General features: G+C 37.9%; 1 protein-coding gene across 2 annotated transcripts; it reads right to left on the bottom strand.

Annotated features, from left to right (window-relative positions):
• Nucleotides 1-12,956: 12,956 nt before the first annotated feature.
• Nucleotides 12,957-55,232, bottom strand: lzts1 (leucine zipper, putative tumor suppressor 1). 2 transcript variants are annotated; one of them, XM_051653029.1, is made up of 6 exons: nucleotides 55,084-55,232; nucleotides 21,096-21,593; nucleotides 19,120-19,968; nucleotides 17,473-17,664; nucleotides 17,057-17,251; nucleotides 12,957-16,908 (listed from the first exon to the last, which is right to left on the bottom strand). In XM_051653029.1, the coding sequence occupies exons 2-6, from the start codon at nucleotides 21,453-21,455 to the stop codon at nucleotides 16,348-16,350; spliced, it is 2,157 nt and encodes a 718-aa protein (XP_051508989.1). In that variant the 5' UTR covers nucleotides 21,456-21,593; nucleotides 55,084-55,232; the 3' UTR covers nucleotides 12,957-16,347. The 2 variants fall into 2 exon arrangements, with proteins under 2 accessions (XP_051508989.1, XP_051508990.1); XM_051653030.1 differs by lacking the exon at nucleotides 55,084-55,232 and adding an exon at nucleotides 23,205-23,308.
• Nucleotides 55,233-64,833: the final 9,601 nt, after the last annotated feature.

Raw genomic sequence — 64,833 nt, 5'->3', positions numbered from 1 at the left:
GGAAAAGCGAGCTCCACAAATCTCACACCTCACTTTACTAAGCTGTCTGTGACTCCCTTTTTAGAAATGTAAACTCTTATTGAAGATCCTCATTAAATGTACATGCATACTTCCTTGACATTTTCCCAGCCACAATTATATCTGTGTGCTCTTTCAAATTGACTCTTCAATCAGTTCACTAACTGGATGTCTACTGATAGGGGATTGTGATTGGATAGTTTCATCCAATCATGCACTTGAAATAACACGGTGTGATTTTATTGGTTTTACAAGCCAAATCCTTGGCTACCTCTGATTAGAATACTCATGTGACTGAGAAAGCCACATAGACAATAGAAACATTTTAGGAGAGGGGAAATACATGACAAAACACAATTTTTTCAGAATAAGTCGGGACACTAGAAAAAGTGCTTAAAAAGGGACTGCCCCAGGAAAAACAGTACCCGTCTGGCCACCCTACTTATAAAAGCTGTTTTATTCTACATGGAGAGGGTCCGCACATGGGGGCTGCCATGTTAGAATCACATGACCAGCCGAATACTACTCACTTAATCTCAGTAACTGCCCTGTTATTTGACACTTTCACTCATTGATTAAAGTAATCATGGCTGACTGTGATTACAAAATTTCTACCTTGGCATCTGAAACTGAAAACTACTGATTTTAAATGATGCTGCATCCAAGCTGCTAGGTGTCAGTGTAAGTCCAAGATGACACAAAGACATAAGTGCACCTTTAACCAGCAGTCAGATTCTGTGTCTAATGTGTTAGTAGAGGTTTGCCACAAGAGGGCAACTCCACAATAAAAAAATAGTTCCCTATTGATTCAGTTCACTTGACATTGCATTGTACGTTATGGGAAATTTCTGTTAAAAGGAAATTCCTTTTCCACAACCTAGTTAAAGCCCTTGTATCATAATGCCAATCTTACGATTGGCAATGATGTTTGCGCCTTTAGGCGATCATTTGCCCTATATAAGCGGGTGCTCAAACATAATCTAGATTCTTCAGAATTTTCCTCCTTTAAGACCAACATCATCTCATCTGGACTATGCATCTAGATCAGTTCTTACTTCACCGTCGACGAACACCCATCAGTGGAAGGGATTCCCTTTAGACACATCAGGATGTTCTTCTGTGAGTTTAGTACAAGAGAGAGAGAGAGCAGAGTGATGGCACCGAAGCCGTTTTTAGCGATCGTGGAAGAGAAGGCAACTGTTATCACTCAGAGATGCGGTGAACGGCTCGTAATCCGTCCGCCACGGTCGTTGGTTCTTTAACGGATAAACTCATTGCGCCGGTCTCACCCGTGATGGCGGATATGCACAAACAACCCAACGTGGTTGGACAACAACACAGCAAATCTCATTCATGGTAACAGTACGTTACAGTAATACCTTGAGTATTATTAGCAGCAATGAGCGGACTCGGAGGTCCGTAAACTGTGCAAGCAATAACCTTGATTCACAAGAATAACACACTATAATAATCTATCTCTGCCCAGACGTAAACCTCTTACTTGAGTCACGTGAAGTAAAATGTGTGTTCGTCCGTCGTTTGACTCCGACTCGGTTCCTCGAAGCTCGGGTGATGACGGGAGGCCGTTTCCTCGTTCTGTCGGCGGGCGGTACGGCAGCTGATTCTCGGTGGGTTGGTGGAGAAAACCAGCGAAGTTGACTCGGTTGAAGAAGGAAGAGAAATCTTCTTCACTTCTTTAGGCAAAAGGGTGAAGACACGGATTGCTCGGCAGTCTCCTTCGGGTCCGTTAGTGTGCTCGGTGGAACACGGAGAAATCTCAACTCATCCAGCGAGATAGAGATTGTATGGCCAAAGTTTCATGTACAAACGTTACTTCCTGGGGAAACGAGGCTACACCTGGGAGCAGCAGAGCTGCAACTAGTCGCAGTGCATGCTGTCGCTGGAGAAACCAGAAAGCCCAGAAAGATCTCAGAGATTTTTATACTCCCGATGATGTCATGGTTGAGGGACACGTTCTGTCGTGCACCTCATCCAATAGGAGTTGAGAGTTCGATCTTTCAGAATTTCACACATAGGTGTAAAGTGAGCAAGGCTTCATGGGATCTGAAGTCTGTTTTGGACTCCCTTTGTTTGATTTTGGCACGGTTGTTGTTATCAGGCTTTATGACTGTATGTAGGCTTGCCTTTGTCTCACATCTGAGTACATCAGGCCCAACATAAACTTTTTTAATGTGCAAAGTATTGAAAATCAAAATGAGTAAAAATAATTAACTTTTACAATTATTTTCACACAATAAAAACATTATAAAAATTTATTTTAATTACCTATTTTCTACAGCACAATACACTTCCAACAACCAGTAGTGTATTAATAAATGACAATATGGGTACATTTTTCAGTTATTTATTATTTTAAGTAGGCTATAACAGTCACTGCTACCAAAAACAATCAGTCTTCAGCTGAGTGAAAAGACAAAAACAGCTGCTGCAGCCAGCACCAACATCTTTATGTCTATGAGTGTCACAACGTGCAATAAAAAGTCATCCACACACCTCGCAGTCTTCACGTCTACTTGCACATTAGAGGCCAAACACTGGAAATACACAAGACAAGTGGGTAAGTAGGCAAGACCAAAACCACAAGTGAGGGTATTGGGACAGGGCCTCTGTCTCAGTTCAAACTGGGGTAAGCATATCCAGTGAAGACTTTTTAGAAAATGCTGGGTTTTATGGCAGCAGCATCCGCCATCATACCATTAGGTCTTTTACACATGAGACCTCTCCAGTGCTGGCTCAAACACCATGTACCGAGTCACGCCTGCCATCGGGGGTGCATGCACGTTACCATAACTCGCCGCTGCCTGGCTGCTCTAGCACCATGGACTGCTCCAAACCTTTATCAGCAGGGTGTGATGGTGGGTCAGGTTTTCAGACGAAAAGTGGTAACCACGGATGCATCCAACATGGGTTGGGGCACGCTGTGTGATGGACAACAGGCTTTCAGCACTTGAACAAGCACGAAATGGCCGTGGCACAACAACTGCTTGGAAATGCTAACCGTCTTCTTAGCGGTGAAAGCTTTCCATTCCAACATAGTGAATCATCACATTCTGATTCAGTCAAACATTATGTCAGTGGTAGCATACATAAATCGCCAGGGCGGCACTCGATCGCTACCAAATGATGAGCCTGGTGCAATGCCTCCTCGTGTGGAGTGCATGACATTTCCTCTCCCTGCGCACAACATATGTTCCGCACTGTCTGAACTGTGGAGTGGACATACTGTCGCACCAGGGACCAATGGCGGAGTAATGGAGACTTTATCCTCAGACGGTTCTGAGGATTTGGGAAATGTTCGGCAAAGCGGAAGTTGACCTATTTGACTTTGCAGAGACAGCCCACTGCCCTCTTTGGTACTCCATGTACCAAGCCCTGCTGGGAGTGGATGCCTTGGCCCACAAGTGGCCGACAAAATGCAAATATGCATTTCCCCTGGTACGTCTCCTCTACTCTTTCATCAGCAAAGTCCGAGAGGACAAGGAAATGGTTCTGTTGGTTGCACCAAAATGGCCCAACCAGCCATGGTTTAAGGAAATGATGGAGATATTAGGCGACCCTCCATGGGAAATACATCTGAGGAAGGCACAAGTCACGATTTGGCATCCCCAGACAGAACTGTTAAACCTATACCTTTGGCCCCTGAACGGACCACAGCGAATGAGCCTGAATTTGCTCAGTCTGTAATAAATACCATTTTGCAGGCTAGAGTGCCTCTATGCACTGAAATGACATGTGTTTGTGGATTGGGGCTCTTCACGCAGCAAAGACTCAGTGAATTGCTCCATAACGGAGATACTTACATTCCTTCAAGTGCGGTTGGACGCAGGTCTTACTCTGTCAACGCTTAAGGTCTATGTAGTGACCATATCGGCATTTCACGCCCCAGAGGCTGGTTGCTCTATAGGCAGACATGATCTGATCATAAAGTTCCTTAGGGGAGCGAGGCACTTGAACCCCCCTCACCCTGGTAGGGTTCCAACATGGGACTTAAATCTGGTGCTGAGGGTGCTCACAAGCCCTCCGTTCGAACTATTGGAATCCGTTGAGTTACGTGTGCTCTCTTTAAAGACTTCATTGCTGTTGGCTCTGGCTTCAGTCAAATAGGTTGGTGACATACAGGTGCTGTCGTTTGACAGTTCATGTCTGGAATTCGGTCCGGGGCTTTCAAAAGCCACCATCAAACCCAAAAAATGCTTTGTGCCTAAGGTGCTTTCCATGCCCTTCAGGGATCAGATAGTGCACCTACAAGCTTTCTCTTCTCCACCATCTAATTCGGATGAGGAGCAGTTAGCTCATTTATTATGCCCCGTGTGGGCATTGCACATGTATGTGGAGCGCACTCGCCAGTTTAGACTGTCAGATCAGCCCTTCGTTTGTTATGGAGGACGCATAAAAGGCATGTCTGTCTCCTAACAAAGGCTCTCTCACTGGATCGTTGATGTGATCACCCTTGCTTATGAGTCACAGGGCGTTAGATGCCCTATTGGCGTAAAGGCGCATACAACTAGAGGCATGGCTTCCTCATGGGCATGAACAAATGGTATATCCCTACATGATATATGCTTTGCAGCAGGATGGTTTTCGCAGAACATGTTTGCCAGGTTTTATAACCTAGACGTGGCGTCCATCGCTTCGCGAGTCCTCTCTGTCTAGAGAGCTTACTATTCCATCACCCAGTGGGTGAGTCCGAGCTCCTTATTACAAGCGGGCTGCCTGTTGTAATTTTAATACAGCCGCCTATGTAGGCTGTTATCCAATTTACTTCAACTAGAAGTCACAAGCACTTCCAATAGAATAAAACCACCCTCCCTACCTCTGGTTATGAAGGGGTTAATTATTCTGTGTGTATTATATGACTCATATACTGTAGATCCTTCCAAATTTCCATCTGGTTTGCACCATGTGGGGTTATTAGTTTTCATGCACACTTGAAGACAAGTAAGTCGCCACCCTGTGACCTCATATACATATTCTTCTAAGTGTTTCTACCCTGGTACATCTTAGGGTATGACACTACGTAGTGTGAACCCCATAGTGTTCATTGCAATGTCACGTGAACTGAATCGATAGGGAACGTCTCCAGTTACTCATGTAACCTCGGTTCCCTGAGATGAAGGGAACGAGACATTGCAAAACTTAGCCGCACTACTACTTCAGAGTTTTGAGGAACGAGTCACATGTTCTTGTCCTTCAGTCAGAAAATTCTGAAGAAATTATGTTTGAGCGCCCGCTTATATAGGGCAAATTCACGCCTAAAGGAGCGGGGCTCAAACAGCATTGCCAATCACAGGGATGGACTGGGACTAAAAAGTGGCCCTGGACTTTTTGGTCCAGAGCAGCCCACCAAACACCACAACATAACACACCGGCTCATTGACTTCATTTTACTGCTCAATTTCAAATTTGTGTGTAAAAAAAAAAAAAGATTTCTGTTGACTGCTATTCATGACAACGGGCCCCACCAGTGCAAAAATTGTCATAACTTTAAATCATATAAAACCACTGTAAATGTGACGAGTGGATTTTTTTTGAGAGAAAACACTAAAAGAAGCACTTTATGGCTCAGACAAATAACATGTCTGAAAACTTTTTTCCGATATACAGATATTAGGTTAAAATGGACATGAAAGTACAAGATATGTAAAGTGTGTATTTTAGGTGCTGTGACAAGTCAGCATTTTTAAAGATCTTAATCACCTTTCAACTTTCTTTCTAGAAGTGCAAATAAACCATTGTCTTAGTTAATATGAGGTTATGGAAACAACAAGAATAATAATAATATATTATACACAGGTATGTATATATAGCAATACAAAATCAAAATGTTGATTAAAATAGATGAAGAAAGTGTCACACAGCAGGACACTGATGACAATGCTTAAAATTTCATGTCAATTACTCACAGAACTGTGTAAATGTTTATTAAGGGGCCGTTAAAAACGGAAAACTTTTTATGCGTTTTGGCTGTTCGTTTACACGACAATGGCGTTTTGGGGCCTGAAAACGCAAACTTTTGAAAAGTTTGCAAGTTTTTGAAAACGATGCCGCTATCGTCTCCGTGTAAACATACAAAAACGTGAATTTGTGAAAACGATGATGTCATGTGCACACGTATTACGTGTTATATAAAGAATGATGGATTTATAGGCATCAATTTGAGATGTATAATTATCAATATGAATACTGGTGTCTGTGCAAATAACAATAATCAACAATTTATTCATTTGGAGTGTTTTGTATGGAGTGTGAACATTGTACAGTAGGCAGAACCTGCAATTTGAAAATCTTGAAATGAATGTATGGATTCAGATGGGAAAATGTTTAAATGTTATTTATTTATTTACTTAATTTTATCTGATGTACCTTTACCCTGCAATTCATTCACCCACCGCTTATGTATATAGCCTTTAGACAGAGATGTGATGCCATGTACAGTATTCAATGATATGCTTAGAATATTAAAACATGAGGCAATGCATGTTAGATCCAGTGTACACAAGACCTCTCTCTCCGTCAGAAGATATCCATATATCAGAGTTCTGTCTGATATCCAAAACCAGTCAACATCAACAGCTTGTTATGTTAACTTACTCTCCTACCAGCCCAAGATTCAGCAGGGGGAATACAGAAGAAGGCAGGAGATGAAGTGATGGTAAAAATGAGCAGAGTTTATTGAATAATCTTGAGAGTTCAGTCTATAGGCATGCGCTCGAGTACTTCAAAACAATGCGCAAGACATTCAAAACTACAATGGCGGACTACAGGACTGTGTTTGTGCTGCTCAAGATTTTGAGTTTATTGACGCTTCTCCAGCAAAATATAGATTTATTGCATCACTACTACGAGCAGCATAATACAGCGTTTCTAGTCGATTTCGCAGATCTGTGTGATCGGTAATCGTTTTGACAATGTTGTTGTCTGTACACAAAACTTTTCAAAAACGCAAAGGGAAAACGTTTCCGTTTTTAGTACATTGTTGTCGTGTAAACGTACACTAAAAAAACCCAATGAAAACAAGTTGGCCATAATATGTACATATATAAATATAAACAAATATAAATATATGTAAAACAAAATAAACATACCTCTTAAAGTGTAGAGCTTTGCAGATACTTTGCAGATTATTTGCTCATATTTTCACTCTAGTTGTTGCATCTTTATATCTGCAGAGTTTTAATTCCTTCCCCAGATTATTCTTGAGGAAAAGTGAAAAGCCCAATGCTTTGTCAAGCACTGTTTCTGCTATCCTTTACATATAATAAGCCTCAAAGACTCAGATAGCCACAAAGTAATATTTTTCATGACTTATTTTCGGCATTTTTATCAGGCATGTCACGGATCCACTGAAATCTCTCTCTCACTCCACACTCCGCTCTCTCTCCCTCACTGCAGATACAGTGCTCACTCGCCCTGGATTTCTGATCACACGCATCTGCACATTATCAGTGTCTAATCAAGGACGGCATTTATACTCCGCTCTCACACAATTTCTTTGTCTGTCCTCGTCTGTCTCCTGAGACAACGGACTCGCTATTTTTGTCTAAACTTACCTGTTTAAATACTTACCTGTTATTGTTCTCCTCATCAGTGTTTTGTGTTGGTTCATCCTCCGTTTGTTCCCCAGCGTTTGGACTCTCCTGTGTCAGTTAAGTTTCCTGCAAGTATCAAAAAACTGTTGTTAGTTAACCATTCAGCTATTCATCACACTATTTCCCTGTCTGGATATTACTCACTTGCTGTTTGCATCACAAATGTAACTGGATTGACTCACCTGTTGTTTACATCTCTGCTTCATTCACCTGTTTAATAAACCCCACGACTGAGTCCACATCTCTGCCTCCATGAGTTTCACTGTGACAGCATGAGCATTATTCAGCAAGCCGCACTTCAGCTCCCTGCGGTATGAATAAATTATGCAGCTGACTATATACTGCTCATAGCTTTTCTGTTTGCAGATTTTTATATACATTGCTTTTATTGTATTTTTTTGTAACTTGCAGTTATTTGTCATTTTGTTATTATTCAGAGCTCATCTTCTACTTATTATGTTGTCTTTGGTTGTCACCATTATTGTGATTTCTATGTCAAATAATGACATACTCGCCAGGTATGCAGTTCATGGTACATACGGATATGCACTACGATGTGTAAGTAATTTCAAAATAAGTCATTTCATTTTATAAAGTAAAAGCCATTGTATTGGCTTTACCTTACAGAGCTTTTTGAATATTCACTCTGTAATGGGGTCTGCACGGGTATGTTGGAGCCTAGGGTGGCCGCCTATATCACCTGTAGGACGTGCCGGTACTTGTGCAGCAACGGGCCGGTCCAAATTACTCAGCGGCCCACCGGGAAAATGCTCGGTGCTTCCGACGGCCAGTGCGCCCCTGGCCAATCATAAGATTGCCATCATGATACAAGGGCTTCAACTAGGTAATGGAAAATTAATTTCCCCATAGCGTTCATTGCAATGTCTCGTTCCCTTCATCTCAAGGAACCAAGGTTACATGAGTAACCGGAGACGTTCTCTAACATCCAAAGGTTTGTCTGTTATTCAGAGTAATTTTCTGTAAAAACACAGAGCAATTTAACTGTAACGGATCTCTACTTGTCTGGGTAAGAAGGAAGCGGGAGCCAGTTGCACATCCAAATTTTGACATTTATTAAATAAAGCACAAACATAAAACACTGACGCACATACACAGCGTAATCATTTTTCTCTCTCCCGGTGTCTCTCTCTCGACTGCAACTCTGGTCATCGCTTTATCCCTCACCCGCCATCGGCGTAATCACTAACAGCTGGGTGAGATCATTCACCCCAGGTGTACATCTCGGCCTCGCTCCGCTCTATCATTACTCCATGCCGCCACTCTTCCCCCATCGCCATATTCAGGCCGGGGAGCTGACCGGCCTGACCCTTACTCCCCCCACTCCCCCCCTCTGGGAGGAACTGCTGCCCTTCCGGCTGACCCAGTGCCAATGATTTTCCCTGAGAGAGAGAGAGAGAGAGAGAGAGAGAGAGAGAGAAACAACACTCCTCGGCTCCCAGGCACGCCGCCCACCCTCAGCTGCTGCACTGCCCCCTGGCGGATGGCATCGGGCTCCTCCGCCTCCCGGCAGATGGCAGCGACTCTTCCATCCCCTGGTGGATGGCAATGGCTCCTCCACCCTCCGGTGGACGGCAGTGGCTCCTCCGTCTCCTGGTGAATGGCAGCGGGCTCCTCCGCCCCCGGGCTGACTGCAGTGGCGAGTACTCCCGGGACAGCGTGCTTTTCCACCTTCCTGGGTTTTGGCACCAGTATACAAAGTTCGGGAAAGTAGGAAACGGGAACCGGATTAACAATTAACAAGACTTTAATCAACACAAACGCTGAACTGAAACATAACAACAGACGTCGACACACACACACACACACACTCTGTTCCTTGTGTCACTCTCTATCTCTGGCGTCCCTGGCTCCTCATTTATCTCTCTTCGGCTGATTGGGCAACTCAGTGCCGGGCGTGCATCCCTGCGGCCCGGCCACACCCTCCTCCCTATCACAGTAACTTTTTGTATAACCAACTTAATCTATTTAAAGTTTAAACTCATTATGCCCTTATATGATATGACTAACCTGTACAGCATGACAAACTCAAAAATTTCCCTATCATCTTAAAATTTGTTTTAGCAAGAAGTTTGCTTACATGCTAACATTTTACCGATAAAATAAAACAACTTTTGTGATGAAAAGTTATACCATTTTGGGTTCAGACTTTTTAAGGTGCTATATGTAACATTTTTACTGTACTAAATCATATAATGACCATAATATGTCATTAGAGAATTATGAAACATGCTAAGTTGAAATACTGGCTTCTCCAATAACAGTACTACAGCCAGTATATTCTACTTTGAAGTTTCCATTCCAGGCCAGAATTTCAGTTTATGTTTTGGCCTGTGTGATCTCCCCACAGCCCACTCACCAAAAGTATTTCGACACCACCGGGTTGCCAGATTTGAACAAGTTTGCATGCAAACAACACTGCATACTGCAGCCATGGAAGCCAGCAAATGAACTGGATCAAAGATAACAGATTCCACCCGACCTAAAATGCCTCGACATCCGTCTAAAAAACACCATGACCAGAGGCGTAGTAAAACAAGGATTAATACTGGAGATGCCTTTAGAAGATGGAGACAGCTTAAAGCCCAGAAATCCTTTAAAACGGATGCTGAGTTGGCTAATTTGCGTCAATATTCTGGCAACCCGCATGAGCTTCGAGTCTGGGACAGGGCAGACAACTCTCCAATATTTTGAATTTGGACTGCAGTACCCATTTCAAACACTTGTTGTCAATCTTACATATAGCACCTTTAATGCAGCAACAAATGTATTTATTCAGGATTTACTATCACAGGAAACAATGTACACTATCACACAGGGTTGGGGAGTAACAAAATACATGTAACGGGATTACGTATTTAAAATACAAAATATAAGTAACTGTATTCCACTACAGTTACAATTTAAATAATTGGTAATTAGAATACAGTTACATTCAAAAAGTATTTTGATTACTGAAGAGATTACTTTGCATTTTATTGTCATTTATTTCATTTAATATTTAATCCTTTCTGATGGAAAACATATTTACATATAAATAATGCGATCCAAAGTGCATTTGAACAGCGGTGAAACACTTTCTTATGATGTGTTTTATTCATACGAGCAGACAGAGAAGTAAGTTTGAAGTAAGTTTGGAGCAGAAGAAATAGAAATAAACCTTGTGTAAATTGTCAGCTTTACGCTAAGCTAAAATGCTATTTCTAGCCATTTTACATGCACGTGTTACCAGGCATGATCATATTTTTTTATCAAGAAAGTTCACGTTGGATCATAATTTCTTTTTTCTAGTAAGACCTTTGATATTAGGGCAAAAATCTTATTCTTTATAATAATTTGTGTATTATTTTCCTGTAAAAATATCTAAAAATCCTTAAAACAAGATCAATTTGATTGATCTTGTTTTAGAAACAACACTGTATAAGATATTTAGGTTTTTCAGAAAATTTATTTTTAACATGTATTTTGTCTTACTGTACTGGCAGAGTTTTTATAGTCAAAACAAGTGAAAAAAATCTACCAGTGCTGAAGAAGTAATCCAAAGTATTTAGAATACGTTACTGACCTTGAGTAATCTAACGGAATACATTACAAATTACATTTTACAGCATGTATTCTGTAATCTGTAGTGGGATACATTTAAAAGTAACCCTCCCAACCCTGGTATCACATGCTTGAATGTAACATCTTTGACAAACTGTCTTTTCCCTTTATGATTCTTGTGCAGAGTGGGACAGTCTTTTTTTTAAACAGTTATTTGCAGTGCTGTTAATTCAACCCTTTGACTTCCAGTCACACACTTTTCCATTGTTTTCATAAATCGAGGGACGATCTGGTATTATTTTTTGTGTTTGTCGACAGCATGCCACAGATACTTTTAATAACACAAATAAAATTTAGGCTTTATGTGCAAGCGCTTTGGTTTTGGTTAGGGATTAACCTTTCAAGTCATGTAGCAGCCATTAGAGAATGTCCATTTAGGACAACAACATTGTCTGAAGTGTTCTTTGTTGACTTCACCTTAGCTTCATTATAGGGTTGCGAGTTTGTTGTTTTGAATTAGAGAAGAAATATCTAATATTTTTCAAAGACAGTTGAGGAAAGGTAAGAAATTATCACATTTCTTTTTAGAGCCTACTGATGGTATGCCTTTTAGGTTAAAATATCCAAATGGATTGAAGAAAACCAGAAAATTCATCCTGCCAGAATCAATTCAGGTAATCATGCTGATGCTAGTATTACGTCATGTTATTTATATTTTTAAAAGTGTTATGCATTGTCATCTAACGTTTTAAATTCCTGTCTCCCCCCCCATCCTAGACGTTGAATCTGAAATCTGCAACTTTTCCTTGACACCACTGGAGGTCACTAGAGGATTGAATGATGTTGATTTTCCCCAACATATTTGCTAAAGTAAAATTACTACAATATAATTAAGCGTTATTGTTGAATGTTGCCATTTCTCTTACAGAGCTGATCTGCAAATCATTATGATGAATTATGGTAGCCAAGTGGAATTCACAGGCTGAATTGTAGCTTGGCCTGAAACTGCATCAGAGTCTGAATACTTTGTGGTACGAAGAACTAAATGCTTCGCAGTGGTGATACACTGCTGCAAGAAATTTTTCTGTCCCAGTTGGGTTAACAATAAATGTTTCTAGCTTGATAAAAGGATCATGAACGAGTTCATCTAACTTTTTGTCTCCACTTAGCTCAAGTAGTCATCAAACAAGTAGTCATCAAAGTTGACTACTGCCAGTGTAAGGGGGGCTATAGGTATAGTTTGTAAATTGTCATGTCTTGGGGGTGTTATTCACCGCCAATCTGAAAATGATGTCAAATGATGCTTCCCACTGATGTCGGGCTTGATCATATTTAAGGCCCAGATATACTTCGTACGAAATCGAAGAATGAATGGTTGTGACGTTATTTAGAACAAAATCTGGCCAAAAAGGTGTTTTTGCTTTCATTTCGGTGGTTAGTAACAGCTAACCGGGGCGAACTTTTAGTAAAACATCTAACTGGCTGCTAAACACCTTACTGCCATTGGTCCACGTCATCGGTAGGTGTGACCTGAAGCTTCACCTACTACTTTGTTTATGTTTTTCAGTCAGTATTCAACCTGAATACACCGGAGTGCAAGACCATGTCATGTCATGAATTCAGAATGTAAACAAGATAAATTAAAATTTTTCTATACCTGTATATTACTTTAGATCATCAAGTGCTTACAACAGTATCTTTTAACGACCTCGTTTGAATTCTACTCATAGAATGAGGCATAAAGTCTTTGATAATACATTTTAATGTCACATTAGTTTAGGTTTTACATGTAGCGTCCTATGTAGCGTCCTATATTTAAATGCTCCTCTAAATGCCTCCCAAAGCAGTGTGACGGGTGTCTGAATGTTCCGAAACAGTATACCGTTGCTCGGCTGTTTAGAATTTCCTTTTACCCCTGAACAAAGAACGAAGATGAACTTCTCCGGAAGTACATCGGGGCCTTTAAAGTGCTGTTCCAGTGGTTATCTTTAATTGGGAGATGGGGGATTCTGAGTTCCGAGTTGTCTGGAATACACCATTATTAACTATTTCACTGGTCACAGCACTAGAGATAAATGCTGGGCCTATCCTCTTCCAAATACATCAATTAATATTTAAACACAAATGAAAATAAAATATTCAGAAAAATCTTAATTTATTTATTCAAAATAAATAAAATATACAGCACATGCATGCATTCAAATGCATCTGAAGACTGCCATATGCCCCACAACCACCCTTCACCATCAAAACATGATTATCGGTTTCTGTGTAACTGGTTTTTACAGTTTTTGTTCTAACCAAATCAAGACTTCTGGAAGCTCATAGGATGAAAATATAAAAGGTAGCTGTCTGGAAAATATTGCATGATGAAACACTGGGCACTTAATTTGTGTAACAGCCTCAGTGCTTTCCACCTAATTTTTGTCTCTTCTGCTTGCCATTTCAAGCTACATTCCTCTGCATTGTTCAGCTTATCAGAGCAACAACACACGGAGGTTTGGAATTTATGAGACATTGTGGGAAGCGATCGTCTGATGGGGAGAGTTTTCCTTTACAGCTATCTGCACTTTAAAAACATAAAACGACCGAGGAAGGACAGCCAGTGGACTTTTGGGGGGTTGGTGCCTTATGCAGACTGCGTATATGGAGTGGCGGTACTGCATCTCTGTACATACAGTATGTACAGGTGCTTCTGTGCAAGACACTGCACAACTGTTAAAGAGGTCCATCTATTGCTTGTTTACATTGCAAAACCGCGTGGATGGATGCAAAAACACGTTCAGTGTCAACGGCCCCGACTACACTTAGGCACTTTTCCACTGCACATTACGGTTTGACTCGACTTGACTCTGCTCACTTTACTTTTCTGAGCTTGCTTTTCCACTGCAGTTTAGTGCAGCCTCAACGTGGGTGGGATTATAGGCTGATCGTCATAGTTGCACCGCCTCTTTGCGTCGCCCCATCCAGCTCAATTGGATCCTTTCATCGGCTACTAACGAGAGGAACGTCTGCACCTCATTTATTGACCACGGCGTGGTTTTGCGCACAGCCATTTCTTTTTACTATTCAAAAGTTGCGTGAACAAATGATACTGCTATTGCTGTTGCTAACTTTAAAACTAGCGGGTTGATTTCCCGTGTCGCAAATGCAGTGACGCTGGTAGTGACGATTCTCTCTGACCAATCAGTGATCTGCAGAGTTTTGACCTCACATTTAGTATTGGCTCGGCTTGCTTGGAACCTCGACCGAGGTGGTACTAAAAAAATACCAGGTACCAGGTACTATCCACAGTGGAAAACCCTCAAAAAGCGAGCAGAGTCGAGTCAAGCCGTACCATGCAGCGGAAAAGCCCCATTAAAAGAAAAAAGCCTTTAATACAATGAACAGGAAGAATAGAGAAAGAGAGATAAAAGGCTTAACATGAAAACAGTGTATTTCTTATTGGATAAGGGTGTTTTTTTTTTTGCAGTAAATAGTGTTTATCACAAGGGAAATGTAGGAAAATCATGTTAAGCATTTTAACTAAACCTGTTCTTCTGTATTAAAAGTGCTGCAGTTTTCTCGCCATCATTTAGCTGAGTCTCTCTCTTTTCCAGAACAAGCACTGACATATGCAATTAAATGTAATGCCATGTCATGAAATTTACTGGCGTTTACTGGATCTTTTTATTAATTTTACCTGATACTTCTTCAGCGTGAGTGTCTCTCTCTCTCCACTCACTGCCATGAATTCCCTCAGTCGATGACGGTGGTGACAGCAGTTGTCAGGGGCAGGGAATGGTAGAATTGAAGTGATAATGCACTAGTTACAGCAAAGAATCGCCAGTTTCACAAAACAGCATGGGAGACAGTTAAAGGGAAGCTAACACTACAGTAGATTATGGACTTCTGAAGCAGCAAAACAACTTGGTATACAGAAGGTATACAAAAATACTGATGCTTAGAAGTCATTATATGCAAACAATCCTGGTAAATAGTACAGTTAGTATACAGTGTATATGTGCGTATGGCCCCAACTACACCACAGGTCCATACACTTGTGCGCTATAGTCCAAGTTTTTTGAAGCTGATAGCTTTGTGTGAGGAACATACCTAATTTAAGCCATTTTTCATTTACATTGTTCCCCTACTCTGGACCTCTAAAATCTCATTCACTCTTGTATTTAAAAATGGAGTCTTTAAATGCATCATGCCAGGCTTGACGTCATTGATGCAAAACGCCATTGGTTCTTGTGTGTCACGTGAATGATTATGGCGCGGCAAGTTTGGAAAAAACAAAAAATAAAACAACCACAATTTGAAAGCTACAACAGAGTATAAAATTATCTGTGAACTGCAAGTCTTATAATCTTTCATGACATTTTGCCATGAAAGTGGATATATCCACAGAAATTTGCTAATCATGACTACAACAGACTGGACTGTTGTTTTACTGTTTTGACCATACCTAAAAAAAAGTAGAAAGTATAGTACCGGTTGCACAAGTGCTCAATTGAACAGTGAGTATGAAATACTTGAAATTCATCATAAATGTTGAAATACGTAATGGCTAGACTAAGCATAGTGAGGTATGCTGTGTGGGATGCATCTAAACATTTATGATCAGCGCTTCTGCTTTGCAACCACCATGTGACAACATGTCACCATATAAGCAACTGTATATAGCTGTTTCCTGATTCTTTCTATAAGCCTAGCTGCCAAGACATTGGTGATAAGGGTTCTTGGTAAGGAGAGAGAGAGAGAGAGAGTGCAAAAATAGCAAATACAGTAAATGAAACATTCACAACTCTGTGTTGCTCTAGTGAGACTATACAACTGCTTAAGGAAAGAAGTGGAAGATTGTTTAGATAAGTCAGAGGAAAAGCCTTTGGTTGGATATGTAAGATTAATAATAAGAACTTGCCAGGAAATACACATGGCTGACATCCTAAGATTTTCAATAAAGTGATCACTCTGAAAAGAGGAAAAACTTCAGTTGATCTGTACAAATGTTATGTTCTTAAGTTTACAGTATTCTGTGACATCCCTTTCATTTTTGTTTTGTGGATTGTGCCCTTTTGTTTAGTGAGTTCCTTGCCAATGAGATCAAAGGTCTGACATTGTATTTCAGTGAAGTCATTTCCCCTTTGTCACATTTGGTGAAAATATGCCTCCTCTATATCTCTGTGGCTACAATTTTATCAATGTTCAAGTCAGAGCTCTGACTGTCCATGTCCATCTCTGTCCTGCTGTCCATCTCAGCTGTTAGCTCCCTCAGAATTTTCTCCAAGTCTTTGTTCTTTCTGTACATCTGCAGATAATTGTATTGCAACTGCTTTTGGTATCTGATAACTTTATCCTTCTCTTTATTCCATGTTTGTCTCTCCTGCTGGAAGCTGTTCATCATCTTATGTTTCTTTTGTTTCTCTTCCTTCAGTTCCCCTCTCAGCCTTTGTACCTCCTTCTGTAGGGTATCTATGTCTGTGGTCCATCCATTGAGGGTTTTACTGGCCCCAGTTCCCTCCTGGCCTTTAATTTTTGCTTCACCAACTCTAAGGGCCTCCATCCTGGCTTGTTGCTCCTCAGCCTTGGCTCTCATGGTCATTAGCTGCTGTTGCCCCTCTTTAGCCATTGCTAGGTCCTGCTTCATTCCCTTGATGTCCTTTTCCAGCACGCTCACCTTCTCCCTGAGGAGTTCAGCTTCATTCTTCTTTCTTTGGAACTCATTCTTGCAAACCTTTTCATAAAATGTATATAAAGTCAAAGTTAGTCAGATGTACCTGGACAGCATGTATTATTAATCACTTGCGATTAAATGCTACTACTTTGATCTTAACATATCCGTAATGCTAAGAAAGTCCTATTTACAGTTAGCAAACACATACCTCAACCTCAGTGCTTCGCTGGCGAAGAGCTTCCTCATGCTCCTTGTTCTTCTGCTCCAGCTCTTCCATCTTGTTTCTGGACTCTTTGAGCGAGGCTTTGAGACTGACAATCTCACTCAGTTTGTTCCCAGCATCGGCTTGGGAGTCCCTAAGCTGCTGCTTTAGCAGTGAAATCTCACCTGATTTCTGGCACACCTACAAAAATAACATAGGGGGAAAATAGAATTTCATGAAAGTGTAAAGTTTCTTCTGTTATTGTTTCATATTTCACTCTTTACCCTGATCACCCAAATTATTAATACCTAATATAACTGTGCAACCTTTAAATGTAGCTTTTTATAAACACACAGAGTATCACCACTGAAAATGCATCGATGCATTTGTCACTATAACACAATACAGCATATTACACTCACCTCCCACTGCGTCTCCTCTAGTGTGGGTACTAGATGGTTTTTCTGGCTCTTATAGGTCCGGAGCTGGCTTTCTGCACTGTCCCTGTCACGATTAAGCTTATCCACCTCTTTCTGCAGACGTTCCTTATCCTGCTGCAGCTGTATCACCTGAACTTGCAATAACTGTTGGGCTTTCAAAGCCCTCTGTGACACCTGCAGGTTACACAAGCTATCATTAGACTCTGCCTGGACAGTAGGGCCATTTTATTTTTTTTCCAAATTCCAAATGAATTTTTTATGAAAATAGAACAGTTTTTATTTTATTTTTTTTTAAAAAATTTTTTATATAACATACCATTGCATAATTTGTTATGCTTCTATACAGATCCTCACAACACAATCCAAAACACAACATTGGAGTTATTTATTTATTTTTGTCAAATACAGTGCTGCACAGTAGAGCATCACAGTATTAACAAAAGCATTGATAAAAGCTTTTATTCAGAACAAAAGTACTCTTGCTTGTGAGATATTGCTATAATGTAATAATTATTGATATATTATTATTACTATTACTACTACTACCTTGAATATTACATTTTACTTTATAGTAGTGGTATATTTCTGTCACAATTTCTTCAATTTAATGTGTCTTGTTAAATAGAGCTTTTATTTTGGCAGAAACTTTTATTTTGGAGTGAAGCCCTTTTTGGCGGTAGATTTTCACTTCCAGAAAAGCAGTTCGCTATGTTTAAGGGGGCTTATTAAACCACCAAAGGCTGCGAATGAATTATATACATATAAAGTCTGCATGTGCTGTGCACTTCAAGGTAATGAGTGCTCTGCTCTCTGTAATCTGCCACATACAGAGTGCTTGATGCTCCTGATAAGAGACTGTTTAGCCTTGAATGGAACCAATGCAGTGTTGTCAGTGTATGAGCAGCCGGTTTCACCCATTCATTTTGAAGCGCGCAGCACATTCAGACTTTTGAGGTTTAAGCATCACACTAGAACATATCACGATTTTAATTTGATTTTTTTTCCTTTTTTTTTTTTTTGCATTCATACATTCATTTGATCCCAAATATTTCAAATTCCATGACATTCTGTATTTTATAGTTAATTCTGTTTTTATGACTGGAGTCCGCGATTACGTCCATGTTTTCCGTATTGCGAAAACATAGGACCCTATTGTGTATGGACTGCTTGTCTGACTATCAAAGTAAGTTATTGTATTTATAAAACTTTGAAGTGGTTTATGGGTACACATTTGAGTTTTCTAGTTGGTTTTTCCACACTGTAAAAATTGAAGCATGCTCAAGGCACCATTTGGGGGTCCTCAGATGCCACACTGTTGGAACCATCTGGAGATCCTCCAGTCACCCTTTCAATTCACTGTGAAACTTAATCTTAGGTCCTGTAAGGACTATAAAGAACTCTTAAGGACTGTCAGTGGTACCTTCAGCAACCCCATCATAAGGGAAAGGCTTTAAAGGCTCTTGAAATTTATCTTCAAGTACCTTGAGTACATGATATCTAGAGGTTTCCCAGAGAGTTCCGTAGGTGTGGCATGTGAGGAACCCCAAAAGTACCTTGAGTATCTTTTAATTTTTCAGTGCACTTACTACCAGACATTATATATATACATTCACATTGTAAGTATCTTACTTGACGGAATTTCATAGAACAGCGTTGTTTCAACCCCTCCATCTCCTCAGCACAATAACGTTGCTTCTCCTCAAACAGCTGACATGTGTCTGACTCTTTCTCCTCAAGACTCGTCTGTAACTCCGCCAGCTCAGTTTCATGTTCCAGAAGTTTCCGCTCGAGCTGCTGTATTAGTGATTCATCCATTGAAATTGGTGATCGGACACAGACGCCTGAAGATGATGGTTTTGATTGGATTTGCTCTGTATATTTATGTTCCAAAAGCAGCTCTTGGTTTCCAGAGAAGTCACTCTTTGGCTCAGTGGTTGAGACAGTCAGTGCTGCAGCAGTTATTTCTCTGTTCAGACTTATTGCAGCCGCCAGACTTTCACTTAGTACACCAATGGATCTTGTGTTTGTGTTAGTGGACTCACTACTCCTGTTTGTTTCACTAATCCCAATGGCCCAGTTGTTTTCACTGACCACATTAGGCTCACTACACATCCAACTGGATCCAGAGTTTCCATTCATCCCTGCTACACCCCCTTGTGGGTTCTGAGATGTGTCTACATTTAGGGCCAGGCCTCCATGGCGCACCATGTGGCTAGTTGAAGTGCTTAGGTTGTCCATCTGGCTGCTGCCACTGATGCTGTGCGTGGGCAAACTGGACATAGAGTTCCTTCCCGAGTCAGAGAAGTTTCCAGAGTTTGTTTCCAGCTTAGGATCTTGAAGATCTTTGAGTTTGTCTATAGGACTAATACTCTTGCCCAGGATTGTGCTCAGATTATTATGAGTCTCCACAGAGGAACTGCTGCTGTGGGGAAGAACAGGTTTGAAGGCGGTGGGTCGGATCACAGCCTTCTCTACACTCTAGGGACAGGAAAAAGAAAGAAAGATGAGTGTTTGGGGGATTTGGGGGACACCATTTGATCACAGCAGTATAAAGCTCATGTTTACGGGAGAAAAATGGTCTCATTGGGCCTCATTCATGACATTTTCATAAATATATTAGTAAATTCTGAGTAATTTGCACGTCTCTTATTTAGCCTGATCTCATTAAAAAATGTGACTGTGGTGATATTCTGTGGCTCCTTTCACATATTGCGGCCGTTCTGAGGTAAAATGTCCACTGAGTGGTGCTAAAAGCGAGTTTAATTTTCTCCAAGACAAACGGGGTTTTTAAGGTTAATGCTCTATTGAGTTTTATATAAACAAAACCTACCTAAACTGGACCCACTTTATATTAGGTGGCCTTAACTACTATGTTCTTAATCATTTGATACAATGTACTTATTATGTACATACTGTACATGTTGTTGCATTTTAATTACATTTAAAATACTTGCATTTAATTACATTTGTAGTTACACTGTTGATGTTACCCATAATCCAACCCTTACCCCAAAACCTAACTTTGCACCTCTATTGTTCATTTCACTAGGAAAATGCTGAGATTTGCAAAAGGAGCCTTGTAAAACATGTTTTGCATAAATGTATAGTCAAATTTTTTAGACCTGGTAGCTCTCATTTATATTCTGTTTTTCCCAGTTATTTCCTTTCTTCACTTGGATAAAACTTTTACCCCAGGGGTTTAGCATTTACTTCCTAACCTTGGAAAATTGGGTTGCCTTTTCTTGCAAGAACCTTCATGGCAGAGGAGCTTGCCTGTTTGCAAGTGCCACGCCGCCACTGGACCAAATCTCTGGAGAGATCAAGGCATTCTTACCTCGTCAATCTGGAGGTTTAATTAAATGGAGCAGACACTGCTAAGCTCTTAGTGAAAGTGCCAGGGGCTGGTGGGGATTACTTAAAATAAACTATACTTGAATGCTGTTTGATTTTGTGTGATAACAATGGCTGGGAGATGGGGCATCTTTTGGGTTTGGCTGTTTTAGAGTGAACATTTTGTTTTGTGTATATATTTAAAATAGATGGAGACAGAAATGAAGTCTGTAGCCCAAACCACTCTTTTGTATTTTCTGGCTAACCTTTGTTACCTTTTCTAGTTTTCCAGAAAGCGGAACTAATTCTGGTGGGCCTCCTCTCCTGTACATCTCATTGTCCATCTCAGCAGTTCTTCCTTGACTGTCCTCAGATGTATTAATGTTATGGTGACCGGCTCTGGGCTTGTTGTTGACTTTGATGTAAAAGAAGTCATCATTTTTGTCTGAATGATAGCTGACTTTTGAGTTGTTGTTGGTGCTGCATTGGTCCTGAGAGAAGCCATACTTCAGAAGGCCATCCAAGCTACGGTCTGGTTTCTTAGAATGAAGCCCCTTTTTGAGTTTGTGTTCAGAGGCTTTGCAGTGTTTGCTGTGGAGGCTATGGCTTGATATCAAACTGCTGACACTACCCATCTTTCCTGGAACATCTGGAGAAGGCAGGTGGTGGTCGTAGTGGCAGCAGGTGTGTAATTACAGAATTTGAATGATGGAGAAAGGTCTGATGAACTCATAGCCTTGTGTGGAGATCCTTCTTATTCCCATTTTGGAAACCTGGTGAAACATGGATTTTGAGAAATGTAGTGAGATGTCTTCTATTGTCATTAGAGGAATATAGAACTACAGCCTCACAGAGTCTATACAGAATTTAACTCAGTGTTTACTTTACTTAACGGTCAGCAAACATGTCTAACAAAATACAGGAACTAGACCTTGTTGGCTCCTTGCCCATGTGGAAGATTATAGGGGTGGACCTAATGGCACTTACCTTGATAATGCGGATACTGAGGCCATTTACTTAAAAATTTACTTCAGTTTTGGTTGTGTTGATTATTATATCTGTTAACTAAATAGCAATTGCATAGTTTTGACCCTGTTGTTAATTCTGAAAACTAATATTTTGTAATGTATGAAGTTACAAGTTTCCCTTTATAATTTACAGCATTAGCTGAGAGAGAATTTCTTTAATATGTTAACAAAATGGACAATATAACTCAAATGTATCCCAATGAATCAGAATTGAATAAAATCGGCAAATTTCTATCAATATCCAGCTAATAAAACAAGATTAATCAGCTTGAGTTATTATTATATATTGATAATAATAATAATAATAATAATAATAATAATAATAATAATAATAATTGCAAATGGGGAAAGAAAAACTGACTTAATTCAAAGGGAAATGCATTTATTTCACATGCCCCATTGGCAACTAGTTTAATTTTTGTCTTGTTTTATGCATAAACCTTACTAAATTTTGATATATTCTTTTCTGAAAACAAAGCTTAATATGTTACACAGTTATGCTTCTAAAATAAATGTACATTGATTTAAGAATGTAAATGTGTATATTTGACTGGAAAACATGATATCGTTGCCGAATGATGATTTCCCCCAAACAAATCAATTATCATGCACACGGCTTTATTCTGCAAATGCAGAAATCAGCCATTAAATATGTTTATTCCATACTACTTCTACATATTTATAAATAAACACATCTGTTTCAGCATTAGGGCTTAATGTGGCATACACCCCCCCTCCCCCCATGAAAAGCGATCTCATCACACTCTTTGTTTTAGAGAGTCACACATATTTTCTTCTTGAGGCATACCAACCAATGTAATGCTAACGCACTTATTTTCAGACAAGGCTTTGAATTAATGGCAGCCCTTGCCATTATTATTAATTCACAAATTCTGTCAAAACACATAATACGGAGTTGTCATTAATTAAAAATGCAATGAAATGCAATTAAAACACCTTCCATAAATCATCGCAACAAGACAACTGTGTTTGCCATACCACAGAGAATTGTTTAACTTGTTTTTTTTTCATAAATACTATATACACAGCGACATTATGAAAAGCAATACATTTAGCAGTCTGTTTGCTCTGTATTATTTCTGTATTAATGCATGCATGCATCAGTTAATCATTGAAAAGTGCAAAATATGCAGCAAAAGTAAGTGTACTTGGCCATTGCATTGTGCTTTGACACATGCACAGACTTCACTTCCTACCATGTGCTGCAGGTAAACAATCTCAGTTGGACTGTCTCGATGTCTGTCTGGCTTTAATAATCCAAAATTATTTCTCTTAACTATTACACTCAAGTTCAAAGGCTTACAAGAATAAAATGGGTGGTAGAATAACACTTACTCTGAACAAATAAATCCACTGACGATTAGTTTGTTTCAAATCCTCAATCAAACCTTCTTTGCATACTCTCCGTGGCAAGAAGTCAGTATGTGTTTGTCCTTGAGTGAACCAGCCAGTGAATACTCTAGACTGTGTGTAGACAAGAGACTACCATGCAAAGGGGGCGGATCTTATCACCATTCAGCTCCCCAGAGTTTTTTGTTTTTTTGGAATAACTGACATGTAAATGTTGCTGGGAGACGGGACCCCGCATTCCCCTGGGGCCAAGAGGGGGCAGAGACCATTACACCTCTTTACATATGACGTGTGCCGCTAAAGAGATTAACTCACTGCTGCTCACAATAGGCTGCATACTCCCCTCTGTCACCCTCATTCACTTTCACTCCTGCTCTCTGTCTCTCCTGCTCTGTCTTACGCAGCAAAATCAATGTCAATTTTTTTAGAAGCATAATTGTGTAACAGAAAAGAATATATCAAAATTTTGTAAGGTTTATGATTAAAACAAGAAAAAATAAAACTAGCTGCCAATGGGGCATGTGAAATAAATGCCTCTTCCCTTTGAATTAAGTTCATTTTTCTTGCCCCATTTGCAAATAGTTTTTACATTTTTTTTTTATTTGATTTTTTTTACATAAATTAATTTCACAAATTTTTTATAGGCTAGATTGATATGAAAATAAGAATATCTGCCATTTTGCTTTTCAAGTTGATTAATCTTGTTTTATTAGCTGGGTATTGATATAAATTTGCAGATTTTTTACAATTCTGATTCATTTGGATACATTTGAGTTATATTGTCCATTTTGTTAACATATGAAAGAAATTCTCTCTCAGCTAATGCTGTAAATTATAAAGGGAAACTTGTAACTTTGTACATTAAAAAATATTCTTTTTAAAAACGAACAACAGGGCCAAAACTATGCAATTGCTATTAAGTTAACAGATATAATAATCAACACAACCAAAACTGAAGTAAATTTTGAAGTAAATGTAAAAGATTGATCTTGGGATTTTAAGAATTAGTATTGGGATCCTTCAAATGAAGATCGTGAAATCAATAATGTTACCCAGCCCTATTCATTTAAGGATTTTTAGATATTTTTTACTGGAAAACAAGACAACAATATAAATTTTTTTGCAGTGCACACATACACCTAACCTAACAAAGTAACATACAATACATGGAATACACTAACAAACAAAGTGTGAGACTTTTGTAACTCTCGTTTTGTGAATCTTATTGTCTAATTTTTCTACCACAGTCTTTTTTACAAACACACTTGTCCTAGTTGACTCCCCTTGCCGCCCTCCTCTCATTTTCAAACTGCCCTGCACCCACTTTGAGCAAACACCCTTTTAGAAAAAGAAAGAGGAGCTTGATGTTCCCTCCCTCCATCCATTTCTTTGTCCACTGAAGTGTGCCTGCTTTGTGTGAGGTTGTGAGCTTGTGCAATTATTTAGGTTACATGAGTGCTACAATTACACCATAAATAAATGACTTGCTAACTAGCTCTCAAAAGAAGTGCATGTTGACCTAATGTGCAGAACGTGTCTCTTTGTCCAAGTGTTGAAGTTTACAAAATCAGCCTTAAAGTTCAGAAGCAATTTAATATTTTAAGAGCCTTCCAGAAAGCAACCGTACACAATAACCCTTGATACTGTCTTTTTGGACCAGACAGACACAAGTGGCTCTTTAGCTTGTAAGCAGTCAGTCTTGCTGACTACTGTAAGAAAAGCAATTGTAAGAATATTCACTTTGAAGTGTTGAAAAAATAAATAAAAATAATATATATGTGTATATATATATATATATATATATATATACACTGCAATAGGAATTTTTTCACGTTATAATGTCCTGACTACATATTGTGATCAGTTGAATGCCACTTTTATAAATAAAAATTACCATATATACACTGGCGGCCAAAGTTTGGAATAATGTACATAATTTGCTCTTATGGAAAGAAATTGGTACTTTTATTCATAAAAGTGGCATTCAACTGAACACAAAATGTAGTCAGGGCATTATAACTTGAAAATTCCTATTACAGTTTGAAAGAAATGTTCAGAACTACTTAAACTACTTCAAAGAGTTCTCATCGAAAAATCCTCCACATGCAGCAATGACAGTTTTGCAGATCCTTGGCATTCTAGCTGTCCGTTTGTCCAGATACTCAGGTGACATTTCACCCCACGCTTCCTGTAGCACTTGCCATAGATGTGGCTGTCTTGTCGGGCACTTCTCACGCACCTTACAGTCTAGCTGATCCCACAAAAGCTCAATGGGGTTAAGATCCATAACACTCTTTTCCAATTATCTGTTGTCCAATGTCTGTGTTTCTTTGCCCACTCTAACCTTTTCTTTTTGTTTTTCTGTTTCAAAAGTGGATTTTTGAGTCTTCTCTTTACTGTTGTACATGAAACTGGTGTTGAGCGGGTAGAATTCAATGAAGCTGTCAGCTGAGGACATGTGAGGCGTCTATTTCTCAAACTAGAGACTCTGATGTACTTATCCTCTTGTTTAGTTGTACATCTGGCCTTCCACATCTCTTTCTGTCCTTGTTAGAGCCAGTTATCCTTTGTCTTTGAAGTTTTTTGGCAATTTCAAACATTGTATAGCCTTCATTCCTCAAAACAATGACTGACTGATGAGTTTCTAGAGAAAGCTGTTTTGCCATTTTGTACATAATATTGACCTTAAGACATGCCAGACTATTGCATACTGTGGAAACTAAAAAACAAACACAAAGACAATGTTAAGCTTCATTTAATGAACCAAATAGCTTTCAGCAGTGTTTGATATAATGGCAAGTGATATTCTAGTACCAAATTATCAATTTAGCATGATTACTCAAGAATAAGGTGTTGGCTGCTGGAAATGGGGCCTGTCTAGATTTGATCAAAAATGACTTTTTTCAAATAGTGATGGTGCTGTTTTTTACATCAGTAATGTCCTGATTATACTTTGTCATCAGCTGAATGCAACTTTGGTGAATTAAAGTACCAATTTCCTTCCAAAACAGCAAAATCTGTACATTATTCCAAACTTTTGGCCGCCAGTGTATGTGTGTGTGTGTGTGTGTGTGTGTGTGTATATATATATATATATATATATATATATATATATATATATATATATATGTGTGTGTACACATATATACATATATGTATATATGTAAATCAAGCTCTAAGCACAGTTGTTTTTGCAAGGTCTGCTTGTGGATGTTATTTTTTATTTATTTTTTTACTTTTCAAGGATAAACAAGCTAGCAGAAATTGGACCTCAACTATTGTACTAAATTCAAAGTCTTAGATTTCCTTTTTTTTTCTTTTTCTTTTGGATAACTGCCTCTGAAACTGATAAAAATATCTTAACATAAAAATAAACTCAATGTCATAAAAACCATTACACAGCTCATGCTCTGCACCCAGGATTTTGCATCTGTGTACATTCATCTGAAAGTGCAAATTCAGCACCACAGGGACCAGAACAAAGAGAGCAGACTTTCAGATAATCAATCTGGCCATGAAACTCTATCTCAACTCTGGTGGATGTGCCCCTTGGTCCAAAACACCAAGGTTGGAGGAGCTGTTGTGTTTGGAACAAGTAAGATTCTAAGATTTAAATGGACAGTTCACTCAAAAATGAAAATTTCTGTAATTTACTCAACTTTACTTTGTGTTGTTTCAACACCAGATAATTTTCTTTCTTCTATGAAACAGAATGTAGAAAAGGAGATTTTCAGAATTTAAGCCTCAGATACCTTTCACCTTCATTGTATGTAAAAAGGATGCAATGAAAGTGAATGGTGACTGAGGCTAACAGTCTACCAAATATCTGCTTTTGTGTTCCATGGAAGAAATAGAGTTATTCAGATTTGGAATGACATGAGAGTGAGTAAATGATGGCAAATTCTTAATTTAGGTGTGAACTACGCCTTAAACATGAAACAGCAAGATTTTTAAAATTTGGAAGACCTTAAATGCTAATCATGAAAGAAAAGGCTATATTGCAGTTACCATGGTTTTGTCTCCACACGTCTCTCCCAAGTATTAATTTCATTGCACCTCAACAAGATGTTGTTTTGGGGGTGAACTTTGATTTAGCAAGACAAAAGCAGAAGGCACGGTATTGATTCTTTAGATGCTCATTGTAAGTGCTTAGTGGAGGGATCAATGTAATCAATATGTAAAAACAGGCAGTCGCTGTGGACAATGGACTGGCACATTTGCAAGTGTGTGAAGGATCAAAGGTTGCGCAGTCTACGGCTGTGGCCCCTTGGGACAGAGGGCACAGACAGCATGTTGAATATGTTTCTTTAAATTATGAATGTTGATTTAAGTGGTTTTGGTGATCCCAGATTAACTGCTGTTTAATATGATAACTTGCTATGAAAATAATATGGCAGCAGTTTAATAATGATATCTAAAAGTACATAATATCATAGACCCCCTTTGGCCAGTTAGTGAGTTGGGTATGTTTATTTATGACAACTTTAGTTGGATGGAGTTCTGAGTCTTACGTGAGAGGCGGTTTATGTCATATGTTGTTATTATGTGCCAGAAGACTGTTTTGAACAAATATGTAGGAAAGCTCTTGAGTGAGACATTGATATGTTTTTTGAAGTGTATAAAAAGTTTAGTGGCTCTGAAGAAGGTTCCCTGTCAGGTGGGACAATGGCATTTACAAACACACCAATATGCTGATAACTACCAAAAATCAGTTTATTCAAATAATCTGAAACATAAAAAAAATAAAAAAATAAATAAATAAATAAAAGTTTACATAATAATTGAAATCATTCGATTACTCTCTGCTTTTGACGTCAAACCGTAAACAGGTATGCACACTACACTTGTGCACATTGGATAAGCCGGTAAAGATTAGGGCTGGGTATTGATACAGATTTCCCGATTCGATTAGATTCAGATTCACAAGCTTTTGATTCAGTACCGATTTGATTCGATTCAATATCGATTCATCAAATTTTGGTCACATTTTAGCTTTGAAAAATGAAAAAAATCCATGCATTCAATCAATAAATATGATAATATTTTGCATATATTATGTTTTGATACATGTTTATTGTTTAATAAAATAGTTTTTACCAGTATTTGAATTGATTTGTTGAACATGTGTTTAAAAACCGGTACTGTCTCTTTAAGAAAGATGGCATTTCTGTAAACAGTGTCTGTAAATGAGCACGTTAACGAGAGAGACACAGATTTATCTTTTATCTTTTAATTTTTTTAAGATAAAATGGATTTATCTCCTACGCGTGATTAGAATTACATGTTTATTTTTTTGTTGTTTTTGATCAACAACTGACTGTAGAGAACAGAAAGGAAATTAAAAGAGACATTCAATGACAAATGGGACATGTGGATCTCGTCTTTGGACTCACACACATTACATGGAACAACTTGTACTCTCAACATGCAGTGAAAGGATCTCACTGCTGAATACTCCACCACTATACTACACAATGTTGGGCCTCATGTATTCAGATAGAAGACAAAGGCAGGCCTAATACAGTCATAAAAACCTAACTCAAGCCCCCACCTTCCAAGTCGTAAATCTTACTGATAAAAATTGCGCCAAAATCAAACAAAGGGAGTCCAAAACAGACTACAAATCCCATGAAGCCTTGCTCACTAAAGGATCGAACTCTCAACTCCTATTGGATGAGGCACACAACAGAATGTCCCTCAAACATGACATCATCAGGAGTTGAAATACCTCTGAAATGCTTCCGGACGTGGCTTCCAGCGACTTTGTTTGCAGCATGTGGACGCAGCTCTTCGCTGCTCTCCAGTGCAACCTCGTGGCACAAGGAAGTAACGTCTGACTTGAAACTGTAGCCATACAATCTCCATCTCGCTGGACGAGTTGAGATTACTCTGTGTTCAACCAAACACTCTAACGGATCCGAAGGAGACCGCCGAGCAATTCACATCTTCATCCGTTTGCCTACAGAAGTGAAGAGATTAAAGATTTCTCTTCCATCTTCAATCAAGTCGACATTTCTGAGTTCTCCGCCAGCCCGCCGGGAATCAACAGCCGTACCGCCCGCCAACAATCAACAGCCGTACCGCCCGCCGACAGAGCGAGGAAACGGCCTCCCGTCATCACACGAGCCTCAAGGAACCGGGTCAAAGTTAAAGGATGGAGGAAAACACATTCTACCTGTGTCCTCATGCGATTCAAGTAAGAGGTTTACGTCTGGGCAGAGATAGAATATTATAGTGTGTTATTCTTGTGTTTCAAGGTTTTGCTTGTACAGTTTACAGACCGCCATGTCCGCTCATTATTAATACTCAGGGTATTAATTATCACAAGTTTGTTTTGCTGTATTGTGGTCCAACCAAATTGGATTGTTGTGCAATTTCGCCATCGCGGGTGAGACAGCAACTGAGTTCATCCATTAAAGAGTCAAATAACGCAGGACTTTTACGAGCCGTCCACCGCGTCTCTGAGTGATAAACTGACAGCTGTTTTCGTCTCCCACGATCGCGAAATCGGCTTTAGGGCCGTCATCTCTCTCTCTCTCTCGTACTAACCACACTGACACACACACACACACACACACACACACACACACACCTTATGTGTTATAGGATTATTTTATTTCCATATCTAATCATGTCACTGTTTAGTTTGTAGTTGTAAGTCGGAAGTTTATTGACTGCATTGTATTAATTATTAATTGATATTACTGCATAAATAAACTTTGTTTATATTACAAAGAGAAGTGTTTTGGTTTGTTTTGCATACACCTGTGTCATGCTGACGGGATGTCAGTGCTCGGATTCAAACCTTCATTCATTGTTTTTTCATTGTCATTCATTCATATTCTTCGGATGTCGATTTTCCTAAGAAAACAATCTAATATTGAGACTGTTTTACTATTCAGTTATTAGTCCCTGATTCCAGTGTGGTGCCCCTTCAATGTTAATCCTTATTAATATTCTATTGATTTTTGATAATTGATAATTATCTTTGATGATTGTTGAATTTGAATGATCAATAAGCTAGTGTTAATTTTAATTAATGTTTCATCGATGTTAACAATTAACGATTATCTTTGATAATTGTTGATTTAAAGGATTTAAAAAAGCTAACACTGATTCTCATCAATGTTCTATTGATTTTAATAATTAAAAATTATCTTTGATAATTATTAATTATTGTTAATAACCAAACTTGCTCCTAAACATAGCACACTACATTTACTGGAGCCCCATATGAGGTTTTAATGAGTTAGATTCAAATGATTAATTTAAATATTAATTAATAACTACAGAAATAATTATTAATTATTTCTGATAGTAACTCTGATCTAAACAACCAGTAAAGCCCTACAACAATCACAAGTAAGTGAAATCTAATCATTTAACAAGCCAATTGCCATTATAAATTTTAGTTGCATAGCATGAAATTTGCTTGCTAATGTGAGCGATTTCCTCTTATTGTAGTAGAGAATTGCCTATATAGTAAAAGATCGACTTTGGGATTTAAGAATCGAGATCACGATGCATCACGTTCAAGGTCCAATGCTTCTATGTGTCAGATGAATTTGCTCCAAAATATTGTTGAGTTTGATTGGAAGCATGGCCTTTGACGTCAACTACATACAGGGGTGTAAAAAGTACTCAGAAAATTATATTTAAGTGAAAGTATGGATACTGAGTAAAAATTTTACTCAATTAAAAGTCCAAGTATCTAGACAAAAACATACTTGATTGAAAGTAAATAAGTATTCACATTAAATTGTACTTAAGTATTAAAAAAGTAAAAAGTAACTTTTTTCCTAGCTAGAATGAAATCAGGAGAGGAGATTGTGTGAGAGTGGATGTTGGCAGGGGTGCTCAAACTTCTATGGAATGGGATCTACTTTTTCATCATGTTATTGCAGCAAGATCTATCATGTACAATAAAGGCTATACATTATCACATTACCAAAATATCAGTAGTCGGCAGTGAAATTTGACGATTCTCAATACCAGCTTCAATACCACAACAAATAATAACACTAACAAATATGTTAATTATGGAAGAATGGTTTCAAGTTGTTAAGTAATTATTCAAGACTAGTAAACAGTCAGTAATAAAATAACAATAAAAAATGCATTGCTTTTTAAACAGCTTTAAAAGTTTTTAACAGCAGTAGGCTATCAAGTATTCACGTAAACATTCAGCATGAAATGCAACATAAAACTACTTCTAGTCTTCACTGTATGATTATAATACATTAATACTTTTTAAAGCTACTAAAGTTACCCAGTCAAGAGCAGTGAGTGTTTTCTCATTTTCCTGTTATGGTTGTTTGATTATTATAATGACACACTAGACAGCAGCAGGTCTATTAGCTTACATTTATACTTACAAATCTGACATTTTAATACAAATCTGATTTTCTCCGCTGTTTACATTCACTTTAGACATCACTCTCTGTGTTTTCATGGATACCTCACCAAGACTTTTGAATGTATTTGAGCATTCAGGTGTGCATTAGCGCGAGCATTTTCGGAACATATGCGCATGTTTAGCACACACACAAACGCCGCCTGTCAATCAAACAATGCGCAGCTGCTACTAGATCACTAGTGAATTATACAATTATTTTCAACAGCAGAATAAGAATATGAACTTTCTAATAAGTGACACAGGCCTAGGCTATCACAAATATAGGCGATTATTTTTTCGTTATTGACGTTTTAATCAGTCTGCTGTCCGGTCGGGTAAGTAAAATTCTCTTTCACTTGCCCCTTCAAAAATCCACTTGTCCCGGTTCAAATCCCCAAAAATAATACCTAAGTATAATACTTAAGTATTTTACTCAATTTCTTTACACCCCTGACAACATAAATTATGAGAAGTGTTTTCTCCTCCCTTTTAAAAGTTGACAAGTCTATATATTTTGCTATTCTATCCAGTGCTTGAAGTGGAAGAAAAAAGTGCATGTAATCCCATGTTAGTATTAAATTGTTTTTTTTTTGTTTTTTTTTTTGGTAAATGATACTTGGAGACCGCTTTTGTTCACAACATATGTTTATTTAACCTTGTTGGGTTAACCTCCTCGTGGTCGCTATAATGTGGTTCTCGCTCTCGGTGGGGCGTGTGGTGAGTTGTGCGTGGATGCCGCAGAGAATAGCGTGGGCCTCCATACGTGCTAGGTCTCAGTGGTAACGCGCTCAACAAGCCACGTGATAAAATGCGCGGATTGACGGTTTCAGACGTGGAGGCAACTGAGATTCGTCATCCGCCACCCGGATAGGCAAGTCACTACGCCACCATGAGGACCTAGTGAACATTCGGAATTGGGCATGTCATATTGGGGAGAAAATTAAAAATTAAAAAAAAGTTGCTGGTTCATGTTTTAAAGAGCAGTGTAACTTAACTAAGCCCAGACAAGCTTAAACACGCGCACTCCGCTGATGCTGTTGCACGTGCCGCTGAGTGTTGTTAAACTCACCACTGAGTTATGTGCAGAGAGCGCTCAGTTGTTTAGAATGTGACACAATTTTATCAAAATCCGAGACAGGGTCAGATCAATTCAAATCATCCACTGTATTACATTAAATAAAGAAATTACATCATACTGGGAGACTCTGAGAAGCGGCAGTATGCAAGAAAAACTGCTGGTACTCTGTTGACTAAATTAGAGAAGTGCAGGTACTGCGTACCGGTTGTACACACCCACTTTTTTGCACTGATCCTAACTATGCATGATTATCAAGTATGTTATTATCAATAAGGGCAGAACTGTGGCCCACCAGCTGAGAACCTCTGATCTATACATTAACTGATGTTTCAAAAAAGCATTTACAAATTGGTGACATCTTGAGGAACTAGAAATGATAATAATTATAGTTATTTATCACACATTTGCAGTGAAACTCTTTTTTTCCCACATATCCCAGCTAAGCTAGGGTCAGAGTACAGGGTCAGCCATGATATGGTGCCCCTGGAACAGATTGGGTCAAGGGCCCAACAGTGGCATCTTGGCAGTACTGGGGCTTGAACCCCTGACCTTCTGATCAGTAACCAAGAGCCTTAACCATTGAGCCACCACAACACAGGGAGTGTCCTTCGGATGAGATGTTAAACCAAGGTCCTGACTCTCTGTAGTTATAAAAAATCCCAGAGCATTTCTCAAAAGAGGGATGTAACCCTGGTGTCTTGGCCAAATTTGCACATTGGCCTCTATCCATCATGGTTCCCAATCCTATTCCTTTTAATGATTCCGGTTCCTTAACGATTCCATTAATGATTCTTTATTACTTTTGAGGAAGAAATATTTAAAAATAACAAATGCAGTACTTATTGGATTTACTACCCTCTGTAGCCTGCTACCAAATGATGAGATACTGTCAGATTTTATCAGGTTCTTGCAAATGGTGTTTTTACATAGACTTTTTAATTAAAGGGATCATCATTTACTCACTTTCATGCCATTCCAGATGTGTATGACTTTCTTACTTCTGAATACAAACAAAGGTTTTTAAGAAGATTATCTCAGCTCTGTAACTAAGTACAAAAAAAATAAAAAAATAAATGGTCTAGCAACATACTTCACACAACTGAGCCAGGCGGACTTATCTATAAGGGAGTACTCTCATTTCTTCTCCACCGTTGCTGTCCACACAGGATTTGATGATGAAAACCTGAAATCCATTTACAGAATCGGACTCCCAACACGCCGGTGGAGGGAATTGCCGGAGACTGGAGACTACACGTGGGAGGAATATGTAATGTTAATTTTAGAGACACTCGCTTCAGAGGATCCTCCTCTCTGAATCCCGGTTCTGAGTCTTCCATTTTCTGAGTCTGCTCCATACCATGTCACAGCCACGCCTCAGCCTGTTCCTTACCCTGTCACAGTCACTCTACAGTTGGCTTCACGCCACATCACAGCCACGCCCGAGTCTGCTCCATACCATGTCACAGCCATGCCTGTGTCTACTCCATGCCAGGTCACAGCCAAGCCTCCCACGGCCCCTGTCTCCAAGTTGAATGATCCGCCATTGATATCGGTGCGTTGGGCCACAAGAACCCTTCCTCATAAATTATCAGCACCCACGCCTGCCACAGCCAACGAGCCAACGCCCACGCCTGCCACGGCCAACGAGCCAACGTCCACGCCTGCCGCGGCCAACGAGCCAATGTCTACGCCTGCCACGACCAACGAGCCAATGCCCATGCCTGCCACGGCCAACGAGCCAGAAGTCTCAACCGTCCCAGAGCCAGCGTTACCAGTCTTGTCTGTCCCAGAGCCAGCGTTGCCAGCCTTATCTGTCCCAGAGCCTACGTTGGCCGTCCGGAGGAGGAGGAGAAGAAAGGCTTCCGTCTCCAAGTCTCCGCTCATGTTCCTGGCCACAGAGGTCGTTTCCCAGTCTCTGCCAGTGTTCTCGACCACAGAGGTAATTTCCCAATCTCTGCCAGTGTTCATGACCACAGAGGTTGTTTCCCAGTCTCTGCCAGTGTTCTTGACCACAGAGGTCGTTTCTCAGTCTCTGCCAGTGTTTACGACCACAGAGGTCGTTTCCCAGACTCTACCAGTGTTCTCAACCACAGAGGTCGTTTCCCAGTCTCTGCCAGTGTTCATGACTACAGAGGTCGTTCCCGAGACTATGTCCACACCTACGGCCACGGCCATAGAGGTTGTTCCCGAGTTTCTGTGTACGCCTACAACCACAGAGGTCGTACCCGAGTCTCTGTCTACGTCTACGACCACAGAGGTCGTTCCCGAGTCTCAGTCCATGCCCACGACCACATGCCCATCCTGCCTGTCTACATTACTACGTTTATTGTAAATAAAGCTGCACTTGGATCTCTACTCTGATGACTCATCATTACACTTGCATTGTATGGACCTAAAGAGCTGAAATATTGTTCTAAAAATCTTCATTTGTGTTCAGCAGAAGAAAGAAAGTCATACACATCTGGGATGAGGGTGAGTAAATTATGAGATAATTTTCATTTTTGGGTGAATTATCCCTTTAAGATATTGTTTTCATTCATTTTTTAAAATACTACTAATTACAACAAAACTCAAAATGTGTATCTTTAGCTACACATGGTTATATCAACAAACATCCACTAAGTTAATTACTGATTTACAGTAAGTCTCACAAACCTTAAGTACACATATAATGCTTAAGGTCAGACATAACGAAATGAACAACTTGCAATTACTGGCTGATAAGAGTCATTGTTTGGGTAGAATCTCTCTATCTTTTGCAATTAAGATTCAAAAGAACCAGCTTATTAGAGTCATTCATTCTGAAATCAGACTACACAGGTAACGCCTTATGTTTCGCTCTGTAGATTCAAAAGAACCGGCTCATAAGAGCCATTCATTCGGTAATTAAACTGCACTGGTTGTAGTGTATGTTTTACACTGTAGATTCAATAGAACCAGCTCATAAGAGTCATTGGTTCAGGAATCAAACTGTTTATTTTGCGCTGCTAATTTAGTAGTGGTGTTGCAGTGCCACTGATTGGTAGTGTCAGAAACACTGTCAGAGTATTTTTTTAAGGTGTTGCGTCCACATCGGCGGAAGAATGCATGTTCGAGAACCATAAATGGACCTGAAAGTCAGCATTAGACTCTGCAGCTCTTGCCTGGTTACCCAGTTAAGCTAAGAAGAGTTGAGCCTGGCTAGTACTTGGATGGGAGACATCCTGGGGAGTTGCTGCTGGAAGAGGTGTTAGTGAGGCCACACCGGTGTGGGTCCTAATGCCCCTGTATATTGATGGGGATGCTACAGTTGCAATTGAAATTATTCAACCCCCCCTGACCAGCAATACATTCTGGTGATATGAATTAAAACACATCAACTAAAACCTCAGTAAACAGTCAAAGTAAGTTTTTAATACACATTTGAGTGATTTTGAGAACAAAGAGTTCAGTTTACCCAAATTTTAAAATAAAAAATAACTCTTTTTTTTAATTATCTCCACAAATGTCCCCAAAGTCAATCATTTGTGGAGCATCCTTTATCCTTAATAACAGCAAATAAATGTTTCAGGTAAGTGTTCTCAGGCTTCAGACACCTCTCTATTAGAATTTTTACACATTTCTCATGAGCAAAAGCTTCCAGCTCATTGATATTCTTTGGTTTCTGTGCTGCCACTGCTTCCTTGAAATCCCAAAAAAGGTTTGCAATGGGATTTTAATGATGGACTGAAAGGGCCATTTAAGGACATTCCACGACCTATCCCTGAACCAGATTTTGGACAACTTGGATGTATCCTTGGTGTTATGGTCTTGCTGGAAAGTCCAGTGATCACCGAGCTTCAATTTACACACTGAAGGCATCACATTTTTCATGCCAAAATGGCCTGATACCTGAAAGAATCCATGGTGTCAGTCACATAGTCAGGATAGCTGTTTCCTGCAGCCGCAAAACACCCCCATAACAGGACTGACCCACCTCCATGCTTGACTGTGGGGATGGTGTCATTCTTGTCATCACCTTGTCATCTTACTCCAAACGTACTGCTGCCCCATGGGTCTAAAACTCATTTTCAGTTTAGTGTCATACGTCTATAAAACCTTCTTTCAGGACTCCACAGGTCTTTCCTAATTACTTGAATATTCAAGTGAACATTTCCCTTGGTGAAGTTTTGCTTTCTTCCACACCCCAAGAAGATTGCTGTTGTACCATATTTAAAAAATGTATGAATGGTGCTGCCAACTTTGTCTACTGGAAATTGAAGTGCCTTGGAAATGTACCTTTAGCCATGACCTTTCTTGTGTAATGAAATAAACTCCTCTATTAGCTTTTGAGACAGCTTATTTTTAATTGCATTTTTTGCATAGAAATAAATTTTTGCTTACAATGCTAAACTTAAATTTTAAAACTTAAATAATTGCCATTGCAGATTGATGACTTAATTTTGTTTTAAAACAATTACTTGTGTAGCCTTACATATTTAAGAAACAGCTACATGCAATAGGGGTTGAATAATTATGACATGGCTGTATTTAAAAAAAATCCTGCTATTTAGAAATATTAGGTTATATATTCACACTATGAAACTTTGAATGTGTCACTCAACTGATATAGATGTAAAGTTAATTTCAATTGCAACTGTATATTGCAAAAATTATAATTAAATATCACACATATACAGTGAAATTCTTTTTTTCCACATATCCCAGCCAAGCTGGGGTCAGAGTGCAGGGTCAGCCATGATACAGCACCCCTGGAGCAGATAGGGTCAAGGGCCTTGCTCAAGGGCCCAACAGTGGCATCTTGGCAGTGCTGGGGCTTGAAGCCCCAACCTTCTGATCAGTAACCCAGAGCCTTAACTGCTGAGCCGCCACCACGCAGGGAGTGTTCTTTGGATGAGATGTTAAACCAAGGTCCTGACTCTCTGTACAGTCAGACTGAGCATTTCTCAAAAGAGGGGTGTAACCCTGGTGTCTTGGCCAAATTTGCACATTGGCCTCTATCCATCATGGCTTCCTAATTATCCCCTATAATACACTCACTGAGCACTTTATTAGGAACACTATGGTGTTTATAACATGCCCGACATGGTCTTGTGCTGTTATAGCTCATCCGCCTCAAGGTTCGACGAGTTGTGCATTCTGAGATTATATTCTGCTCAGCACATTTGTACAGAGTGGTTATCTGAGTTACCGTAGCCGTTCTGTCAGCTCGAACCAGTCTGGCCATTCTCCGTTGACCTCTCTCATCAACAAGGCATTTCCGTCTGCAGAACTGCCGCTCACTGGATGTTTTTTGTTTCTGGCACCATTCTGAGTAAACTCTAGAGACTGTTGTGTGTGAAATTCCCAGGAGATCAGCAGTTACAGAAATACTCATACCAGCCCATCTGGCACCAACAACCATGCCATGGTCGAAATCACTGAGATCACATTTTGCCCCATTCTGATGGTTGATGTGAACATTAACTGAAACTCCTAACCCATATCTGCATGATTTTATGCATTCCACTGCTGCCACATGATTGGCTGATTAGATAATGCCATTGCTTCATCCAGGTGGATGCTGCACACTGGTGGTGGTTGAGTAGTTTCCCCTGCTACTATGTAAAGCGCTTTGAGTGCCTAGAAAAATGTTATATACAGTAAATGTAAGGAATTATTAAAATTCCTTCTGGTTCTGGTCATTTGTAAAAATGGTTACCAACCTTACTAAAAATAACTACAATATACAAATAGAAAATATTACATATTTTTCATGTAAAATCAGGTTAATTATAAGTAAAATAAATAAATAAATATATAAAAATCCCCAAATTGTTTTGCTGCTGATAGAAAGCCTATTTACCTGTCCATCTGTTTGCTTTGGTCTTGCCGATAGAATAATACATCAACTTGCTGGAAGCTTATAGTTTATGAATTACTTTTAATGCCAATATAATCACTGACATTGTGCTCTGACATAACTGACATATCTTTTAAGCGTAATTTTTAGAGTTTGGCCTTTGTAACACTGGTTCCTCTTCAGATGTAGACACTGTTGTAATTGCCCAGCAGTATGACACATGATTTACAGTTAGTTGATTAGGGAGTAGTTGATTCAGACTTTAGGGAGATGGCTTTGGCTCTTTATGCTTTTGGCTGTTGTTTCATTGTTCCCAGAGACAGATGAGAACGATATGACCTTATCATACAGTCAATGAGCTGAGCTCAGTGGGAGCTGTGACAGAGCGGCCACGCATGTGTGTGGGAGGGGCTCACAGCTAATAGGTGCTTAGATGTTACTGAGGTGGAAAGTCGAGCTCCCTTAATTTGCCATGAAAGACCTTTATCATAGACAATGGGGCTTCTTTTCAGTGTGTGTGTGTGTGTGTGTGTGTGTGTGTGCGGTTTTGTTCATCTCACACATTTCCCTTGTTTGTCAATCTATCTGGACAAAGACGTCTTACGCAAAGTGTGGCCAGCAGACGTTATCCAATGCGTGGCTAATCCATTACTGTATGCATGCATAGAGACCCAGTCTGGGCCGTTGTACTGTAACAGATTTACTGCAGTCTAAACAAAGCATACACTGCTGCACTTTACCACACCTGGGAGTGCCAGATGGTACCCACAGACGTATAACTGCACTATTAAGAATATAATTTTTTTTCTGCATTAAAATAAGTGTCTCTATCATGCAGTGTATAACCCTCTTTACATATTCTAGGCTGTAATATCTGCATTTTGTGTGGTACTTTCAAGAATCTGTAGTACTATTTTCAGGACAATAAATGTATTGTCCCAGGACATGGTCATTAACATACTCATTAAAGTGCTCTGTCAATATAATAATAACTGCCAATATCAATGGTGACAGTGTCAGGTGATTTCTTGAAAATAGTAAAACGTTATTACGAGTTTGAATATACTGGCGTATGTCTAGCTTTGAGCATCCCGTGGAAATAATGTCTCTCAATCACACAATCGGCTATGTGCCATACGATTATTTTATCACTGCTGCACAATTATCTATGAGCACATGTGCTAATTAGCTGAAATGATACTGAATTTCACATGAATCCATTCTGGTTCATTAGCACAGTTTTGATTTTAATCTGTTACATGCAGAATTAAGCTCAATTAAAGGTGCACTCAATCATATGAAATTAGCACTTAGCAACTGTTAAGAAATGTATAGTACTTTTTTTTTTTTTAAATGTTAAAAATCATATATACTTGCATGAGATGAAGACTAATCATACCAGTGGCTAATAAAATCTGTTTTATTTTACATAGAGTGGGCTGCCTACTGGGGGATGCCATGTTGAGATTACATGACCAGCCGAGTACTACTCATTTTATCTCAATAACCCTGATATTATCATCCATTTTTGCTCATGAAATGACAGACTGCGAATAGTGCATTTCTACAATGCCATCAGTTAAATGAAAAGTTTTACTTTTGCATGATGCTGCATCCACACCTCTAGGTGTCAGTAAGTGCTAGACATCTGTCATAACACCCATTACGTAGTGTATTTTTTTATTTGGAGTATTTGTGGTCTTTGAAATTATACATTTATTATTGGTTCCATATTCAGCTTCGAAAAAAATACATTATCTGTGTCCATTTCTAGGATTTTTTATTGCCTTTGCCTTTAACTCCTGGCTCTCTCTAAATTGGAAATCTGACATGTAATCTGACAATAAATTAATGTCATCAGGCTGGAATAAAGACAATGGATGCATAATGCTGTCTCATAAGTCCAACCATCATCTAGTCAGGGAGGCTTAATTGATGGTATATTGTGTGCAGCTGCTAAGTGTCTGTGGAGGAAAGTCTTGTTAGCCATCTCTCTCTTTCCCCATCAACCAGCAGATATGATCTTATCAATCCTAATCAAGAAAAAAACTGAACACAATAACCATCTGGAACTAAGCCTGTCACAATATCCCAAGCTTGTTGGATGGGACACATTGAATTTTGTGCCCCTGTTAATTTTCTCTCATTAGCTAGCGGTTTGTGTGTAATCAGCTACTGGTTTAAAAGGCAACGAGAGTTGTTTTTAGTTCATTCTCCATGTTTCCAATGATGCAAAATGTGCAGTCCACAGTCTGATTGTCTCCAAATTCTTAATTTTGCAGCTATGCAAGTGTTTTGACACGCAAAATATAAATTTGCAAAATCAGACTATTTTACCAATTTGACCATTTTTGATCATGCAAAAAGACTTTGTATGTGCATTGATGTAGATATCTTTTGGCATGATCTAAAATTTTCTCACCAATCCAATAATCTTTGCAAATTAATCAACCCAATACTGAGTTCAGATTGTGCTTTCACTCCCAAAAAGACTGACACTTTTAACCTAAAATGCCCACCTGATCATATGAAATTTAGGTGACAATGGCAACATTTTTGCAAACCAAATTTACATGCTTCATTACACGTTTGGTTGCTGTTTCCAAGTGAAATGTCCAGCAGGGGGTGCCAAGAGCAAGTGAAATGGTGTCGTAATCAGACGAGGTATTTAAGGTGATGGATGTTTTAATGAGTAAAATGTACATCCCTAACCTAAAACTTTAACCTAAACCTAACCGATAGTGTTCAAAAAGATAAAAGACAGGTGAACAAAACAGACATCCTTACTCCAAACCAACAGCTAAACCTAACCGATAGAGTTTTGAAAAGCAAATTCGACATGAAAAGCACATTTACTGAAGCAACCATGTCAATTTGTGTCACTTCTATGACACTTTTGCTTTTGGCTGGACTTGAGGCTCAGACACCTAATCCAAAGTCCAACACTCTATCAGGTGAGCTACTACAGAAGTTAATCACATTGGAATAAGTGTTTAAATGTAGGTGGGTCTATAATACAAGCGTTAATTTTTATAATTTTTCAAATGATATGTTAGAGTATAAGTGTTTGTTTAGATCTCATAACATAGCAGGGTATGAGTAACAGAGCAAAAAATAAGTGTTTATAAAGTCATAAACAGCCATAGTACACGTGATTTGTTTGATAGTGAATAAAAAGCACAGTTGATGTAGCACCTCTAGTGATCATTTCACCAGGAAACTGCAGCAAAACGTAGAAAGCGGCACGTTAAACTCAGTTTGCAAAAATGCAGTTATAGTAATGTTGATTCTGTGAGACTAGGTTGTAGAATGCATAATGCGTTAGGCATAAAATTATAAATCTCTATGGTGTGGTAAAAAATTTGGAATAAGTGTACATTATAAATAATATATAATACTGTATAATTTATGTATAACCAGAAAGTATGAGTTAAGATTTTCTGAGATTTGGTGACTATGACTGGAAATTGCTACACATGTCTGTCTATTCTGTATATATGAAATTAAGGAACTGAAACCAGTAAGTACTGGAATCATATATTTGTAAAACTGACATTTTAATGCTTGTGACTTATTCTGACAGGGACCTTTACCTTATCTGCATAAAGCAGGATTTTTTTTTTTTTTTTTGCTTTGTCAGAAAGCTTTAAACCAATCAGAATGAAGTTTTGTGGGTTGTGATCATGCAATGTAACACATAAAAGCTTATGATTAACTTTGTTGAGTTGAAAGTCTCCAATAGCTGCATCTGATTGGGACCTCCTGGCCATGAATAACAACTGATAAAGGGAAAACTGGAGACTGTCTTAGAGCTTAGTGCATGAGACTCTGGAATCCATAGATGAATGTGTCGGTCGATGCATGGGACCCTGGGATTGGTAGGTGAATGTACTAGTGCTTAGGAAGGATATACGAGATCTTAAGAATAAGTAAGTGTATCTGAGACAGGATGCAGTCAGCCACTCTGTTAGAGGCAGAGTTGCAAGGTATCTGGGATACCAGTGAAGGATTCAAGTCAGATGTAGAATTTCTACAACAATGGCAACAATAAATGACTGCTGTTTCCGGTCAGTTATTGATGATTTTGAATTCTGGGCATTACCTTCTTTAATTTACACCCCAGCAGTACACTTATCTCACACTGGATGGGTAGAGGACAGATCTTTGTAAGTATTTGAATTGTACATAAAGTAGGTTACAGAGCGAAAAGTTTTGAAGCAAGATATTTATATTATTTCTTAAATTGGGCTTGTGCACAAACTAAGAGTGGCACACATCCAGTAGCGGTTTTAACCACTACGCAAACCACGCAATTGCGTGAGGCCCCGGATGTCGGGGGCCCCCTGCCCGAGTAGGAAAGCTCTGTAAAAACCGCTTGAGGGGTGACATGTTGTTCTGGGTACACATGCAAATACGCTGTTGTCTGCGGTCTCAGAGCGGTTCATGAAGCTACCGGGTTCGGGTCAGTAGGACTTTGGGTTTGGGTTTGTAATTTACCGAAAAAATATACAGGCCTTCCGAACTTGTTTCGCCCATGCGCGCTCGCTCACACAGATACGCAAAAACGGATGAAGGACCGTTCACACTGAACGTGTTTTTCCGTGCTTCTACTCTGTTTTTCCATTGTTTTTCTATGTAAACACGCACTTTACGAACGTCCTTGACTGCTGTACAGCGTTTTGCTGTTTCTTCAGTGTCTCATGTAGGACCGGCACATTTTTAGACACTGTGTCAAGTTAAAAATAACTTCAGATTTCAAAAACGCATGTCGAGACACCTGCGTTCTGTGTCAGTCGTTGCGCTGTGTCTAGACTGTTTTTAGCACAGGTGTCACAAAGATTTAATGTTCTGAACAAGTTCAGGCTGCAAAGAGGTGACTGTTACAATTTTTAACATTATTCCAGTTTATTCAGCACCAAGCAAAGTTTCAGCGCTTAATTACCGGCAATGTTTATTTTATTTTTAAAAAATAAAATTTTTATGCTCTAGTGTGCTGAGGGGCCGCCGTGGCTTGTATGTTTACTGTTACAATACTGTTACGAATGTTGCCTATGATGCTTAGTGTACATAAAATATAGCCTTTTTCAACAGGATAAACAATACACTGCTGCATTAGAATATAAGCTCCAGGTGAAAGTAAATATGACAGAACTATATTACTACTGTATACAACAAATCCTCAAAGTAATAATAATAATAATACTGTATCATATTATAATGACAATCTGGACAACAATAAATAATTGTTGTTGATTAACCCAGTAACAAAATGTTACTGGGTGAAGTAGTAGGTTTGCACACACACACACACACACACACACACACACACACACACACACACACACACACACACACACACACACACACAAAAAGTGTTTTGTAAACCTTGACCTGGATGAGAGTGAGGTTTAGGGGGGTGAGTGTAATGGGAGCCAGCTGATAGATGGCTGTGCAATGTGTATAAACCTCACTTTCCTGACTTCAAGAGGTGCATAGCAACTGACGCTAGAGGCTTTAGCCTCCTTGTTAGTGCACCCGCCTCCCATGCTAGAGACGCTGGTTCGAGTCCCGTAGAACAGAAGCGTCACATATGCATTAATTATCTTTAACTAGATTTGTATTTCATTAAACATTTTGAATGTACTTGGCTACAATGGCTGATAGGAAGAATGAAAAATTATGATTTAAAATAAAAGTTGTCATTTTTTTAGCAAAATTTTTCAAAATGGGGCCTCAGGTTGGTTTGTTGCTTGGGGCCTCAGAAATCGTAAACCCGCCCCTGCACACATATCCCATTGGTCACATTTTTCAAACTCAGGCTCTCAAAGTGAGCTCACATTTGAAGCAGTAGGGAGTAAATGCACTCTTGAAATAAAAACTCTTGACATGAAGGGAGAGGCATTACAGTAATGGAGTGAATAATTCAAAGGGAAGGACATCTCCTCATCCATCATCACTCAGAGTCCTCTCCAACACCCTCTCACCACTTTCTGACCCACTCTCTTATCCATATGGACCACTTAGAGTGCTTAAGTGATACGCCCTCCTTTGAAAGTATACTTCAGCTATAATTGTCTAGAGGAGAAATAAATCAAAGCCTGTGGTGATTCACCTGCTTTCACCCTGAAATATCTCTCATTCTTTCTCCTAATTCAGATATCTTGACTTTATACTAAATAAATATTGTTCAGAAAGGGACTTCGGCATATTGGACTCAAATTTGTTTAGTTGGTTGTAGTAACATCAAAAAATTAAAATCTTTTAGTATGTAGCTTGAAATCAGATTAAAATTGTCCTTTTAGAAATTGAGAGTTAACGTTGAGAAGGATTTCAAGTAGTTTTTCATATCATAGAGGATGTAATGTGTATGGAACGTCATACATATGTCTTTATAGCAGTCTGGTCTCATGACAATTCTGTGGCCGTGTGAACATTTTTGCAAAACGAAATGAGTTGCCTTATTACACATTTGGCTGCACTTTCCCAGTTAAATTTTAAGGTGAATATTAGATAGAGATAATTGGATAATAATACATCTCCTTTTGGGTTCCACAGAAGAAAGAAAGTCATATGGGTTTGGAACAATATGAGAGTGAGTAAATGATGAATCACCCTAGTTTGTGTGAGCTATCCCTTTAATGTGACTAATATTATATTCCAATAACTCACATTTCTGTGGTGTAGAGACTTATTTGTTGTCATTCATGTTTTTTTAATTGCCCACTTTCTTTTAATAATGTGATCTAAGCACCACCACAATAATAATGCTACAAAACAATAAGTAAAAAACAGGTGCCAGCTAAATCTGGACACAATTTGATGGAAAAGAATGGAAAAGAATGGTGGTGGCTTAATTCAGAGAGTGATGTTGATTACTGCCACCTCCCCCAGTGCCCTTTGACCTTAGCTGTTTTGGAGAAAAGATGTGTAGGAGACTGAGTAAAATGCAGAAATAAAGAAAGAGGAGAGAAGGATGGAGGGGTTTTGAGTTAAATGATGGGTGTGTTGGCTGGACAGAGTGTGAGCTCAGATTTCAGCTCAAAACTGTTGCCAACAGCAGCAGTGAAAAAGAGACAGATCTGTCCCTGTTTTGATTCAGCATATCAATCATATCTCTTAAAAATCCAATGAACTAATAACAAAATTTGTTAGAAAATTGAGACAACTACAATAACAATATATTACTAGAATTACTACTTTTCCTCCCACTACTTCTACCAATAATAATAATATGAAAAGAAAATGACTTCATTTAATTTGAAAAATTGGCTTCTTATTGAAGATGTAATGCAAAAAATGAGTGCCATAATCCTTCCATGGAAATTCCTTTCTATCATATTTCTTTCACTTTCTACAAACTGCTCAATTGATGCTAAATGCAATATTAACCCCCTTTCCTTTCCTTTACTATTAATTTCATTTTGTATTTCATTTACTGTATTATGCATCTTCATTTACTGAAGCTTTTAGTTTTACTTTTGCTCATTTAGGAAACATCATGAAGGACAATGAGAGACACCAAAAATCCAGTATGAGCAGTTTGCTATGAGCCCCTAATCTGATTGCATAAGTACGCAACCACTTAGAGGACAGGGAGAGAATTTATTTTCAAAACTAGTTTTGTGTTCCCTCTTTGTAAGTTTTGCTTTCCCTGTTAATAATTTTTGCGTTCCCTTGCAATTATTTTGGGTCCCCTCACAATAGCTTTATTACAAAAATTAACCATGGTTTTACAGTTCAACAGTTCAACTGAGGTATTTGTAGTAACACTATAGTAACCACAATTTTCCCCTTGGTTTTACTAAAGTAACTATTCAACCATGGTAGGCTATTTGTAGTAAAACCACAGTAACCACAAAATGTGTGGTTTGCCATAGTTTTACTACAGTAACCATATTTTAACCATGATATTTGTAGTAAACCATAGTTAAAAACTGTGGTAATGGTAATTATAATCATTCTACCAGAAAACATGGTACTACAGTTTTACTATAGTAACATCATGGTAATTTTGTGGTACATGTAAAAAAACATGTTTTTAAAAACACGGTTCCTACCAAAAAAATGGTTACTGCAGTATTTCTATAGTAAAATCATGGTTATTGTATTATTATTTATTTATTTATTATTATCATAAACATTATTATTATTATCTATTATTATTATTATTATTATTATTATTATTTCTTCATTTTTTCAAGGGAGTGCAATACTTCTTGGAAAACTATTGGAATGCAACGCAAAACTATTTCAGGAAAAAAATTCCCTCTCTGTCCTCCAAGGGACATACATACAGTAAATGCAATTCAAAGAGTGATGATATTTAGTATAACAACACTTGGGCAATTCATTATTTGTATAACTCCCCTTCTTTGTGTTTGTGCCATTCCAGACAGACAATTAGAAATAATCAGAGTGGCTGTGACTACTCAAAGATATTCAGTACAACAGCACAATAGGTTATTATTTCTAAATTATAAACTGGTCTTTTTAATTATAACCAGATCTTCCAACATGGTCAGTGTTGTAGTGGTCTCTGTACTTCGATGTGTTCACAATCATATAGGGGCTGAAATTACTTGCCAATTTTTATTTGTCATAGATTCATGAGGGTGACCAACATCTCAAAAAAAATGTAGAAATGGAAAAATTGTATTGTGCTCTCTCTATCTGTCAGAGTTTCCTCAGAGAGGGGATGGTATTTGTGAATATTTCATGAAAATGACATGGAGACTATATTTCCCAGATACAAGGGATTTTAAGGGTTTTTGCTTTTGGACAGATTCCAGAGGCTTCTAAGCTTTCAGGGAACCTTGAACAGAGACAACATAGATCAATCAGAGACAAGAGTCTAGATGCTTGATGACATCCAATAATTTTTCCATTCTTTCCTGCCTAGCAAAGCAGAAACATGATAATGGAAAGAAATGGTTTATGGCAGTCTTTGTATTACTACTTTGACAAGAATCCATTCTTCAAATCAAATACAGACTTCTTATTTTCTTCATACTTTTTATTATTTATATTGGTTGGAGTAGTAGGAGGAAAAAGCTGTAGTAATATAATGGTATTACAAGATAATATTGTAGTTAGCTCAAATTACTAAAGAAAATTAGTCAGATTTCAGTTGATTGTAACATCATACAAAGTGTTTGTATAAAATTTGTAGTGTGTAATTCCTGCAACACTAGCGGCACCAAACATAATTGCAAAAATAATTGTTTTCAAAGAGGTTTCTCAAACAAATAGTCCTGCCCCAAACTTGAGGCATTGGTTGAGCCGCTGTTGTTGTGTTGGACCTGTCAGGATGCTCCAAAAAAAAAAAAAAAAAAAAAGAAGAAGAAGAAGAAGAAGAAGAAGCACTACAGAGCAAATGTTTTGGGGAGTCTGCAAATAGCTTACTTACAGGTGTCTTTCCACAATAAGTTTTACTTTTAATTATTGCATGGACTGATCTGTCTTTCTCAGTGCTGCTGCTGGCAACAGTTTTGAGCTGTTTAGTCAGCTGAAAATGGGGTCCGTGTAAGGCAAGTGGTGTTAACCAGATAAGCAGTGATTTTGGCATTACAGCACTGAAACTGTTAAAAACAGGCAGTAATTGGCTGGACATCTACAACTCATAGGAGATGGAATTTGTTTTTCAAAGGGAATATGCTAGGTGCTTTTTTGTGCAAAGGTGCTGGTATCAAAACAAGTGTCAGTCAATGTTGTAACAGTTCATTGTTTAGATAATAAAACACATTTATTCTCTTCTTGAAAGAACGCCACTGAATAACGCCTTGTTTGAGAATGCCTGAGTACTCCACACCCCGACTGCATCTCTCACCACACAAGATTTCAAAAGCGCACACATGAGTAATTTCTGCAGGCAGGAATGAACATGTCTCTCTTCAAAGGATAACTGAACACAGATCAAACCCCAGCTGTAATGTTTTGCATGCTCTGTGTTGTCAAACTGGAAAAACATAATTTATGGGATATGTTCTAACTGTCTGTCTAGCAGACGAACACAATGTTTTCGACTACAACTTTACTGGCAAGAACTGTGTACCATCTTAAGTTATTAAAGCAACAAGCCACAAGAGGTCATGCATTACAGTGATTTTACCATGGATAGGGGGCGTTCTTGGGCACAATGCAAAGTAGAGTGCCTAAACCAGCGGTCACCAATTCGCGAACCGCGGTCCGGGTCCGGACCCAGGCTTGGTTCCATCTGGACCGCGAGACATCATGACATCTGTTGTCCCATCTCACCGTTTCAACACTTCAAGTGTAGGGCGTAGATAGAACTGATCTTTCAGCGCTGTATCCACGAATATTTTTCTCTATTACAGAACACGCATCATTTACTACCTTTCACGCTCTGCGCACATTGCTAGACATATGGCGCCGCGCGCAGAGTTGCAGACGCGGTTATTTTAACGACAGTATACCGTAGCGGAGAAATTCAGTGAGCAGCAATATAGATGCATAGTACTGGCATCCTTCGTAAAAACACACTGCAGAAAATAAGAATAATGCGAAGTGAATTCAACTCCACATGTCTGAAATGAATCCAACCGTTCAGCTAAACCAGGTTTGTGACAGGACAACGTGCTTCCAGAGTGCCTTTAAAGTAACGTTTTTTCCCCCCGTCTAAAATTAGCTTTATTAATCAGCATGTTTCAAGTCTTTCATAAACGTATAAACTTATTTTTGTGAAAATTAATCAAATATGTCATCATCTAGATAGCAATGAAAACAACCAAAAATGTTATATTACTAGTAGCATAGTGGAGTTCTCATGAGAACTTTCCATTATTTAATAGTCTGACTATTTATGGGCCTACTTTATTTTAGCTAACAGTATTTTTAAGCTTCACTATTGTGATGTACATTGTTTGTTGTTGGTAGATTTTCACTTTAATGAAAATATAAATATGGTTCATTCAGACTTTTCGATTTTCAAAATTTTATTTCGGGGGGGTACCCCTCAACCCCCATACAGTACCTTTCCTTAGTCACAAGGCCTCGTGCCCCTTGGATATCTAAAAATATTCAAATACAAATACTGGACCATTGTCATTCAGCTTTAAGATAAACAGTTGATTTTATCTTTAAATATTCATATCAAAATGCACACGATTGATGAACTCATTGAAATATTTAAATCTTTTGGTAAAAGGTCCCCCAAACCCCACTACTTTGCCTTTGTCTCTGGAGCCACATGTCCTCATCCCTGCCTAGTTTTGAAGAAACTGTTTTAACTTTTTATTTCTTCTTTTATAAAGTACTACTGCTGCCAACTTGGAAATTTATAATAACTATTTAAAAAAATGAGGATTCCTTATGTCATTTCATATCTATACTGTCTACTGACACCATGTAAGTTATTGTCCGGAAACACAGAGACCGGACCTCATGGAATTTTTATTGAATGCCCCTAGCCTAAACCCTATACCACAGTATAATCAGTATAATGGACTCGAGTGGCTTAGAAAACAGCAAAAACAGCAATGTTTATATTATTTATTAATTTATTAATTTTAATATTCATGATATTTATTACTAGTAATTATAGGAATTATTTTCAGAAATTATTTCTCCAAGTAATATAGTTCATTATCCTAATTGTAGGCTATTTGTGGTTGCCAAGTAGTTCACCTAATTATAAAAAATCTGTCATTATTTACTAACCCACATGTCATTCCAAACCTATACGACTTTCTTCTGCGGAACACAAAAGGAGATATTTTAGAGAATTTTGCGATAGTTGATTTCCATACAATAGCAGCTGATAATTTACTCACTTTAAAGCTTAACAAAGCACACAAAAGTGTCATAAAGGTAGTCCATATCATAGTCACGCATCATATTCCAAGTCTTCTGAAGGTATAAGATCACTTTGTATGATGAACAGACTGAAATTCAATGCTGCGCTGCATAAGATTTTTTTGTTAATAAAAAAAAAAAAAAGAAAAAAAAAAAATGATTGAATGAGTACACAAAAAAATCTGTGTTCTTTATCTTACCCCGATTATTTGTTACTACTCGGGGGATATTGTGTTTATTGAATGCGATGTGTTTAATAGGCTATGTTTTCCAGTAAAGTTACTGTAACATGTTTATTAATATTTATGACCTCGGAGTATTTTATAACATTGCTTTAATTTCAGATTACACACAGTGGGCCTCATTCATGAAGCATGAGCAGAGCGAATGTTTATGTAAATCATTTGTAAAGCCGGTCTGACGTAAATGTTCAGATTCATGAAAGTTTTAGTATTTTCAAAACATTAGTTGGTACGAACAAAATTTACACCTGCTCCCGACTATGTGTAAATCATGCGTAAGACATCTGAACGAGTTGTGTTCTTTCAGACAAACTGCCATGACTACATTTTGATACTAAATAAGTAATGCAAAAAATAATTAATAATTAAATAAGTGAAATTAATCTTAAAAATTTTTTTTAAAATAAAAACAAATAAAAAAGCTTTTATTTAGAAACGTTTCTTTGCTGCTTGCATTTATTTTTTCAAAGTAAGGGTTTTTCCCAACTCTGCTTATTTCCAGCAGAAGTTCTTGACATGGGTTTGCGTTTGATTTTCAAAAAAAAAATAAAAAATAAAAATACTAATACTAATAATATTAATAATGCCCTCTAACATGACTGGCTGGACATTTTTCTCTTTTATTTGATATAAGCTCTATTATTTAGTTTTCATAATTCAGTATAGGCATAGGAAAATCGCATTCAGTTGACATATAGTCAGTGGTAAAACCATAAATGAACACATAATGGGCAGGTGCGTAAACAAAAAAAAAAAAAAAAAGAAAGAAAGAAAAAAAGCGAAAGAAAAAGAAAAAGCCTGCACACTGTCGTATAACTTTTAAATCTGTAAGATCTTACAGCGTTTCAGTTATAGACCTCCTTCATGCATTCTATCAATTTCTTTGAAGATTGTTCCTGTTGCAAGGGCAGTACATCACTGTATAGTCTTCTATTTACTCGAGAAGTTTCTCCAATGGTGCAGGCAATGCACTCAACTGCACCAGAAATCCTCCTGTCAGCATGAACTGAACATTTTTACACTAAAGCTTCATGTCAAACCATTTTTATTGACCTATTGGACTGTTTAATTCACAAAAGAACCTCTGATGACAGCAAAGATGACTGTAAATTCCTCACTTTCTTTTTAGATTTCTTTTTCGGGAAGCTCCATTTTACGCCGAAATGATTCCCAATTCTTTCGTATATTTAAGAAATGTTCATGAATGATGCCCAGTGTGTGTGTGTGCCGCTGTTTTCTCCTTTCTTTTAGCTTGGTCGCAGAAATGCACAAGCTGTTGTCACTTTCCATTGCTCTTTTTTTGCAGATAGTCTGTTTAAACGCCATTAAAGTTATGCTAAAAGGGTATAGAATCCTTCTAGTAGAAGGTTGTTTTCCGTGATTGGTATAATAATATAAAGTTAGTTATAATGTACTGATTTCATAGCACAGTAATGCACTTATTAATTTGTTTAGCGTGTAACCATCTCTCGATTATGACTTCTACTGTCATATAAACGATTAAGGAAACAGATTATTATTGTAATTGTTTCATTGCATATTTTTGCATATTATTTTCGCATTTAATAAAGTTGATTTCATCCCTATCATTACTGAATCCTCATTTTGTGTTTTCAGTTGACAGTTTTATTTTGTTCACTGCATAGACCTACTGTTGTAGTATTACGGCTTACTTGCATTGTCCACTAAGGCTGTAGAACTTGTATCATCCATACCACAAATATCATTTAAATGCAGTATATGGTATATGTATTACAATACAAACATTCAAGTGTGTTGAATAAAACACTTGAATAATCATATTAAAAATATGTAAATAAGAGTGTTGTTTATCTTCCTCAAAGCAAGTAATATCTCAGTTATAAATGTTGAAACTAATAACATAATATCAAAGTAAAAATAGCACATCATAACTCTGGCTCTGTAGATGAATGTCTCAGAGGGATCACATGCAATGTCCAGGTAACCTCAAACCATGAGATTCATCCGTGCAATGAGCAGGGATGAAACACAACTCATGCAAAAAAATTTCTCCGATGGTTACTTGCAATTTTAGTTTTCAACCACAGATGTCGCTGGAGAGCCCAAACTTCTGTAGTTTTTACGTTTTTATTCACTCTTAAATCAAATCAAATCAAATCACGTAGAGCCCAAATGAAATATGGTGACATTTTAACAGCATCAAACCTCATTGGTTCTTGTGTGTCTTGTGGCCAATCATCATGACTTCCTGACACAAGAACCAATTTTGACATGTTGATTTGGGCTCTGTTCAATGATCAATTTGATCAATGATTTTGAGTGAATAATGACTTCGGTTTGTTCATTATACAAACTGATCTTTTCCCTTCAGAAGACTTGGAATATGACACACAAGTCACATGGACTACTTTTAGGACACTTTTGAGTGCATTTTTAAGCTTTAAAGTGAATTACTCTCAACTGCTATTGTATAGAAATCAGCAATAAAGACATTATTTAAAATATCTCCTTTTGCGTTCCAACAAAGAAAGAAAGTCAACATGAGAGTGAGTAAATAATGACAGAATTTTCATGTTTGGGTGAACTATTCCTTTAATATAGAATGCACATTAAAGGAAGTGATAAATAGTCATTTTACAATGGCTTGGAATGTGGCTTATCTGATCAGAATTTAAAATCGGAACTATCTTTTTTTTAATAATGATCTTTTTGCATTGAGAAGGAAACAGGTGTTTACAAGACATCCTGCTCTGGCAGTTGCATTCCTGCTGAAAGTGGTTGGCATATGGATAGGAGAGTGAAACTTCTTGGACTTAAACCAGAAATCCCAGTTATCAACAAACAGTAAAATAACTGACTCTCTCTTAAGATGGTATGATAAGCTTATCCATGCAGGGTGAAGCCATGCAAACGGCAATTGTTCCTCCCACATGCAGAGACCGCGTGTGTGTGAGAGAGAGTATATAAAACAAGGAAACAGGAAGCTTAGTTTTAACAGATAGGATACAATTTGCCCTCAGCTCCAGTGCTTATGTGTGTGTGTTTATGGATGTATCACATTAGCCATTTCCTCATTAGTCATGTATTTGCACCATGCACACACCCATACAATCTGAAAACATGCCTGTGCAGATATTCTGTGAAACTCTTACCTCTGACAGTAAATCTGACAGTTTTCCTGCCTTTTCTGAGCTTGAGGATTTATTATAAATGAAAGGCTTTAAAGTCCTGTGCTCCCACACGTCTTGCTATCTGAACTTGCCTTGCATGTCATAACAGGATCTCGTGTTCTCATTGTTATTTAGTTTAGACATCAGTATTATCTTCGCCCTAGTCTCTTGTTTCTATGAAATCTGGGAGACAGGATGAGACATGCTTATTTAACATTTTGTGTTAAATTATCACCATCACAGGCTGAGTGCACAACTTCTACCCTTTTTATTAATATTGTGCTATAGTTAAAAGATGTTGCCAATAGTTTAATGACACCTTTGTGAATAACAAGTTTGTGCATTAAAGAACAATAAACTGGGGTAAGGAGATAAAGATCAAAAAGGGGCATGCATCATGTGGTTAGATGATAAAAAATAAAATGGTAGCACTTTCTTAAAAAAACAATTAATTACTTGAAAAATGTCAAGTGGTGAACCATCAAGTACAATTAAAATACTTTTCTTGCACCCTGAAAACATGTGTGTAAAGTTTTCAACTTTTTCAAGGTAAGACATGTTTTTAAAAAAAATATCCTGTTATTTCACGTCACAAGTTTTCTTAGGGTTACTCCAATTAATTAAAAATGTCAAAATATCATTTTGACATTTTTTACTTTAAGCCCCATAAAAAATACCTAAATGACTTTGAACTCAGAAATTAAAAATATGTTCATCATAACAGAGATGTTTTCAAGTAATTGTTTTGAATTGCATTTTTAATATATTGTTGAATAATGAATAATGATTCAGACGTGTTACTTGTTATGCCTTTTGCCATTTTTAAACACCATTGTTGCCTTCACTACAATTACAAATATTCCATTTAGTCTCTCAATTAACAACGTCATAAAAAGCAGCATGCATAATAATTATAAAATGCTATTTAAAATAGTTTTAGATGGATTATAGCATGTCACACCACAGGATATGTCAAGAAATGTATTTCTTGTCAGCTACTTGAATCCCAATATAATTCACTACTGTTCCTGTGGTCACTGTGATTAAATTTGTTTCAAGCAATGGCATACACTATCATTTCATTAGTTTGTATCTGTTGAGGTTTTACTGATGAGCTCAACTAGTTAGATGCTCAGGTGCATGTTCCCTGCAAAGAACATTTCCTGTGCATGCTAAAAACACTCATACTGTATAATCATATTGTCAGATGCATGTTAGTTCCACATAGCTCTCATTTACTTTGATCAGCAAAATCAACACAAGTCACTGATAGTTTTCATGTGTTATGTCAGTTTAATAACGCAACAACATCAACAATTAAAATCCTCTAAACCCACAAGAAATGTAAAATTAATGGCGACTTACCATGTTTCATAGTTCCTATGTGTGTTTTTGCTGTGTATGTATAAAGTGCCCGGAGTCTGCTCACATGGAAATAGAGAACCGGAGGAATGTGCATTATCTCTTTAGTCTCTCCTCTCTCTATCTCTCTGTCTTCTGTATTGTGGGTTGAGTCTCTACAGACTGCCATGATGTGGGTGTTTTGTATGATACCCACAAGTGCACAAACCCTCCTTCTTCTTTCCCACTCTTTCGTTTATCCCTCCATTTTCTTTCCTGCTTCTCAAGTTTTTGTTCACTAGAACTAAAGCATCCTATTTTTGCTTTGATTTCTACACTAAATCTTTTATAATTCTGCAGAATTCTTGTGTTATTCTATACCTTTGATAACTTTACTAATATTCTAAAATGTACAAAATAATAAAAATATGGAATGAGTAAATGAGTCCAAACATTTGGTCAGCCAGATGGTGATTGAACATAAAACAACAAACAGTGTTAACATAAACCTCGGGAATCTTGACATAACCACTCATCAGATGGAATCACATTCGTCCAACATGACAGCAGTAACAGTTAAGAGGGATCTGATACCTCAGACTTCCCAGGGGCCGGCTTTAAATGTGGCCATTCTGGCCCTTGAGTCTACTGCCATCTATTACATATGTGACCTCCAGAAAGATAAATGGAATAGAGGATGCTCTTTCTATATCTGTGTCCTTGTGCAAGGATGTTTCCTTCATTATTGTTCACCTCGCAAGCCTTGTTTCTCCTGTTAAATATACCATGGATTACATAATAAGACATACAATCTAAAGTTCCATTGCTGTTGAACAAAATGATTGAAGTAGTCACATAGCACAATCAAATGTGTGAAGCTTTAAAATGTTTGACTTTGCATTTGGAGAACTAATGGTGCATTCTGCTGGTAAGTGTAGTGGGCTGACACATATTAGACAGTATTGCACTTGACAGACATTAAACACCTGTCAAAATCTTTCTTGACTTGTGCTGCTGCTACTGGTTTTTGCAAACCTCCTGAAGTTATTTATTCTTTTTCTCCTGTTTGCTTTGAAATATCTGTAAAGAGCTCAGTATTTTCCCTTGTACTCTGTTTATCCTTCCTCTCATCCTACACTCCTTTCTTGCTCTCTCAGCCCATGGTTATGCAACAGAGCGGCTGAATTAATCATCAGTGTGGAGACAGGGCCAGCCAAAATAATGTTTCATTTTTGGTGCAGTGTAGATCTAAGGAGGCAGAGCACACACGTACATAGACACAAAGTATTCTTAAAGGAATATTCTGGGTTCAATACAAGTTAAGCTCAATCGACAGCATTTGTGGCATAATGTTAAATATGATAAAAAATAACTTGTCCCTCTTTTTCTTAAAAAAAAAAAAAGAAAAAAAAAAAGAAAAAAAAATCACATTTTTTTCCTATCACACTTAAATCATGATAACATGCATATTCTTTACGTCTTGTGGCTGTACTTTTGACACAGTAAGTATTTTAATGTTTACAGATTGGCCTCATTCACTTCCATTGTAAGTGCCTCAATGTATTTTATTTTATTTTTTAAAGAAAAGAAAGACAAATTGAAATACATTTTTGTGGTAATCAACATTATGCCACAAATGCTGTCGATTGAGCTTATTGTAACCCAGAATATCTCTTTAAAGATCCCCTAATACCACCTGCAATGACTAGAAAGTAACAAATCCCGGTTCATGGCTGTAAAGTTCTTAAAATCTAATGGCTATGTTAATATCTAGGTTTATTTTATATCTTGGTTTCTGATCAAATACTGATGGATTTTCATGCATTTATAGGTGAGTCTTTTAATCTGTAATTTTCTTTTGATGTCAACATTGTCAGTTCTCTTACAACCACATGAGGGGCAGTTTCTTACTGTGTTTCTGTAGGTGCAAAGCTGTGCATTATGAATTTGTTGCAAATGTTTACTCGCAGCAATCTCAGTTCACAGCAAAGGCAAAGAGTTCATGTGTAAATGTGTGGTGAGTTTATGAAAATCCTTTCAGATCCTGGTCATGTAGAAACTTGTAAGAGGAATGGAGAAGGTTTGTCATTACATTTTATGTGTTATATTTGACCAAGGAGTAAAGCATTTATGACAAGTCTGAACATATTGAATTTTAAATGTCCTTGTTCGTTTGTGTCTGTGCGGTTATAGATATGTATGTACTGAATTTATACCAGAGTATGTGTATACCTCCCAACTCAAAGGCTGTGTCCGAAAGCTGAAAATTGCTGCCTTTGGAGGCTGTATACAGACGTAGGAAGGCATCAAGGCATGTCTAAATCCAGTATTTGTGTCACATCCTATCTACTGTGATGGATCTAACAATCTAATAATCTAAAGTTTTTAAAGGCAACCTGAGTGTGTGGGGCTTTAAAAGAGTGTGTGTTGTACTTTATTTGTGTCTTTAATTCTTTCACATTGCTTCCTTATATACTTTCTCATTCAGTGTTTGGGAGTAACGGAATATATGTAACAGGAATACGTATTTAAAATATAAAATATAAGTAACTGGATTCCACTATAGTTACAATTTAAATCACTGGTAATTAAAATACAGTTACATTCAAAAAGTATTTTGATTACTGAAGAGATTACTTTGCATTTTATTGTCATTTGTTTCATTTAATATTTAGTCCTTTCAGATGGAAAACATTTATACATATAAATAATGCGATCCAAAGTGCATTTGAACAGCAGTGAAACACTTTCTTATGATGTGTTACATTCATATAAGCAGACAGGGAAGTAAGTTTGAATTAAGTTTGGAGCAGAAGAAATAGAAATAAACCTTGTGTAAATTGTCATGTGAACATTTAGCTTTACACTAAGCTAAAATGCTATTTCTAGCCATTTTACATGCACGTTACCAGGCACGATCATATTTTTTTATCAAGAAAATTCACGTTGGATCATAATTTCTTTTTTTCTAGTAAGACCTTTGAAATTAGGGCAAAAATCGTATTCTTGATAATAACTTTTGTATTGTTTTCCTGTAAAAATATCTAAAAATCCTTAAAACAAGATAAATTTGATTAATCTTGTTTTAGAAACAACACTGCATAAGATATTTAGGTTTTTCAGAGAATGTATTTTTAACGTGTATTTTGTCTTACTGTACTGGCAGAGTTTTTATAGTCAAAACAAGTGAAAAAATCTACCAGTGCTGAAGAAGTAATCCAAAGTATTTAGAATACATTACTGACCTTGAGTAATCTAACAGAATACATTACAAATGACATTTTACAGCATGTATTCTGTAATCTGTAGTGGAATACATTTCAAAAGTAACCCTCCCAACCCTGCGCTCATTATTTATATTCATTTTTACGTATTACATTTAATTTGATATTCTTTTTACAGTTTAATCTTATGTTGTGTAATGTATTGTCTTTACAAGTTAGAGATAAAGAGCTGTCTCCATTTCAAGGTATTCAACATCACAGGATGATGTCTTGTCTTGGTAAAAGTTCTTGAGTTTGTGCTGGTCAGTTGAAGTCAGACTGAGCACTGAGACAGACGCAACTAAGATTATTCAATAAATTCTGCTCATTTTCACCCTCACTCATCTCCTACATTCTGCTATATTCCGCTGCTGATTCTGTGAGCCTCTTGGGCTGGTAGAAGAATTAACATAACAAGCTGATGGTGCTGACTAGTTTTGGATAGTTTTCTCCATTGACCTTCTGACGGAGAGAGATCTAGTAAAGAGACTGTATCTAACATTCTTGGTGTTGTCGGAGCAGGATGGATGATCTAACAACTGAGATACCTTCATCTTGTCAGTTTTTGAAGACAGCATAGATTCAGCCTTTGCTGCATTTTATATCGTAAAATCCTGCGTGTGTGGTTCACTGGTTGGTTGCAACATTTGTTACTGACAAGTGGCATCTCCCATTAGACAATTTTGCAGCAGTTCAAGTGTGTTCACTTTCTCCTGCAACACGATTGATAGTGCGATGCATCAGTAGCATGGGAGAATCATGTTCTTGTCCTGCAATGAAACCAGGAATAAAGCATGTTTGTATAAGTAATGACTAGAGCTATTCAAAGGTAAGATCACATTTTTACTCCACTGACGGTTTGGTTTAGGGTTGAAGTTTGGATTTGGGGTAAGAGTTCATATATGCATTCATCTTCACTGTATTACACCACTTATAGCCAAAAACACGCTTTACAACTCACTTTTGGCACCCTTCTGGGGACATTTCACCCGAAAAATGGAGCTCACATGTGCCCTTACATAAAAAATACTTCCAGCTTTGACCACTCTCAGTATTTCAGTAAGCACAGAGTTAGTTTAGCTCTAGACATGTCAGCCTACTGTTTCTGAATTCACAGTGAGATCAGGTTGAAAGAATAAACATGGCACTTGGTGGAGGGGTGAAAGCAGTAATTACTTTATAAATGTCCTGTTTTTTCTGTTTTGTTCTTTTTTTCAACTTATGACTTCATTTGTAGCAAGAAATAAGCTTTATAGTGTCTATATATTTGCTTGGTTATGTCTAAAGCTCACTTGAAATAGTATTAGATCATTAGGCATTACATTATGATGTCCTTATGAGGTGCCGTCATATGAAAATTGCTGGCTGTGAAGTCATTAGCCAAGTTTCCACTATCGGGCCAAATGAGGGAGTGCTAGTGCCTGCCAGTACCAGTTGCATTTCCACTGTCATTTCTGGGTCTTCCTCGGGGCAAACGACCAATGGCCTTACCCTTGGGCCGAAGAAGTCCAACTGGGGATTGAGGTGGGGTCCGTTTCAAAGGTGGAGTTTGTTGAGTCAGGTCAGAGGTTTCAGCACCAAGACACTCATTTCACAGTCTTTCATATCTAGCTACCAGCTTACCTCAACAGGAGAATCATCAGAACTGGTCAGTAGATGAAATCAGGACAAAGTCAGATCGACGTAGTGTCTGCCAAATGGAGACGGGATTAAGAATATTATCTCCGAACTTGTCAAGTTGTGGATCCAGCACACAATGGTACATGTTTGGGAAAAAAATAAAAATTGCGGGCACAGTAGAAATCTGTGTTCATTTCAAGGGCTAGCTAGTCTCCAGAGTCTGATACCTCAGCTTGAGCTTCCCTCTTACTTGTGAAATGGGCAGGGTGCATGACGTTGTCACCAGGGCGACATATTAAGAGTGGGTTTTAGGGCAATGCTGCAGGGCTTTTGGCCCGATGCTGGGAATGCAGATTGATTTTGGTCTTGCAGCTCGAGGTCCGAGGCTGTTGGCCCCAGCTGACCAGTTGATAACTCTGGCTTGCACTGGGCTGAAATTGGAAAAGTGGCTATCAACACAGTTACTACAAAGCTCTTTGAATACGTGTCTGGGCACTAGATATATTAACTCTCCTATTGTCTTAGCATCATTTTTGACCCGGGACAGGTAAAAATGCATTATAAATTCTGCATAATTTTTTGTACTGGAACCAAACATTGTGACTTTATCAAGACCATCAAAACAAACAAAATGAAAAAAGAACATTTATATTTTTAAGGGGTCTTAAGTGCCATTGTTCACTTAAGAATTCATGCATTTGAATGGTTTTCAATACGGGTCAAAAATGACCCGAAGGAAAAAAGGAGGGTTTCTTAAGAAAATAGGAGGGTTAAGTTAAATAATGTTTTATGCAATTTACATACCATTGTGAGGGTGATACATTGGTATTATGATAATATTGCTTGTCGTTTTGTGTAGACTATTCATTTGAGAGGAGAGAGTGACATATACTGACCTTTTGATTTTGTTCCCATATGTGAAAGGAACATTTCATATTATTATTATCATTTTTTTTTTACGTCTTTTTAAATTGTACAATGAATCTTTGGTTGCTGTTTTTCAGTAATATTTCACAAATTCCATCTTTATTTCATTCTGACTGCTAATAACACTGTGTTTAACATGTGGTGAAGTCTCGCTGACTTACAATTTAACATGTGTTATGCTCCTAATTGAGATGTGTTGGAGTGACCTTGAGGAAAAAACAAACACTCCAACTTTAGAAAAACAAAACAAAACAATGCTTCCTGTTCCACTTACTCTGATGTACACATGCTTGTATTTGTGTGCATGTAAAAGGTTTAACCTTGGATTAGACCATTTTAAATATTTAGAAAAGATGACCAATATATCACAGCAGATGTTCACCTGCAGAAGAAGTGCGCGTGTCTTTCTCACTCTCTCTTTTACACAGTCCTTTATTAGCTATTTGCCAATGACACATATCGACTCACCTCTTACCCATCTGCTCACTCTCTTATGCTGGGGGAGAGAGGGAAGTGACCCCTGGTAACCTCTACTCAATATTCTACAAACACATTCATGCTCCTGACCACATCCTCTGAAGCTGAAGCAACCCCAGAGGAGGCACGCAGAGCTGAAGGGTCAAATTACTGGTGATCTAGAACCAGTGTGACACTCCCCGCCTAAGCGTCACAAAGACTTTTAGCATTGCCAAATTCAATTTAAGTCCCTGTACTGCTGGTTTGGGCTGATTTTTACACAGTGGATTCACTGCAAGCTGTTAGAGAATCAGCTGTGATCCTAGATCAAAGAAAAAGATAGAAAGAGCAAGATGATGATGAAAAGAAGCATAGATTACCTTAAAAGTCTGAAACCAATGAAAAGATGTACAAATAACAAAGTCAGTGTGGGGCTACTAAATCTTCACCAATGTCTGACACTTAAAGGTAAAGTGTGTGTTTTCTGTGCCACAGCAAACAGAATGGCAAAAATTATAACAGGTTTCCTAAATACTTCCCTGTCTACCATTGGTTAAACAAACAGATAGTCCCACCCCAGACTCACTTTACATTACATTAATATTTTACATTAAAGAAAGATCCAAATCTGTGACTTCTTGTGTTTAAATATAAAAATCATTGAGTTGCCATATTTAAAAATGCATATAATGTACTACCTTAAAAAAATTGAAGGTAATAAGAGAATTGGCCTCCACTGCCTTATCAATGCAGTCCCCTCTAATATGTTGATTATTTCATAACAATGACACTGTTGTCATGCCAAGACAACCTTGTGCATCAGGATGAGTTAAGTAACATGACAGTACAGGTGATCGCCTCTGCAGATGCAGATAAATGACCTATGGGGGAAGATAAAAAATTCAGGCTGAGCACTCTGACTGTAGTTTTGGTTAGAGGCAAGCATTTGGACCTGACATTATGATCTGGATCAGTATTGATTTTGTCTCTCCCCTCAGGACAGATGAGCTATTGAGTTCTGCAGTGAAGGGATCAGACAGAGGGCAGGGAGTCAACTCAGGAAGCACTGACTTCCAACATACAGTGGGATCAGAGGTGGGTAGAGTAGCCAAAAACTCTGTAAGTAAAAGTACAATTACATGAAGAAAAAAAAAAAATATTTACTCAAGTAGAAGTAACATAATGGACGTTTAATCTCCAATATTCCATTATAAAATACACATTTAACATGTAAAACAGAATAATAATAATAATAATAATAATAATAATAATAATAATAATAATAATTATTATTATTATTGGAAATTCTTTCATCATATACCCTCATGTTGTTCCAAACCTGTATGACTTTCTTTCTTCAATGCAACACATTTAAGCAGATGTCAGACAGAATCTTATGCTCAGTCACAATTTACTTTCACTGCATGTTTTTTCCTCCATATTTTAAAAGGGAATGGTGTCTAAGACTGTCAGTCTCTAACATTCTGTCTAACATCTTTTGGGTTCCACAAAATACAGAAAGTCACACAGGTTTGAAACAACATGAGGGCGGGGAAATTATGACATTAATTTATGACTGAAATTTCACTTTAAGGATGCTTGTCAGATTTGGACGAATCTGTCAATTAGAAGAGAAGTTTGGAAACCAGTTTCTAGGAATTATTACGGTGAAAAATGTGAACAATATTCCACAGGCCCAATCATATGTAATTCTGAATAAAATGAAGCAAGATCATGCTTTATTGACACCTACTGTCACTGTTTCACAGCTTTTTAAAATCCTGTATGGATTCTTAATTCAGTGTAGTTACAGTATTATCAGTGTAGAACGAATTTAGATCATTAGTTCTGTACACTAAGGGTAAACTGCACCTTATCTCTGTATTTGGAAGTGCGTTGGGCTTTTTCAGAGTTCAGAGCTTGTTCTCTGTTGTCCATGAGAAAAACACTTCACTTTCTGTGCAGTGTGCATGCGCAGAGATGCGCTCCAGTAGTTACGCACACACGCGAACGGCGTAGCAAAAGGCATTTACATTTAATGCAGATGTTTACATGGATTTATACAGTAGACACTGATATATTTGAGCACTGATATAAAAATGTATACTTAGAAACTGAGGTCATAAAAGCCTATAGTTACAGAATCACCCTGAAAATGACCATCACCACAACACAGACAGGCTCACATTATCACTATTGCCAAATCGTTTTCTTGGTGTAAAACGAAGGCATTGCGTGATGAAAGTGTTTGTTTTGAGCACTTGCTGCTGCAGCCATGAACAAAGTGCAGCTGTAAAGTTCAACTGTCGTAAAAGTCCCATTCAAAAATCTCTCAATAAATGATGTATTTATTAAAATGTATTTAATTAAAACCAGTAATGTAATGAAAGGAATGTTGCCCATTGTAATGAAGTAAAAGTTAAAAAGAATCATTAGAAATTTACATAAGAGTAAAAAGTAACCGCATTATTTATTTTTTCTCCCCTTTTCTTCCCAATTTGGAATGCCCAATTCCTCATGTGCTCTAAGTCCTTGTGGTGGCATAGTGGCTTGCCTCAATCCTGGTGGTAGAGAATGAATCTCAGTTGCCTCTGCATCTGAGACCACAAATCTGTGCTTCTTATCACGTGACTTGTTGAGTGTGTTACTGCAGAGACATAGTGCGTGTGGAGACTTCATGCTACTCTCCGTGGCATGGAGTCTGCCTGGCTGGAGTCACTCAGCATGCCCTGGATTTGAACTTGTGACTCCTGGGGTGATAGTCAGTGTCTTTACTTGCTGAGCTACCCAGGCCCCCAAAAGTGCCCACTATTAACCCTACTCTTAAAAGTACATTTTCTTTAAAAAATGTGCTCAAGTAAATGTAACGAAGTAAATGTAGCACATTACTACCCACCTCTGAGTGGGATTCTGGGAAATAAATGTTTGAATCTGGGATTCAAAATCTAATTAAAACCTGTATATATAATAATAATTTTGAAAAATGTAAAACAAAGAAACTTTATAACATAAAATGAATTAGAAATATTTAAGATACAAATTACTGCTGTAGATCCCTTCTATATAAGAATATGTAAAATATACAGTGGGGCCTTTAAGTTGTATTTTGTTTTTGTTTTTTCCATTTAAGCTTAAAAATAAGTTAAATAAATAAATAAATACATTTTAAAAAATCATACCCACTAAGAAATGTTAATTTTTCATTTGAACTATTCACTAAAATTGTTATTCTGATAAATAAATAAATAATAAATAAATAAATAATAATAATAATAATAAAAACATACAGTATGTAACAAAAATAACAGCAAGCCTTCTGTTCAATGTTAGTTCTACTAGTGCTTCTAAAGTTCAGACAACAATACATTATGTACAGTATGTAGCGAGAAAAGGCCCCTTCAGCCACCAATTATCATGAAATACTGCCCTCTGGGGGTCAAAGTGTCAAAAGCACTGGCCAACAACAAAACTCCAGAAGTTGTAAGAAAAAAAAAAAAGTATTTCAAAT

This window comes from Myxocyprinus asiaticus, chromosome 24 (genome assembly GCF_019703515.2).
Source record: "Myxocyprinus asiaticus isolate MX2 ecotype Aquarium Trade chromosome 24, UBuf_Myxa_2, whole genome shotgun sequence".
NCBI classification, from domain to species: Eukaryota; Metazoa; Chordata; class Actinopteri; order Cypriniformes; family Catostomidae; genus Myxocyprinus; species Myxocyprinus asiaticus.
This window is presented reverse-complemented; position numbering and strand designations above follow the sequence as displayed.

Coding starts and splice junctions, on each gene's coding strand:
- lzts1 (XM_051653029.1), bottom strand. CDS start 21,455: ATGGGTAGTGTCAGCAGTTTGATATCAAGCCATAGCCTCCACAGCAAA. Junction 19,969..21,095: donor TTTCTGGAAAACTAGAAAAG/GTAACAAAGGTT, acceptor TCCTGTCCCTAG/AGTGTAGAGAAGGCTGTGAT. Junction 17,252..17,472: donor TAGAGGAGACGCAGTGGGAG/GTGAGTGTAATA, acceptor TTATTTTTGTAG/GTGTGCCAGAAATCAGGTGA.